We start from the raw sequence: 72,089 nt of genomic DNA, 5'->3' as shown, positions 1-72,089 counted from the left end.
ATGCATGCTTTTATCTCTTGCCGTCTAGATTATTGTAATGCCCTGCTCTCTGGTCTTCCCAAAAAGACTATCTATAACTTACAATTACTCCAGAACTCAGCCGCACGTGTGCTGACGAGGACCAGAGGGCAGGATCACATTACACTGGTTTTAGAATCGCTGCATTGGCTCCCCGTGTGTTTCGATTTTAAGGTGCTTTTATTAGTTTATAAGTGTCTTAACGGTCTTGGGCCATCTTATTTATCTGACCTGCTTTTATCATATTAGCCCTGCACCGGCCTTTTAATTGTTCCGAGGGTTCGGACCAAAACCCACGGGGAGGCGGCATTCAGCCACTATGGTCCGAAGCTTTGGAACAGCCTGCCAGAGGGCATCAGGACCGCAGAGACTGTTGGTGTTTTTAAAAGGAGGCTCAAGACTCACCTTTTTAGTTTGGCCTTTAATTGATTTCTTCTACTCTCTTAAGCCAGACCTGTTTTACCCTAGCCTATTGTTTTTTAGCTGTTAGGACCTTTTGTTCTATTCAATTTTAGGTTTTAGGTCTTTTATTCTATTGTCTTTTAAGTTTTAAGTCTTTTTATTCTATTGTATTTTAGGTTTCAGGTCTTTTTTATTCCACAGTCTTTTATGTTTTAGCTCCAGTGCTTCCTCATGGGGGGCCTCCACGCTGGGAGGTGTGCCTGGTCTGCCGGGGCGTCGTCCTGGGGACCCCTCGGGCCCGGAAGGCTGGGGGGCTCTACACTGCGTGTGGAGTCCACCCTGGTCCAGCCTGGCACTATGTGTGGAGTCCACCTCGGTCTATCTGGGTCGTCTCTGTTGTGGCGGTGCTCCCTGTGGCCGTGGGCTGTGATCCCTTACAGTGTGGACGAGCTCCCCATAGTTGTTTTTTTTTTTTTTTTTTTCCTTTCATGATTCCTCTGTGCCCTGCCATGTTATTACACTGACAGTTTCGTTGGTGTGTGTGTGTGTGTGTGTGTGTGTGTGTGTGTGGGTATGAGCGTGTGTGTGTGCATGGTGTGTGGTGGTTTTGTAGGTCTATGGGTGTGTTCTTCTTTCAATTATACCACTGTTTTATGTTTTTATGTTCTTGTGTTGCATTTTCATGTATGAAAGGTGCTATATAAATAAAGTTTGATTGATTGATTGATTGATTGAAATACAGATGTCCTGCTTATCAATGATTTATTTGGCTGTGGTCTGCAATAGTAATACAAAATAATAATCAGCATGGCAATCACCATACATAATATGCAACATAATAACAGAACAAAGGACTGTATTCATCATTCCAGCATCATATAAACCATACAACTTAAACACCTCACATGAGGCACACAGATAGCACAAAGCCCACTAGCCTTAACCACGCACCAGTGTTAGTTAGCATTAGCTATAACTTATATGAACAGCAAATGAATACACTTGAACACAGTGTTAGTATCTAACTACTACAACGTAAAGGTGCTAAACTCACCTTCTGGCATTTACTCACAGCAATAACTGGGTAGAGGTGAATTACGGTAATGACAAAGGAGAAAAACACCATCGTATTAATGAGAGAAAAACTAACTTTCGGCACGGCATTCACACACGGGTGTGATACATTCAAAAGAGTTGGAACAACGATGGCGCGTTCAAGAATGTAGGACACATGAGAATTTACCGAAAAACAACTATTAATGAATGGAAACTTAATTCAATAAACAAGTTCACAACATAGTGTGTGGGCTTTCTAACACAGCCGCCCCCCGACTGTCTGCATAGACAGTCGAATCCAAAGTAGAAAGACCACTCAGGTAGATGTATCTTCATCGGCGTCTTCGAACTTAGGGAGCTTGACCAGACGGGCTACTGGTCGAATGTAGGTTTGACCCTTGACCTTAATGGCAGCAGTCCGGATGCGTCCATCAGCTCCAGGGTAAGTAGCTGTCACTTTCCCAACTGGCCAAAGAGAACGTGGGAGCTGAGGATCCACAATGAGCACCACTTGGTTCAGTTCAAGGTGTTTCCCATCCTTCTGCCACTTCTGTCTCTCCTGTAGGCTAGGCAGGTAGTGAGCGATGAATCTGGACCAGAATTGGTCGACAAGAACCTTTCTGTGCCGCCATCTGTGACTCCCAAGGGTGTTACTACAGTCATAAACAGCCTGAGGAAGTGATGCGTCATAGCGTCCCATCAGTAGGATACTAGGTGTGATGGGATCCGGATCAGCAATGTCTGATGAGATGTAGCTGAGGGGCTTAGCATTCAGGACGCCCTCCACTTCCACAAGGACTGTGCGGAGCACTGTCTCAGGCACAGACTGCTCCTTAAGTACGACCTTGAGAGCAGTCTTCACGGACCTCACTTCTCTCTCCCACGCTCCACCAAAGTGAGGAGCGCTGGGGGGATTAAAACACAAGTCAATCTGCTGTTCTGCCAACTGTTCCTTCAAGTGAGGAGCCATGGCCTCAAAGGCCTCACGTAGTTCTCGGGCTCTGCCAACGAAATTTGTTCCATTATCGGACAAGAGCTCGGAGGGCTTGCCTCTTCTGGCGATGAAACGCCGTAAAGACATCAGAAAGGCGTCAGCGTCGAGGCTCTCCAGGAGGTCTAGATGTATACAACGGGTCGTCATGCACTTGAAGACAATGCCCCAATGTTTCTCCGTTCGATGTCCAATCTTCACTGTGAAGGGGCCAAAACAATCGACTCCAGTTGAATAAAAGGGTGGCTTATAGAGGCGGAGATGACAAGGTGGCAAATCCGCCATCTTAGGAACAGAAGGATTCGCACGCCATGTCTGGCACTGCATGCAGTGACTCTGATACCTCTTGACTGCTTCCCTCCCCCACAGGATCCAAAAACGACGATGGAGCTCCGCCAGAACTCTTTTCAGGTCCAGGATGCAGAAGGGTCTCATCAGAGTCCTGGATGATAAGGTTGGTCAGAGGATGCTTTGGATCTAGCAAGATCGGGTGGATGGTGTCTGGCTCTAGCTGCTCCGCTCTTCGTAACCTCCCCCCAACTCTGAGGAGTCCTGTGTCCCTATCATACTCTGGAGATAGGTAGCCCAAATAACTGGAAGTTGGTAAGGGTCGGTCAGAGATGAGCGCCTTGACCTCTTCTGGGAATGACTCCAACTGCGCCTGTTTTAAAAGGAGATTCTCAGCTTTGATGTAATCCACGGCTGTGCTGGGTGAGTTAGAGTTTGAATCGGCCGCCCCGTGTAGGGACTGTGCTGTCGCCTGCATGAGGTCCCTCCATGTGGAGATCATGCTGACATCAGGGAGTTGAGGACAGGAGTCGACAGTCACCTGTCCACAAGGGAGATTTCCTTAGTTCGCTATCCTCTGGCTCTGGATAAACTGATGGGCTGGTTGGCCAATGGTCCTCTGTGTGACGCAAGAAGTCAGGGCCTTGGTGCCAACGGTGAGGTCGGGACAGCTCCTTCAAGGTCTTGCTCCACGTGATATCATCAGCAGGGTTGTTCATACTATCCACATACCTCCAGTTGTTCACATCAGTAAGGCTCTGAATCTCAGCCACACGTGTACCGACGAAAACTTTGTAGTGGCAAGATTCTGACCTTATCCAGTGAAGAACGGTAGTAAAGTCTGACCAGAGGATGACCTTTCTGATGGGTAAGGTGAGCTCAACTTGAAGGACACCGGCTAGTTGAGCACCGGTGAGAGCAGCACTCAGCTCCAACCAAGGCGTGGAGAGCTGCTTCATCTGGCCAGAACAAAGGAGATATGGACTTCTTTCTGGGCATCTTCTGTCGAAATAAGCAACAGACCTGTATGCTCTCTCGGAGGCATCGCAGAAGATGTGAAGATCTCTACTTGACATTGGTGAGTCAGCAGACGCTGGTGCATAACATCTGGGGATTTCCATGTGGATCAGGTCGGGAATCTCCTGTTCCCAGGCGAACCATCTGTTTCGCAGGCTCTGTGGCTGGATCGGGTCATCCCAACTGTTACGGCTGCACAAGCATTGAAAGACACTGATGTTCCATTATCTGACAGTGTTCTAATGTCAGAATTTTCAGGGGAGGGTGAGTTGGTGAATAAAACCGAGGCTAGCCCTGCCTCTCCGAGCGACAGCGCTGCAGAGCTGGTGCGCTCCACCAGTCCTGACGCGCTCTCTCCTGACTGTCTGTCCCTGCCGGTGACCAGAGAACGCCTGTGTGCTGCTCAACGGGATGATCCAACACTACAGAAGTGCTTTTCAAAGGTGAGTGCAGACAAAGCAAGTGGTGGAAATGTGGTTTATCTGCTTGATAATAATGTCTTGGTGCGTAAGTGGTCACCTCCCCAAACCGCAAATTATGATTGGAGTTCTGTATATCACATAGTAGTACCTTTTGTGTACCCTCAGCATGTCCTGACCATAGCACACGAGAGTCAGTGGTCAGGCCATTAAGGGGTAACCAAAACCTACAGGCTTATTCTTAAGCATTTCTTTTGGCCGGGGCTAAAAAGTGATGTAGCCAAGCACTGTCGCTGCTGTCACGTGTGCCAACTTGCTGGTAAACCAAACCAGCCTATTCCTCCTGCGCCACTGCATCCCATCCCTGCACTAGGTGAGCCGTTTGAGTGAGTGATAATTGACTGTGTGGGCCCTTTGCCGCAAACAAAAGGTGGAAACCAGTATTTACTCACCATTATGTGCGCCACCACCCGTTTCCCCGAAGCTGTTCCGCTGCGCAAAATAACCTCCAGCTCCGTGGTAAAAGCTTTAACGAAGTTTTTCTCCACCTTCGGTCTTCCCCGTGTAATCCAGACAGATCAAGGCACAAATTTTCAGTCTAACTTATTCAAACAGGTCCTTAAGACGTTGCACAGGCAGTATCCAGCGCACATCACCCAGAAAGTCAAGGCGCCCTAGAGCGCTGGCATCAGACATTAAAATCTATGCTCCACAAATACAGCCTAGAAACAGAGCGAAGCTGGGATGAGGGAATACCCTTCGTGCTGTTTGCAGCCCGTGAAGCCGTGCAGGAATCCTTGGGGTTTAGTCCCGCTGAGCTCGTCTTTAGCCATACTCCCCGCGGTCCGCTCAAATCCTTGCGAGACCAGTTCATAGCGCCCAAATCTCCTCCCGAGGAGAACGTGCTGGACTTTGTTAGTAAGTTCCGGGAGCGTTTGCATCGTGCCAATGCTCTGGCAAAAGAATCACTTTCGGCCTCACAAGCTGTGATGAAGCGCCAGTATGATCGCTCCGCTGTTCCCCGGCGTTTCAGCGTCGGCGACCAAGTTTTGGCTTTGTTGCCCATCCCCGGTTCTGCGCTGTCAGCCAAATTTGCCGGCCCGTACAAGATCGTCGAGTGCCTCAGTGACACAGACTACGTTATTGGCACTCCTGAGAGAAAACGCAAAAAGCGTGTATGCCATGTCAACATGCTGAAGCGGTATTATTCCAAAGAGCAGCCCGAGTCGAAACTGGAAAAGTTTGCTCCTGACCAAACGCCTGTAATTACACGCAGCTGTGCGTTAATTGTGTGGGACAGTCCACAAGTGGCTGGTGATGACGTAATGACGCGTCACGGGTCTCACCAGACTGCGAGACTGCCGAATAGTGAAATGTTAAAAATGTTGCCTTCTGTGTTAGGACATTTGCCCGCAGAGCAGCAACATGATGTGATAGATTTGGTGAATGAATTCCCCTGTCTCTTTGGCGATGTGCCAACTCGAACCACGGTCATAAAACATGACATCGATGTTAAGGATGCTCGGCCCATTAAGCAACATCCTTACCGTGTTAATCCTGTTAAACGTGAATTGATGAAAAAAGAAGCGGAGTATCTCCTACAACATGGCTTGGCCATACCCAGTTCTAGCCCCTGGCGTTCTCCATGTCTTTTAGAAGCCAAATCTGATGGCTCGCCACGTTTCATAACGGATTTTTGAAAAGTGAATGCCGTTACCGTCCCTGACTGTTATCCTCTGCCACGAATGGAGGATTGCATAGATAACTTAGGCTCTGCTAAGTATGTAAGCAAGCTGGACCTGCTCAAAGGTTACTGGCAGGTGCCTCTGACTGACCGCGCCTCTAAAATCTCCGCCTTTGTAACTCCTGATCATTTCCTCCAATATACTGTGATGGCTTTCGGTATGTGCAACGCTCCAGCGACCTTCCAACATTTAATAAACACTGTTTTGACTGGTCTGCCTAACTGCAATGCATACCTAGATGACCTTATTGTGCACACCACAACATGGGGAGAACACATGGAGACCCTTAGACAGGTGTTCACTCGACTGGCACAGGCGTCTCTCACCCTAAACCTGGCTAAGTGTGAATTTGGTAAAGCCACGGTGACTTACCTAGGAAGGGAGGTTGGCCAGGGGGAAGTACGTCCAGTTGATGCTAAGGTCACTGCAATCACAGAGTATCCCATTCCATCTACCAGAAGAGCCCTTCGCAGCTTCTTAGGCATGGCAGGCTACTACAGGAGTTTCTGCAGAAATTTCTCTGTTGTGGTGCTTCCTCTAACCAATCTGCTTAGTCCCAAAGTAGCTTTTGTGTGGACTCCTGAGTGTCAGCATGCATTTGAAAGCGTGAAGTCTCTTCTCAGCTATGCTCCTGTACTCGCTGCTCCTGATCTCTCTCGCCCTTTCAAGTTAGTGGTGGATGCCAGTGCTAAGGGTGCAGGTGCTGTGTTATTGCAGGAGGATGAGGATGGGGTCGACCACCCGGTGAGTTACTTTTCCTGGAAATTCAACAGGCACCAAGCTAGATATTCCACCATTGAAAAGGAAACCCTTGCTTTGTTGTTGGCACTTCAACACTTTGAGGTGTACGTTGGGTCCAGCCCGTTACCAGTTGCAGTCTTCACTCACCACAACCCACTCGTTTTTCTGTCCCGTATGTACAATCATAATCAGCATCTTATGCGGTGGGCTTTGATTGTACAAGACTACAACCTGGAAATCCAGCATAAGAAAGGGTCAGAGAACGTATTAGCCGATGCCTTATCCAGACTTTAAGTCTAGAGTGAAATTGGTGAAGCTGTAACAAAACCCCTGGTTTTGTGCTTTAAGGGGAGGGGTGTTACGGCTGCCACCGTTCTTGGTCTGTGTTTGTGTATGTGTGCTTGTGTCTTGCATGAGTGTGACTGGTTGCAGGTGAAGGGGTGTGGGAACCGGACTCCTCCTCCTAACCAGCCGCTGCCCAATCGCCTACAAGCTGTCATTACCTGCCGGCTACAAGAGTCGTCCCAGCCTGGCAGTCTGCGGCTGGCATCTTTGGTGACCAGTCCTCGGCACAGGAGAGACCCATTTGTTGTGACAGAGTTGTCAGAGTTTGACTTTTGATATTCTTTTGGCTACCAGACTCGAACTGAGCTAGGCTTAGACGGGGACTGATTTGCACTTTCACGTAGTCATATTGTTTGTTAGTTACACTAGGATTAGGGGTGCTATTTCGTGTTGTATTTTGGTTCTTGTTTTTTTTTTTTCATCAGAAACTGTAGTACCCTCATTTAGGAGGGTTTTATTTCCATTTTGTTTTGAGTGTGGTTTAGGCAAGCTCTTCCTTTTGAAGAGTTCACCTTTAGTTAGCATTACTTAAGCTCTCATTTTTGGAGAATTCTCTTTTGGTTTTGATTATTTCATTAATTTGAAAAGCACCCAAACTGCTCTTTTCGTTGTCTTGGCCTTTTGCCTTTTGTGTATTAAAACAGTTTGGAGCACTTTGATTTAAAGAAATAATTACTTTTCAACCCCTTCCATCGGTTGATTTTTGTTACTTCCCTACCCCCTAGTGAGCTGGGTTGTAACACCAACCGATTTGCTCCTTCCAAAGATCTTGGACAAGAATCTTGGCTCTCGTGGTAAATGGTACAATATAGCCTAGTGGATCATATTGACAGGTGAGTACTTTATAGACGTTCCTCAATGTGGGTTCAGTTCTCCCCACTGGTCTATGTTTGTACTTCAGGGAGTCGTGGAGGCAGTCCCAACGTAACCCAAGAGTTGGCTCCTGAAGGTCCATACTGGATTGAGAAAGCCATAGCTCACTGCTCTAGGATCTGGCGTCAGGTGGAAGATCTTCAATGGCAGCTGGAACGTTGCTGGCCCACTGGCGTATCTCAAAGCCCCCGGTGTGGAGCAGCTGTCGCAGACCCTTGACAAGGTCCTTTGCTTCCTCCTTTGAATGGGTGCTATGAAGGCAGTTATCTACATAGAATGACTGCTCAACACAATCAACGAGATCACTGTTGGATTCGCTTGTGTCCTGGACATGCCGCTGCAGGGCATAGATGGCGCAGCAAGGGCTGCACGTAGTGCCAAATGGCAGGACTTGCCATTCGTAGATCTTTGGTGCTTCGGTCCTCTTCATATCTCGCCAGGTGAAGCGCAGAACGGGTTTGTCAACTGGCAGAAGGCGTATCTGGTGGAACATACTTTTGATGTCACCGCTCACCGCGACTGGGTACTGCCGAAACCGAATGAGGACTCTGAGCAATGATGGACCTAAGGCAGGTCGAGGGAGGAGAAGGTTGTTGAGGGACACCCCCCTTCATACTGGAAGGAGCAGTTAAAGACAATCCTGTCCTTGTCGTTGTGCCGCACCATATGGTGAGGTATAAACCAGGATTCTGGGGTTGACCACTGCTATGTAGCCCATCTTCTCTAATTTCTGGATCTCCTGGCAATATGCCTCAGAGCGTTGTGGGTCTTTGGCAAGTCTCCTCTCAGTGCTACGAAGACTTGGCAACACTGCTTCCATAGAAGCTTGAAGAGTGGTGGAGTTGGATTGGCGAAGCAGCGGTGTAGCATATCCTTGGTGGCACGGTGGTACGATGGAGAAGGTCCCGGGTTCGATTCTCGCTGCGGGCACCGGGGGTGTGTCCTCCATCATGCCTTCGGTGCCTCTCCAGGAATTCAGCTGGTTTAGAGTGGCAAGGTGAAGGAGAGTGGTGTTCCTATTAGAGAACATGAATACAGATGTCCTGCTTATCGATGATTTATTTGGCTGTGGTCTGCAATAGTAATACAAAATAATAATCAGCATGGCAATCACCATACATAATATGCAACATAATAACAGAACAAAGGACTGTATTCATCATTCCAGCATCATATAAATCATACAATTTAAACACCTCACATGAGGCACACAGTTAGCACAAAACCCACTAGCCTTAACCACGCACCAGTGTTAGTTAGCATTAGCTATAGCTTATATGAACAGCAAATGAATACACTTGAACACAGTGTTAGTATCTAACTACTACAACGTAAAGGTGCTAAACTCACCTTCTGGCATTTACTCACAGCAATAACTGGGTAGAGGTGAATTACGGTAATGGCAAAGGAGAAAAACACTGTCGTATTAATGAGAGAAAAACTAACTTTCCGCACGGCAACTATTAATGAATGGAAACTTAATTCAATAAACAAGTTCACAACATAGTAACTGTGTGGACTTTCTAACAAATATGTCATGGCTCTGACCCTGAAACTTAATGGTGTTGGAACTTTAGGTTGCCAGGGAATTGTGTGTGAACAGGGAGTACAGGAGAGTCCTGAGCATGCCGCCCAGAGGGTTGCTGCTGTTGAGAGTAGGATGGAGAAGAAGAAGTAGAAACTTTATTTATGTAACACAAATCATGCATAAAATGTAACACAAACTGCATTAAAGCAAATGATAATAATGTGTGATAAAACAACAAATACAAGGAAAATAAGTAGAATTAAAATAACAGGACAAGAAAAAACAGCCATCAGGTAAAGGCAAAGCCATTCAGTGATTTAAAAAACAATAAAATTAGTTTCAAACTAATTCTGTGACAGACAGGTGACCAATGCAAACATTGGAGTTACATGGGCTCTCTGTCTGGTTTCCGTCAGAACATGTACTGCTGCATTCTGTACAGCCTGTAACAGACCAATAGCTTTCTTAAACACATGAGTCCAGCAGTGTGGGTTTACGTTTATGCAATCAGCTGCTCACGTGTGTAAACAACGCCCTCACTCCTCTCTGTACGGCCCTCCGTTACCAAGAGTGTAAGAAACATTGCAACACAGTTACCAAAGCCACAGTTAAGAGATAGAATTAAAACGAATGGAAAAAACACACTAAATGCACAAAATGCTTAAAAGACTTTACAATGATTGATCTGGGTCCTTCGGTTGATCATGTGCTGATGCGATGTACACAATGAAAGGTAAAACTGATTGTAGTGTCTGGTGAGAGTTCATGGTGGGTTTTCATGAAGTATTTAATTATATTTCTGGGTTGTCAGGTGTAGTTTTGGAAATGCTGGAGAAGATGAAATTTTTACTCATACTCATACTTCAATTTGTTTTGTTAAAGTTTTTATGGATGACTGTAGTGAATTGTTGACTTTTTGTCAGGGTTGTAGTCAGGGTTCTAAATTAACTTTTTTGATCACCAGCCAATGTGGCTGGTGACCTTCTAAAGTTACCAGCCAATCAGAATTTCCACCAGCCAAATTTTTTCCCGGTGAAAATAAGAGATTAGGAGTGCCACTTGAATACATTTGATCATTTTATTTACATTGTTGGCATGAAAAATGCACAGAAAGTACAACACATGAAACAAAATATACACAAAAAGTGCAAACATTTAATTTATACAAACAAAAAATGCTGTCAGATTTATTATTTTATAAAAGACATTTTTCCATTAAGTATTTAGTATCATTACATTCCTAATAAAATGTATTTTTCCTTTCAACTTAAAGTGTTTCTACTTTCCTTCTTTAATAAGAAATATATATAAGTAACAGCCATGACTTAAACACTTGCAAAAAATTGCATTGGTAATAAATTGAATTATGTATGTACAACTAGAAAACACAAATAGTGCAGCAGTCAGTACTGCAGACTCCTTAGGCTCTCCTGATGACTTCGGGCACTCTCATGGTCCTTTACTGCCTCCACTTTAAAATTATTAGTCCCCACCACAAAATTATTCGTCTTGTTTTTTTCTTTCGTGTACAGGCGGCAATCCTTACAAAACATGACGGCAAACACAAGCCATTCACGACCTGTCAGCCATTTAGCGTTAAACTTTCTTTTCTTCGTTTCGCACGCTTTGTCGACATTCTCATCCCGTGCCTCCTTCCTCTTCTCGCCCCCAGACGTCTGTCGCAACCACCGCAGCATTTAGTTTAACTTTACTTTTTACTTTTAGCTAGCTCAGTCTCCTTTTTTACAGTTTATACGCCGCCGTTCATTCTTCTTCTTCTTCTTTGTGTTTGCGTTTCCGTGGTTTCTCGCGCCGGTTGCACTACAGACTGTAGTGTGCCTGCGCACAGCCAATGGGCGTCTTGTACGTCATCACGTAGCATTACGACAGTGTTCATGGGAAATGTAGGACGGACTGTCCGGGGGACAAATGACCAAGAACTGTAGAGCGCCTCTGACTGACATGATTGCCTAATGCATTACCGGCCAAATTGGCTAGTAAGTTTTTATTTACACCCGCCAATATGAATTTTAACCCGCATTTGGCGGGTTGGCGGGTGTTAATTTAGAACCCTGGTTGTAGTAGTGGTCGATAAATGCTTCCAAATCCAGTAAATCCTCTGCTCTGAATGCAATACGCTCTGTATAAGACATGGCAAAGGAACAAAAAAAATGTAGTCCTGTAGGTATAGTTGGTATAGTTTTATGTAAAGTGATTTCCTTCATTGTCTGGGCTGTTCTTGCACTTCCATTGTCCATTTCTACATCGTTCTGAATCGGTGTAATTCTGTCCACTGGACTTTAAGGTACACATTTTTGGTATTCTGTCCTCTGTATCAATATCCTCTGTCCTGGGATGCCCTCTGGAACTGGTGGAGGAGGTGGGGGGGGGGGGGGGGGGATGACAGCCAAGCTGTCCTCCATGACAGACAATGACTCCCACCCCCTCCAAAACAAACTCACTGCACTGAGGAGCTCCATTAGTGACAGGATACTACATCCAAAGTGTGTGAAAGAGCGGTATCGCAGGTCATTCCTCCCTGCAGCTGTCAGACTGTACAATAAAAGCTATCCCAAGTAATCAGTGCAATAGTCTGGACAATAAGCTGTGCAATAAAAACATGTACATAACTGTCTGTAAATACGATCTACAATTTCTTACCATTTTTTTTTACAATTTCTTTCTTTTTATTTTTATTTAAATCCTCACTCTTTTGTATATACTGTTTTTATTTCTAATCTGCATGCACTTCTTATATTAATCTTTACTGATGCTGCTGTATTCTGGAATTTCCCCTCGCGGGACAAATAAAGGAATATTGATCTTGATCTTGATCTATTCATGGTGCCATCTATAGGTCAGACTCAAAACACTGTGTTAAGCCCATCTCAATCATGGCCTGAAAATGTGTACCCACATATATGATAATTGGACAAATTGTTAAGGAGGCATGGCCATCACCATTCACCATTCACCATTCACCATTGTTAGTGGGGCAGGTTTCATGTTTCAAGCTCATTACATTGTAATATGATAATACTAATGATGATGGTGATGATATTGATGATACTGCTACTCCTGCTATAACTGTTATTATTATGTATTTATTATCATTGTTGTTATTATTTGTACCAATATTAATATTGTCATTATAAACCAGCACAAACACAATAGAATTTTTCATTCATTCATGTATTCATTCATATATTTTTTCCCCTTTGAGACCTGAACCCTAAATATTGACTAGACATCATGACCTATGTTTTGATGATAAAGCATGGAGAGGTTTCCAGTGCTGAACTGGAACCTGCTTGACTGCAAGAAACCTGCAAGCCGGGTTTTGGGCCTTCTTTCAGAAAGAGAATATTTACAGTCTTCTGTGGGCAAATGCAGAACTGAATTCATTTGGAAGTGTGTGTCGATCTGTTGTGAGATGATACTCATCACTCTCATCCTTAATGTCTTGTCTTTTGTAACAAAATTTCACATGAATATTTTAGTGATTTGGATTCTTGGAAGCCCTAGAGATTTGACATTAAATTGGTTCTCAATCAAATTCCGTCTTAAACTGAGACACTTCTCTTACCCACACTTCCATTAATACAGTAATAGCAGGTCACAAGTTTGATTCTTGACTGAGAATTTACCCAACAGCAGCAGCAGACCTTAACAGTAGACAACTAAAAGTACTGTCACATGTCCAGTAGATGGTGGTGTTTATCTCTATAGCCAGGAAATCTTGGTTGCCAGCTTGAGGCAGCAGGAGGCATATCCAGCCTATAGTGTAGCTGCACTCATATAGTAGATCCATTCCATTAAGATGCAAGGCATAATTTATACACTAATTTTATGTGTACCTCTATGCCACAGGCTGCAATATGATTATGAGCTTTTGGGTTTATTTCTCTGAAACAATGACATTCAGTGCTCTTCTCTTAAAAAGTATGATTGCCCAGTTGAAGATCCATTATTCTTCCAAGGAATTATCTGTCTGTGGTATTTATACAGTGCATTGTGGTGTCATGCTATGGTAAACTGGACTGTTTATATAGCGCTTTCCTGGTCTGACAACCACACAAAGCGCTTTTCCAACATGTCTGCATTCACCCATTCACACACATTCGTACGGCAGCTAAGCCACCTGCTCATTATGAGTGTTATCCATTCACACACACTCACACACTGATGGCACAGGATAGGGAGCAATTTGGGGTTCAGTATCTTGTGTGTTACTTGATGACATGCTATGTCATCAAATTATCTGGAGTTAATTGCTGTGTCAGTAAAAGAGGAACAGCTTCATTTTTAGATTCAGATTCGGAGACTGCATCAATTATGACAATAATCAGTAACACATTTCTAACATTTTTTTTAAAGTATGTGTGTGTGTGTGTGTGTGTGTGTGTGTGTGTGTGTGTGTGTGTGCGTGTGTGTGTATTTACAAACACACAGAGCAGAGGTGGTCACTGAGTCCAGGTCTTTGTTCTGAATTAACAATTAAAACATGATGAGAGACATAATGAATGAGCTGGCTCCTGTTCACAGTGCCCAAGGGAATAAAAGAGATCTCACACACACACACACACACACACACACACACATACACACACACACACACACACACACACACACACACAAACATGCTCCTGTATTTTGAATGGTGTAATGACCAACCAGATCTTTAGTGACAGTACAGAGCAGATATTTTTGAGTTTGTTTGCTATCTGATCCTGTCCAGAAATGTAGGCCTCAAGTTTCAAGTTAATTTGCCTTTACAACTGTGAGAAATCCAGTTGAAATGAAACATTTCCACAAGACTACAAAACCTCACACAAGACATAGCACATCTACAGTGTTGTAACCTCTGTTTGCTGACATTATTGCCAGAAACAGATTTAAAATGATCCAACACTTTAATTAGATACAGCCAGATTTTTCTACTGTATAAATTTTTATACTATATATGGCCAGATTTGTATTTAATAGTTTTCTTATGTCTTCTTCTTTGGGCCTTGCTTTGTTTTGTATTAGTTTTCTGCCACTGCAGTAAAGACTATAAGCTGCACTTTATCAGTTAAAAGACCAGTGCCATGGCTGACAATTTCTGAGCTGTTTGCACACCGGATTTGTGTGGCAAAGAGGAAGTTATTGTATCTGTCCGCAGCAAGTAGAATCCTTTCTGCTTCGCTTTGAGCACCTTTCCCTCACCCTTTTTTTACTAACCCACACACACATATCTATGTGCCTTACAGACACTCACCTTAAAGGTGTAGATAGTGGTAGTATAACTCAGCTTTGCTTGCTGCAATCTTGTCTGAGAAAAACACACACATCCTACAAAACACATCCTCCATTGTGCTTCTCATATCATTTTGTTAAGCTTCGAACCTCGCTTTGAACCTTGAGTGCCGTAGTCAATGACATGGCCAAGTCAGCCATCTTGTCTTTTCTCTCTCTCCCCTCTCCTTTTCACATGCTCTCACACATGTACACACTCGCACATGTACACATGCATGCCTTGTTGCCTTTACACTTGTTAGTGCAGTTGCTTGTGTTATGGCTGCCTGTGGTGTAGTTGTAGTTGGACAATAGATGTTTACTGATTGAAGGATTATTGAGTGTTTATCAGTTTTGCTTAAGTTAAATAAAAGATATTGTATATTTAAGGAGTGGTTGTCTGTGATTATTTGTTATTATTATTTCAGATCTGTTGTGGTAACAGCTGGTTGTGACAATCAGTGCTCAGATTCAACCCTTCATTGAGAACAACATTGGCATTTAATTGTGAACAGCCCTTTTATTAGACTGTATCCACAGTTTGGTTATTGCTCCCTGATCTCAGGATGGTGCCCTATTATTATCAATTGATATTAATAATTTTACTAATACCAATGCAGTTATTGGTATCAATACAATAATGTCAATAATATCTTCTAATAACCAAACCTGCTTCTACCAGATTCCAACATGTGACTTAATGAATCCTCTCAGCCTGCAGTTTGATTGGCTGCTGTGTAAAGAGGAGAGCACGTTCTTTATAGAGTTGAATGTATCCAAGCCAAGCCTGGAAGTTTTGGGTAGGTGTAATGTGAGTCTTACTGCTGACTGATTGATGATGCGTTCAATGGGGAAAGGACCAATAAAGCGAGGGAAAAGTTTATATGATTTAATTCTGAGGAGAATGTCGTGAGTAGTGTCAAAAGAGGTTGAGATCCCTATTCCCCTAACACACACAAGAACTGTGAGTGTCACCCACTCCTAGCATGGTAATGTAATACCATTCAGCGTTTGTCATATTAAAAGTTATAGCAATGATTGAATTTAAGCTGCTGTTATTGTAACCAAATGATGCAATGAAATCATATGAACAAGTGTAATACAATCAAGCACAAGGTTTTGTCAGCAGAGCTAAGTTAATGAAAAACAATAAATGATCTTGGATGTAGAATCAAGCAAGAATTTTGAGAAAGATGAGAAAAATGAGGAAGTCACGTATGCACCTAAGTGAGTAAGTCACATACTGTAGGCTGTGAAGAATGGGCTGTACTAAACTTTGGTGGAACATTACCAAAAAAGGACATGCACATATAAAAGTTGCACACACAATATAACAGTTTGGTGTGCAAAAGGACATGTGCAATAGAGAAGAGGGATTAAGAGAGAAGGGTATAAAATAGGCAAAACAAGGAGAGAACAGGGTTCTTCCTATGTTTCTACAACCTCAAGCCAACTCCAGAGAAGGAGTATGTCAGGACCCTAGCATTACAAAGCAGGACTTAGAAAAATCTACAGCCAACTCAAGAGGACAAAGCACAGGAGGAATAACCATTTTCCAACTGACTGCATGTAGTGGCCACAGACAGTTGCTCTTTCCTTATCCTTTCTGACTGATTCTTACGTAGTTTTGAGTTCTAGTGTCCTTGTCATTACTGGTAGCATGAGGTACCTGCAGTCCAGTCAGGTTGCACAGGTAGTCCAGCTCCTCCAGGATGGCATATCCATATGTGCGGTCGCAAGACGGTTTGCTTTGTCTTCCAGCACATCAACTCAGCAGCAGGACCCTGACTTTAGAGCGATTGTTAGACCTTATGCTGGTGCTTCTGACACCGCCAAGTACTGCCACAGACTGTTCAGGAGCTCACCGATAACCTGATCCAGGTCTGGGAGGAAATCCCCCAGGACATCATCCGTTGACTCATCAGGAGCATGCCCAGACATTGTCTGGAGTCCATACAGACACGTGGGGGCCACATACACTACTGAGTCACATTAAGAGTTGCCGTGATGAAAATCATCCAAGTATTTTTACTTTGATTTTCAGTGTGATTTTGAATCCTGCCCCCAGTGGCTTGATGATTTTGGTTTCCACTGACCATTGTTACATCATTTTGTTCTCAACAAATTATACAATATAGACCAGTAAAGATTTTCAAGTTGAGTTCATCATGATCTGAAGTGTTCCCTTAATTTCTTTGAGCAGTGTATGTATCTATCTATCTATAGAAAGATATCTATAGATAGATAGATAGATAGATTTAAAGTTCTCTGATGGTAGTAAAATGTAGCTGGTTGTGTGACTGACATCTTAAAGGTTCTTAAAAATTACTCTAGCTTAAAGAAATCAACAGACCATTTGGGTTTGTCCCTAGCCACTAAATTTCATCCTAGCACCATAGTAGGAACCCAGAACATTTAGAGCAGAGCTGTCATTAATGGGTATGGCTGATATCTTGATCCTGACTCAAGGACTATTCAGTCAGGTGCAGTATCAGAGGACACAAGTTAGGCGTCCGGATGTAGGTACTTCTCAACGCAATCTTAATGTGGGACCAGGGATGACTAGGAACTGGACGTATGCCAGGTTTTTGTGCTCTTAAACAGTTAATCTCCATCAACCCCACAAAGTTCAGTGTTTACATATTATTTGCACTACTACAACATTGCACATTACTGTTCATGGTTTACATTTATTTATCACTTGCAACTTGCACATATTTTTCTGGTACATAGTTTTTAACTCTCTCTCTCTCCCTTTTTAAGAACTGCTGTTATTTTTTGTTTATATATTTAATTATATTTCGCCATTATTCTATGTCATATACTTAGTTACACTGTGTTATATTATTATATCATTATCATAATATATCTTATATATTATACATAATACACAACTATATACTTTTTATACTTAGTTATATTTTTAACAATTACTGTTATTCTTGTTTATATACTTAGTTATATTCTAAGAATTGCTTCTTTTCTATGTTTATATACTTAGTAATATTTTTTAAGACCATCCTTTTTTCTTAGATTTATTCTTATCCTTATTTTTCTGTATTGTATATTTTTTATGTTTATGTGTATGTTTAACCTGCTGCCGCAACAAAAGAATTTCCTCAAATTGGGATCAATAAAGTCTAAGTCTAAGTCTATCGTAAACAGTTCTCAGTTACAACTTATTAGGGTAAAATTCTGTAGGACTGAGAATCAGACCCTTTAGACAGAGAGCTGCTCCAGTACTTCCTGTACAGGGTGACTCTGAATCTTAACAGTAGATAACCAAACTTGCTGACATAGTTTGTAGATGGGGGCCTGGGTCCAGTGTTTGCAAGCAAACCGCCACATTGCAGAGAGAGAGCAGAGGAGGGCAGATTTGGCATCCTTCCAAACTTTCCTACAGCATAGGAGGGGGGTCTGCACAGATGGAACAGAGTTCTCACATTCCTGGGGCAGAACCAGCTCAGGATGGTATCCTAAGGAGGCATCAAAACTGGAAAGACCTGTAGCAGAACTGGTTAGTGTTATGGTTCATTCTGTTTGGCTGTTCGATTGAGGATGAAAACCAGGCTTACAGTGCCACCCAGGGCTTGACAGAAAGCCTTCCAGACCTGCGAAACAATGGTCACTGTGTCATTGTGGGGACATGTCTGCAGGGATCCCAGGCAAATGAAACACTTGGTGGATGATATCAGTCAGTAGTGATATCAGTAGTTTCATTGGAAATTTCCCCACTGTGGGACTAATAAAAGAATATCTTATCTTATCTTATTGGCTGAAGGTAACTTTGGCAGAGCAACAAAACATGCAGCTTTAGAAGATTGGTCCACTATGGTCAGAATGACTGTATTACCTTGAGAAAGGTACAGGAGCAGTGCTTGCAGAGGGGCAAGCCAGGCAGTTGCTTGGAGCCCCCGGCCACTGGGGGGGCCAGGGATGACTAGGAACTGGATGTATGCCAGGTTTTTGTGGTCTGACCAGATTACAAAGGGGTGTTCTGCTCCCTCCAGCCAGTGTCTCCACTCCTCCAAGGCCAGCTTGATAGCAAGCAGCTCACAGTTCCCCGCATCATAATTCCACTATGCAGGAGAAAAATTCCGGGAGAAAAATGCAGAGATGAAGTTCCTGTTCAGGACCAGAATGCTGAGACAGGACGGCTCTGACCCCAATATCAGAAGCATCCACCTCAACAATAAATTGTCGAGAAGGATCATGCTGAACCAGGATGCGGGCAGATATAAACAGTTTATTTAACTTGCATTTGTAACTTCAGAATACCAGGTAATTGGGAGCGAGGTTGAGGTGTTTTTGGTTAGTGGAACAGCATCCCTACTGTAGTTCCTGATGAATTGGCGGTAGAACTCGGCAAATTCAAAAAACTGCTGAAGTTGTTTCTGGGTGGTTGATGTAGGCCATTCTGCCATAGCTTGGATTTTCTCAAGATCCGTCTCCATGTGCCCGCTCTCAATAATGTTGTGTAGAAATTTAACAGATGAGACATGAAACTCGCACTTCTCTGCATTCACAACTAGTTTGCTTTGCAAGGTTCTGGGGCTAAAAGAACCATCATCCAGTTAAAAAAAAACAACAAAAATAACTCTGAGTATTACATTGACAAAAGCCTGAAATACAGCAGGTGCATTTGTGAGTCCAAAAGGCATTACCAAATACTGAAAATGTCCAAAGGGAGTGTTAAAGGCTGTTTCCCCTTTATCCCCTTCTCAGATTCGGATGGTATGCATTGCAGAGATCCAGCCTAGTGAATATAGTAGGGAATGGAAGGGACAAAGACTTTTGTCTTTCTTGGCCTCAAAAAAGAACTTAGCTCCTACAGGGGATGATGAAGGGCAGATTAGACTGGTTGCTAGGGACACATAAATGTATTTTTCCATGCTCTCTCTTTCAGGACATGATAGGTTGTACAGCCTGGTAACAGGTAAGGGGGCTTCAGGAGGCAAATCAGTTGCACAGTCATAGGTAGTGATCAGTCTTCACTAATGACTAGGGCCAAGTCACGATACTGTATGGCAAACAGGTCAGGGGATTCAGCGCTTGGAGTGAATGGATGGTCACCAGGAGAATGCAGAGCTTACTGCAGACAGTTGGAATGACACAGGGGAGACCGTTCAATTATACTACCCCTAGTCCAGTCAATGCACAGGTTGTGGTGTTTAACTGTGGTTGCCCTAAGAGAATGGTAGTATGTGGAGCAGACATGATCTGAAACTGAATCAGCTCATGATGTTTGGCAATGACCAGGGACATGGGAATGGTACAGTGAGTGGTACAGAAAGGGGAGAATCAAGGGACTCAAGAGGGATTCCAGATCCTGCACGAGGGTCAATTCGCGCACAGATGGACAAAGATAACTGACCATGACCATGAGTGTGGCTGGAATCTGAGTTCAGGATGGAGATGGGGCTGCAGACAGTGTTTGGCTCATCCGTATCCCCATTGTGATTGATAGGCCTGGTCTTTTGGCCACAGAGAATGGGTGCCTTGATGCCAAGAAAAAAGACGTTCATCGTCTGACAGTTTCTCTCTGCAGGAGATCACCATGCCTGCCCTAGCTGCATGGGCTCCTCTTTGGGCTGGAGAAGGAGGCAGGTGTGGCTAGGGGCAGCAAGGAGTTGAGACGTGTGCTCAGAAGAAGGATGGGAGTGGATAGATTAATCAGTCCTTGCAGCATTCATGCAACCGAGCATCCACTCAAATCACAAGGGAAACAAGAGTATCAAAGTTAGCAGGTTCACCTCGGGGAGCTAATTTGTCCTTCAGCTGTTAATTTCCCAGAAATTCCCTTGAAGAAGATCATTGATCCATTTTGTGTTGGCAGTCACAATGCGGAACTCTCAGGAGTAGTTGGCTGCACTTCATAATGGAGGTTCCACAGTTGCTTCACAGAGTCTCCGCCATGATTTAGGTGATCAAAAGTGTATCCAGATTTCCATTGAATGTGTTTTCGTGTGGAGCATGAGATTCTCTGAGAGGAAGGTGAACTGATGGCGTGGAGACCTTGGAAGATGAGCTGGCACAGGGAGTCTGGGAAGAGAGCTGGGTGAATAAACAAGGTATTTGGTGACTTAACTGAATGAGTTGGGCTGACATGGCCCAGTTATTAGACTAGAGGAGATGAAAACTCTGGAACACGTTACAATGCACAAGGAGAGCAAAGTGGCTGAGACATGTCACCAGGCTCGTGAGTACAACAATCTGGCAAAGACTGGAGAGATCAGCATTCTTATTCTGTTGTGGCTGTGGTGGCTGGTTGGCATGGGAAGCAGGTGTAGGTGAGCCATGATTACAGGGAACCGCCCAGCACACACACACACATACACACACGCACACACACACACAGGACAGACACAAGGAGAGACCAACATGACAGAAAGAGACAGGGGAAAAACTTGGGTAATCACAAGGAAAGAGAGGAGGAAGGTTTCCTAGCATGTCTTGGTCTAACCTAAACCACAATCTTTCCTTATACCTTAACCATACTATAGTTGCCTTGCGCAGATACTGTAGAGAGAAGTCATTTTAAACATTGAACATGTGTTGGTGCTTTTCAGAAGAACATTACATTTCCAGAAAAACTCTTCTATTATTTAAAAATACTGTTGCTGTTACCACTCGTAACCACAGTCATGACAAAATTAACCAGGATGGACATTTTAAGATTTATAACTTTCACAGCAACAGGACACATTGACATGTATTTTGTTATCTTAATAAATGTTAATAGCATATCAGTCTCTTTTTTAAAAGACTTTAAAAGTGTGGAATGGGAAGAATGGGAATAATTAAAGAATGTAATTTTTTAATGCTTTTGGGAGAGGTGAAGCAACGCATTTTTCATGAATCAGGTCAGGCCATTATGCTGCCACTTCATATACTCTGTGTGCTTGTATAGTCACAATTATTTCTCAGTTCTGTAAGGGTTTCTGTAGCTCCTGATAGGTGAGAACGATGAAAAGGCGGCATTGCTTGTGATCTTTTGTTCAGTCCACTCCAAGATCTCAGACTTCTGGCCCAGCATCAGATGTGATTAGTGATATATAGCTCAGTTACTCACTGGGCTTTGTGGTCAGCGACCCTGCTCCACCCTGAGTAAATCCTGTGAGTTTGTTGTGGTGACTATGATTATCACTCCTCAGCTGATAGACTGACCAAGCTAACAGGCTGAGGTTTCTCCAAGTTTTTGATCACAACAGGACAATCAGTGTGTCTATGTGTGTGTTACTCTTTTCCAATTTTTAGGATGTTAAATCATATTCAATTAGACAGTTAATTTTTTCTACCACATATACAAGATAAGGCTTTTGTATGAATATGAGATGATATTCTCTTTTGTCCAGTGATGCAGATTGGATGGTGCTCTTCTGCTTTCTGTGGTTGACTGCTACAGGGGTGATTAATGTGTTCATTTCCCATTATTAAAGACTAGAACAGTGCTGCAGGCTACAGATATAGGGCCTCGTCATAAATCTTAGCCAAATGAACAGTCAAATAATCGCTCATCGGAAATGAAATCTGGGCTCATTAATACTGATGTCCAGATTGGGGGAAGAGTACACACACATATACACACACACACGCAGTCTGGGTGTTTCATTCTCGCATGAATAAACACATACAAAAGCACACAGAATGAGGATTTTAGGGGGTTCTGGTCAGGTCTGTCACCTTGGTGCACCACTCAACAATGACAGACTAATTATTAGAGGAGAACACAAACATAGGCTCATTGTGGATCTTCTGTCATGTCTCAGATCCCACACAGTGAGCAGTGACCCAGTGACCCACAGGCTCTGACTTGAGCAGTAAATAATAACCTCTGCACATTGTTTGACTTCTCACCTCTTCCGACTCCCTTCACATTCTTTATTATGGATTCTAACTGATGGGTTTATTGCTTATGATGTGTGAATACAAATGTATTCTTTTTGATTGATTTGAATCTCAGCAAGGAATGATGGTATTAATAATCACACTTAATTGCATGCAAAGTAATATGCTATATCCATATCCATGCTTAAACCTATATGTTTTACAGTTTTGAAGACTGAATCTCATGGAAATTCAAGAAATATATTTAAGTTGGGAAAATAAAATGAAAAGGGCAATGTATATAATAATACAAGCTCAAAACAGCATAAATAAAAATTCATGCATCACCTCAATATTGTTTTTTCTTACCTTATTAAATGGACAAAAAGGTGACATTGCTTGCATTGTAGAAAATGTATGATGCTGTTTTTTTAGTGTGACCCATAATAGGAACTAAAATTCAGGATATCTTGACTATTCTTTGTGTCATTTGTCTCTTGTGAGTCCCCCAACCTTATGGAAGTCTAATGATAAATCACATGGTTAACCGTTAACAGGGCTGTAGCAAATTCTGAGGACAGTGAGCACATTTGACATTGGACCATTATTACCATTATTATCGACATAAAACATAGATGGCAGGTTCATTGCTGTATTGATTAAGAGAGTCTGTATTGAAGTGCAATTTTTAATCAAAGCTTTGATAAGTGACAGAAAAACTAAACATGGTAGATACAGAATAACATGTTGGATTTTCAGTAGCGTAGACGACATGTCTAATGACTAATTGTATGCAGAGGACTGATTAGCAGAAAGATTAATGACATGTAGGGGCTATATTATAATAAGTAAGCTTTGATATATATGGTTTGAGTTAATGATAAATGCTACTTTTTTTCAAAGCACAACAATAACCGTCTTAAAGTTTTGAGAGGTATACAGATGTACCTAGGTGAAGGCACATCTTAACTGGATAATGATCATCAGACTGTGTCAGGACTTGGGTACTGCTGCACATCCTGGTTTACAGACTTGCTCCCTGCTTCAAGGGGCATTTTCAGGTGTGCTCACTTTCACATATACCAGAGAAAATCCTTCAAATATATTATGTTTGTTTCTGTCATGACTGCTCATATGGACCCATCAGACTTTGCTGTAGAGATCTTCAGGGAATTTTGACCTGATCCAAAACAGACCCATGGAATACCTCCTTGCATGACAACTTTTTAAAAACGATACTGGAATACTTTCCAGAATATTGGCACGTGGCAATTACAGTATAGTTAAAGCTGCAGTAGGCAAAACCTGTGCAAACCTACACGCAAGCCTACGTACTATGGTGACTACAGGGTTACCAGAAATGATAACATTGTCATATTAAGAGATTATCCTTTTAAAGACCACAGTCGGTTTAATTAATCAAGAGAGTGATACTGATCAGTCTAACATTGAGTCAAACCTCCACCAGTAGTTTTACAAGATGTTTGCAGATTTTACCTGTAAACCATTTCTGCACATTTCATTAACACACAGCTCAGCTCACACAACAACTTGGCCCAGACAAATGCAGGGACATGCCACAACTGTTTATCATTGATCAGCCAGCCTCACCAAGCGTTCTTCTATCTGAATACATCACAAGCTTGCTGCTATTGCTGTATGTCAAACAAACAGACATACACACACCAATCCTCACTGACGTGCAAACCTACACAAGAAAACACACATAGTCATGCATAAACATGCAGCAGCACCTGGATACAAATACACATCTATGCATACTTGCATGTTACAGCCCCCTGTCTCCCCATCCCCCCGTCCACATACACACACACACACACACACACACACACACACACACACACCATACCTCCACCCAGGTCTCTGCTGGCCTCCTTTGCGAGCCAGCTCTGACAATGCTAATAATTCTCACTGGGGCACAGGATGCCGGGTGACAGAGCCAGCCAGACCATGGCTGTCGGCGGAGGGGAAGGGTGTGTAGACAGGGAATTGTGGGGCAATGAGTGTGTGTGTGTGTGTGTGTGTGTGTGTGTGTGTAAGGGGTGGGCGGCTGATGAGATGAGGTCAAGGATGGTGGTGCACAGGCCCCTTCTCTGGTGATGTGTCGGGAGGGATGCACCGATCCCCAGCTCGATGGTAATTTATTACATTTAAGACAGGGCCTGACACCCTGGATCAGCCTCCATTCAGATCACATTGGCTGGCCCGAGTGGTGGGAAGTGTGTGTGTGTGTGTGGAGCAGGGGAGGGAGGGGGAAATAAACACAAAGGAGGAGACAGCAGGGACAGGAGGAAACAGAAAGAGACTACATGGAAATGATATGCGATGAGTAGAGATGTAGCCTGGGGCATGGTGCATGTTTTGCCTGTTTCCTTATAGTTAGTGTATTTATAATTAAAATATATGCCTTGAATAATTTACTGATGGAGCATATCAAAGGAAAATGTGTAAGATTTTTCTACTGAAAAAAATAACATGCTGGAAATATTCAACTTTTTGCACTTTATTGTCTTCAAATGATCTGGTCTTTCTATATTTATAAAGTCTGGTAGACTTAGGATAGGCTCAGATGTTTTTTTAAAAAAATTGATTTTTCATTTATTTATTTATTTACTTACTAACTTACTTACTTCTAAACAGAAAAGATGTTTGGCCAATATACCCTGTATAGAATCATTCTTGTTTATAGATCTGTTTTTGCTTAAGTCTCCTTGCAACTACACTTCACATCACTGATAGCCACTTTCCAAAGAGCTTTCAAGGCAGTTTTACTTGCAGTTTTTCTTCCCTGAACAGCTTTTAGTTCATTGATAGAGTTGAATTTGCTTTGGTCAGTCAGGTAGCATAATCCATCACAGTAAACATCACATCAAATATCACTTTTGGGTTAAAGATCACATTATATATGATTCAGTTTAAAGTTGAATTCATCAGAGAAGTCAGCACTGCATTATTCATTTAACAATTACTTAACCATAGAAGTGACATAAAATTCACTCTGTACTGTAGACTCATAAAATAAACTAAAACCACTGTATGTAAAGCATAAATGATTTTTCAATAAATGGATCCAAAAAACCCCAAAAGTCTACATTCTTGCATTTTGGTGTTTTTGTTTTGTAAATAAGCCATTGCGTATGTTGGCATCAGACAAGGATAAATGTTTTCAAAACAGGCAACAGACAAATCAACAAACAACAAAACACCAGTTAGACAGAATTTAAGTTCAACGCTATGAATGCATGGTACAAGCTCAGGGCGTAGTGGTAAAAAAGGCCACCCAGCAACTGGAGGTTTCTGGTTTTATCCTCGCAACGGTCAATACAATGTCCATCATGATTTGACCATAGACACTTAACCTTACTCTTACTCATTTGACATTATGTTGGATAAAAGCATAAAATCACACTCTGGCTTTAGGTATTTATTTTGTAGTTCATATTCATATATCTCAAGGTTGATAGCTATATGTACACACTTTCTGCTTTTGAAATTTAAGTGTATTTAATCACAGTAGCTGTTCAGAGCACTTCAGCCTGCAGGGGATCTCAAACAAATTGCAAGTGAAGTCTTTCTGTTCCACATTCATTCCTTGCACAAATTCAATTATTTATTGAAATCATATCATCGTTTCTGTGATATTCCAACTTGAACCACATTATCAGGCTCCATTTTTTTTTCTAAATGTCCTGTCTATTTTATTGTCTATCCTTTCGTTCTTATTTCATGATTTATAGCAAGTCTTTTCCGTGGATTAGTCCAGATAGGTTTAGTGGTCGGAGGTTTTATTTTGAAAATCACGACCGGAAGACATCGTTTAAAAATGCTGTGCTTTGTCAATAGGCAGAGGCTGGTTGCGGCGCCCAGCGCCTCCACTTGCCGTCAATAGCGTGCCCTGCTGATCACAGAGCGGTCCTATAAGCGACTCTCCAGCCTACATGCGGACAGTGAGCGTGTCGGTGCGCAGACATGGACAAAAAGGCACTATGAGAACAGAGCGGACCGTCAGTGTATTCCTGTGACATGGACAACCCAGAACCAACATCAAACACTCAGGTATGACACATTATTAATAACCTCTTCGCTGAAGAACCACAGGAAACCAGTTTGCCAGTGCGCGTTTGGCACTCAAAGTGAAGACTGATGATATTTTTGATCATTTTGCCTTGATTTCAATAATTATTGACTTGCTCCATGCCAAAGAACACACCAGGATTATAACTCACTCTTGGATTTAAAAGTCACCGATTTAACTACTCCTCAACACTGAACTTCTCTTAGACGTCGGGAAATTGTGCACGAAGATGGCGCAAAGGGTACGTCTAATTTGACGGATTATTTCTGAATTTTCAATATTTAAATGCTTTGCACAAGTTTCTTCGTTTTCACCATATATCATTTTACATCCTTAGGATGGGTTCCAGTGATTAACATAAGGCAAATACATGCATGAAAAATATGATGTGGACTTTCATGGTCCTAATAATTTAGATGCAAAAATTTGGTTTTGTCCCAACACTTTTTGTTCCTCACATGTTCATACCCTAATGTCACTCTTCAATTTTTACCCCAGTACGATGAGCTGGCTCATTACGGAGGCGCGATGGACGGAGTCGGAGTCCCCACCTCTGTGTACGGAGACCCGCACGCACCCCGGCCCTTGGCCCAGGTTCATCACCTGAATCACGGGCCGCCCCCGCACCCGACGCAGCACTATGGAGCCCATGCGCCACACAACATCATGCCCAGCAGCATGGGCAGCGCTGTCAACGACGCACTGAAGAGAGACAAGGACCAAATCTACGGGTGTGGATATAGTAGTCACAATAAGAATAAGAATAAGAATAAGAATAAGAATAATGATACTCAGCAGATTGTTATTATGAGCCAATAGAAACACTTCTAAATACATCGTTAATGGTTATTAACAGGCACAACTGTTCATTTATTTTTAGCTGTTATGCAGAAAGCCAGAATGACAAAAAGTCCACATAAATCTATATTTCAATCTGACAAGGAATCCTGCAAATGAGATAAAGTAATACCAGCACTTTTGAATATAGCTACAATTTTGTGTATTTTGTGCTTTTTGAAACAAGAGGAAATGATGCACCTTATATCTCAGTCGCATCGAGAATTGCTTCAGATCTCTGAACAAGTTGTCTGCAATGGAAACATGAAATAATCTAACTGGCTTGTAACAAGAAATAATAAATAAACATTTGTTAAGTTACGACGCGGCTTTCTTTGGTTAGACTCACCAAGCTTAACAGTTCATGTACAGGCGCAACAATGGCTGTATAATCAAAGGGGCATGTCTTCACCTGTTATGTAGCCACCCTTTATTCCCTCTGCTGGCTCTGGTATTCGAGAAGTGCGAGCTGGCGACCTGCACGCCCAGGGAGCCCGGTGTGGCGGGTGGTGACGTCTGCTCCTCCGACTCATTCAATGAAGACATAACCGTGTTTGCAAAACAGGTAGGAGCAGTGTGTACTGAATGTACGGAAATTAAGAGAGCGGTTGAATTAAGCAATTAAACGTGTCAAGAAAAAATAATATTAAATCAAATACATTGGTGCAGCCGATTGTGTTTACGGCTAAAACTCCAAAATTCGGTTTTGTGCAAAAAAAAAAAAGAAAAGAAAAGAAAAGAAAAGAAAAGAAAAAAAAGTCAAATTACTCATTGGTTTATAATTTAGTCAGTATGATGAATGGTCAAAATCGCCCCGATTCTAAAGATGAAAACGAAATCCGTTTGACAGCACCAACTGATGCCCTTCATTTTCTTTCCCTCTGCAGATACGCGCAGAGAAACCATTATTTTCTTCCAACCCAGAGCTGGATAACTTGGTGAGGGCTGTCTTCTCTGTCTGTCGTTCTGCTTTAAATGTCAGCTGTTTTCTGCTGTGTGTTGCTCTCTGCACAGCGCAACTTCAGAGACTGGCCCCTCTACACTTTTAGGACACCTTTTTTTTTTTCTTTCGTTTAGTAATAAAATAAAATTAATACTTATATTTTGTTGATTATTAGCGTATGTATACATTTCTCATGATTTTGGCACCCTGGGCATCTCTAAAGTCATGTCTTATTTTGTAATTCATATATTTTTATTTATTTATTTATTGGGGGGATGTGCGATTTGAAATGTATGGGGGGTTATTTTTTGTTTGTTTTTCTTTTTCTTTTTTAGATGATTCAAGCGATTCAGGTCTTACGATTCCATCTCCTGGAATTAGAGAAGGTAAATATTATCTCTATTCTGCCAATGATGACTTCAGATCTAATTCACACATTTAATAGGACATTTTATTATTTGTTCATCTTAAACTCGGATAATCTAAATGAAAGACTGAATTTAACAGGTTCATGAGCTCTGTGATAACTTCTGCCACCGGTACATCAGCTGCCTGAAAGGCAAAATGCCCATCGATCTGGTCATAGAGGAGCGAGACGTCTGCAAGTCCGACTTCGACGACCTCTCAGGATCTTCCACCAACCTTGCAGATCATGTGAGTCAGTCTGTCTGCTCTTAACTTATATTTGCTCTAAATTTCTGCCTACCCTTTCTTCTCGTAAATCTAGAGTAGCAACGGGTAGACGATCTCATTTTCTTTTTTTTTGATTTTGTTTAAAGCGCTGTGTGAGCTGCTTGCAGAGACCTGCTTCTATTCCATTATAATAACCTCTGGAAATTCTCATTTCCCATTACTGAAAAGTTATCATAAAGTTTTTGTTTACTTACCCAAGTGGATATTAGTGGCTGTCTGCTGCAGACTCATAAGATGATTAAAAGATAAGAGGATAAAATTGTTTTGTGCTACAAATCAATATATTTTTTTCTGACTTTGTTCTAATCTTTGCATTTTTTAAATAACATACTGGAAAGTTTAAGGCTGCTAAAACAATTCAGAAAAAACAAGCTGACGGGGGAAAAAAAATATTTTTTTGTGGGAATTCTCACAACTTGACAAATGCGGAGAGTGACCATGATTGAAAGATAATTTTGTTTAATTTTAACAGCATGCGGGAAAAATCTCATAAAACGGGATGAACAAATGTTGGGTTTGGTGAGTTTTTGGTTTGATAAATGAAACAGGGGGCTGTTCTTATTTGGTGTTTGATGGCCTGTCAGTCCTGCCTCAGGAAGATTTTGGATTTTGTACAAGAGGAACTGGTCTGCTAGGAATAATCACACTATGGACAGTTGAGATTTGTTGTTGAAATCATATTCCATCTGTAAATGAGGCTCTGTAACTTTATCTGATATTTATAGTGAAAATAGTCAGACATGATAATGATGATGATGATCTTCACAGCACACAGTGTTGTGTTTGTTGTTGGGCTTCAGTTTCCCTCACAATAGTTTTTCTCAACCAATAGGATTATTATAGATAGAGTAGAGGGGGTCTTTGTCAGGCGCTCCTCCCCTGTTGTGTGCTTTACACAGCCTCTTCCTACCTTTGGCCCTTGCATTCATTTACAAAGAAGCAAATTCATTTGGACTGTGAGCAAAGTCCTCCATGAACAGCTATAGTTTTACAGTCTAATTCATTCACGTGCTTCAATGGCATGACATGGATGATGTACACTTCTCAACATTTAGGAGCTCATAGTTGCTATTGATCAGGTCAAGGAAGATTTCTAAATTGATGAATAGATTTTAAGTAGATTTTTAATAGGAATATAAAGTATACAGGATGAAAATAAATCCTAATTTGGTATAATCAATTTTAAGGCTGCCTCCATCCTCTTGAAAATAAAATACAAAAATGTGCCTTATCCAAAAATGCATGGCATCTCATGGGGTCATGAGAAATGTACAACCTAATAATGGGATCATGAGCCAGAAAAGGCTGAGCATGCTGTTTTTACAGTGTTTTTACAAGATTTTTAATATTTCAGCTGTAAACTTTTCAAATGTGAATACAGACACAAAATGTTGTCTGCAGTTTCAGTGAAAAAAAAGCACCATTGATTTCAATTACTTCATGAATATACATTCTCTTTGTGCTTGAGAGTGCAATTCTTAGTACACTTCCTTCTGCATCAAGCGGCAAAACACAATCTGTGTATGTTTGTTCGTGTGTTTGAGGCCACCAGTTGATGTGACAGGACACTCCCCTGCTGTAATGTCTTCCAACGGCTGCTGCATAATGAATGTGCTGCTTTCCTCTGGGTACAAAGATATGCACAGCTTTGTAATGTACATGCATGCTAACAACTTACTGTAACACGATCTACTTATGATTCACAGGGGCCAAAAACAGTGTTTGTGAGTTTACAGATGTCAGTTTAAGCATTTTGTCTTTTGAGTCCCAACATTTTATTTTCTCAAGGTGAGTGAAAATCTGCCAGTACAACTTTATTTGATCAAGCTCATGTTTAATCAATATTCTTCAAGAATTTTATTGAAAGTGTCATTTTCATCAGACCTGTGCTGTGATCTGTGAGAGACACTGACATTCATTCAGAGAAAATTCTAGAATCAAAGGAAACTGCATTTTGAACAAGTTTTGGAGAAAAAAAAGTGCATATATATGTGTGTGTGTGTGTGTGTGTGTGTGTGTGTGTTCAGGTTCAGTAAAATCATTGTAAAACTTTCACTATCAGCATCAAGCAATATTCAGACTATGCATTTTATGCCTTCAATTGGGGAACAGAAGATTGAGAGTTGATGTGAAAGAGATTAAATTAACAATACCAAAACCCAAAGTCAGTTTTGTAGAATTTTCTTCTATATTTTGATTTTGATAGTCTTGTGTAATTTTATGATGCACATGGAAGTTAGATCAACATGTACCTGAAAAGTTACAATACTCATTTGTCCATAGGCAGTTTTCCTAAATCTTCTTTAATCTGGACTGCCCTAGTTTCTTTGGAACAAATGCCATAAATTCATATTCGAATATGTAGTTTTTCTAATAACACAGAGTTACTTAGCCTTTATACGGTCATTTGCAGATACATAAGTTAATTTATATTCAAATCATGTGTTTAATTTATATTCAAACCATGTGGTGTTTCATGAGTCTGTAGGAAATGGGCTTCTTTGTTGCTATAACTCAACTGTCAGATTAATAATTATGTAATAATGACTAGTTTGACCTGATTGTGCTGAACACCCCTTCATTCAAAATATTTGCTATGTTCAAGAAAAACACAAAGTCTACATTTTGTCTACATTTTGATGGCTGTCTTTACCCTATGCTTGCTGCTACTGGTCATTTTGTGTAGTAATTTAACCTGTCTTTACAATGGCTCAACTGGATAACTTTGTGAGGCAAACAAGTACTGTTAAAGGTAAACAGAAGCATGAATTTTTGGTAGAATTATCTTCATCTGTGTGTGAATCTCCACACTATCCTCCATTTCTGTTAATTGGATTTTAACAGATGGGGGTTAAGAAATAAGACCCTCATTAGCTTAATAAATGTGCAAGCACATGGTGCCTCTTTGAGTAGCTGTGTGCACTGAGGAGTTGTAGTTATTGTGCGACTGGACAAGAAAAGAGGGGCCATTATTGAGAGGCCTCATTCACACTGCACCATTGTCCTCATGCTTCTTGTTGTCATCTGCCGAGCTCTTCATCTGATCACCATCCGGCAAGCAGCTGACGCGTCAGCTGAAGAGAGAGATCTGCTGTTTGGTTTGGGCTTATGGGTGTCTGAGTGGCCAAGCCAGTCAGCTCAATAAATACAGGGTTTCTCCCCAACATTGGTCACAGAAACAGCCAGGAAACAGGACAGCCATATGCTGCAGGGTTACCATATTGTCCTCTAGATTCTTGCTCTTATTCTTTCTACAATTGTATTTCAATATCCCTCCTGGACAGAATGGTAATGCTGTTCTTGTCTCACATTTTTTGACAACTTTGTTGCTACCTTACTATGCCAATCATGACAGACAGCTGTCTTTGTGACTTTGGGGAACTGCATAATGGACCTCATACTGGACCTATTGGATCTTCCTCACCTTTTTTCCACTCTCCTCTCCTCTTCTCTATTTCCTTATCTCCTGTCCCCTGGTGTGCGGACCTCTCCCTGACCTCTCAGAACTCAGCGTCCTGGAGAGACATGGATGATGCCCACTCCACACCCTCTGTGGGCACTCCAGGACCATCCAGTGGGGGACACGTCTCCCACAGTGGAGACAACACCAGTGAACTCGGTAAGAGTGTCCGCAGGCCTCTTGCATCCTCTTTCATATCAAAGCCCTAACTTTCCTGTGACCTCTTCCTAAGGCCTGGGTACTGCTGCTTGGTGATTTGGGGGGATTTGAAGAAAGTTCATGCACTTAGCTCATCTAATCAATTTGTCTTAATTGCGTTAATAAAACAGATAATCTAAGTTTAGGGATGGCAGCTCTTGCAGGTATTTCCCCTCAGCGTAAGCATCAATCTGCTGAAAGTAGTTCCCATTTTCTCATGTTCAAGTACCAGTTGCTAAAAACTATGCAGGGAATAATTCACCTTTTCCATTTTTAAATGAAAATATGTATGTCTGATTTTAGAAACTTAGGTCTTCATTACGAGCCAAGAGATTTTGGGCTGAGTTCCACAGACATGGTAGAAAACCAGAAAGTACTGAGAGGTAGACTGTAGCTACCATTGAGGACAGTGAGGTCATGTCCTCTATGTTTTTTTTAAGGAACCTGGTGGTGTTGTATATTTTCAAAACATGCACATGGTGCATGCTGATTTGGTTGATTCCAGTTATTTTAGATTCAATATACATAAATTTGGCTATAGTTTTACACCAACAAAATAATAATCAGATACAGGATTACCCAACAACTTACCCAACAGGATTTAGTCTTGGCAGTGAAGAAGATATTTTGAAATAGCACTTAGACAGCATTTGTGATAGTAAATTGTATCTACAAAATATATAATTGAGTAGGATTTGATTTATGACCAAGTATTTCTAAAACAAGATGGCTTTGGTCTGTCATGGGGTGTGTTGACAAAATTACACAGTTGAGTTTTACCAGATGTGAATAATCTAAACTTAGTTCTTACTTCAAGTAAGAAAATGAAAAAGGCAAGTAATGTTGAATTTTCCATGTAATTGTGACTCCTTTTTTCAATCAGTGGGGGTTCTCAATTTCGGGTCAGTTACTGCTGATGAAGAGATTTTCTGAGTTTACTCTTGTTGTCTGCTGTTATTATCTCCTGCTATCTCCCTCTGAAGCCCTTGCTCTTCTTGTGTTGCACTGGTGTTCCTGCACTATAAGGGTTATATGGCTTGTTTTTGTTTTCTCCCCTCTGGGCACAGTAAAAATAGAATAGACTTTAAAGCAACTTTCCACCCTCTGCCCATCAGGCATCAGGGAGTAGAGCATTGATGAGAACAATAGGAGGATGCTTCGCAAGACAAAACAAACTCAAAAGATTAAGAGACAATCAGAAACAGATCAAGATTCTTCCTTTGATTTTACACCCAATGCTTTTGAAAATCATCTTAGCCTCTCACATGCACCTAAGATGCACTGATAGTGTGGCATGTTTTTTTTGGTAAATCTTAATTCACCCATTCAGTATCCAGAAGTTGATGCTAAGGCAAGCTGAGAAGGCCACTGTGTGAATAGCTTCTTTCCTTTAGGTTTTTTTTAAATAACAGTGGGGGGTAAACCAAAGGTCTACACCCTTTTGACCTGGGAGAGAATGCATAGAGGATGGGGGTGGAGACTGCCCCAATAGGGATGTAAGGACATAGCACTTTATAAATCAGGAACAAAGGAAAAGAAGAGCGCAGAATGATCATCAATCCGTGGTTGCTGCAGCAGGATCTACTGGATACTACCCGCTGTGTCACCCTGGTCCTCTTTGTTGTTTCCAGGCTATTTTCATACCAGGAAAGAGTCAAGCACACAACCAGAAAGGATATAAAGTACAGTTAGAGGCATATAATTCTAATCTCATTTGGAGCAGGTCGGTGGCTTTCATAGGGTTGTAATACTGTTGTCATACATATTAGGTCAATACTTGGAAAAGATGGCTGCCTTTTTCATGATGATGTGAGCATGAATGCAGGAAAAGCGATCTTATTGATTTCATCCTAAAACTGTCTTTAGATTATGTTCAGATGCAGCAACCAGCAAGGTTGGTGTCCCTTCTCATTCTAGTAGTCAGCGTTGCATGTTTTTGTACAGATACAGTGGTGGTGGTGGTGTGGTTCGGCATGTAATGCTTGGGTTTGCTTCCTGTGTCTTAGATGTTGTTAGATTTAGGCAACTTAAACACTTGGTTAAAGTTAGACAAAGATGGTGATTTAGGCCAAATATTCTAAAAAGTCAGTGCGCTCCATTTCATACCCCAAATCAGCAATGGCTTTTCCTCAAAGAATAATGTTCATTTGGCACCAAATTGCAGGGCACAAATTACTTTCAGAGCTAATATTCAATGGCATTGCTGGAAATACCGAGTTCATTAGTGAAGTGGAAAGTAAAGGTGGTGGGTGAATGTATAACATTTTCAACTTTAATGCTGAAGACCAGATCTTTTGTCCCATCATAGATCTTCAGATTTTTGTCAATCATAACCACAACCTTTTCCGACCTTTAACCACCATATATGCCATGTGTGCAGAGAGTGCACAATCCCAGTTCCAAAAAAGTTGGGGCACTGTGCCAAACATAAATAACACATAACGTCATTATTTGCTAGTCCTTTTGACATATGCTCAACTAGTACAAGGACAATACTGTTAATGTTTTATCTCACCAGCTTCATTTATTGCTGTAAATATACACATATCCAGATGCCAGCAACAAATTTCAAACAAGTTGCAAGTGCAAGTGCTCCAAAACACTACTAAAGTTTTGTAATGCTCAAAAAACACCTGTTTGGAACATTCCACAGGTAAACAGGTTCACTGGTAACAGGTGATATTATTATAATTGGGGACCAAAGGGACACTCTGAAAAGGCTCAGTCATCCATGAGCAAGGATGGGGTGTGGTTCACCACTTTGTGAAACATTTAATTGTATAAAAGATGTCACTACATGAGTTCAGGAAGACTTTGTAAAACCAAAACACAGTTTGTTTGTAAATGACTGCATTCTGTTTTTATTTAGGTTTTACACTGTATTCCAACTTTTTTGCAGTCAGGGTTGTAGAAATAGATCATTGAAAAATTTGGTCTTGAATGTAACCTGAGGTTTGGCAAAATCATCCAATATCAATGTCCTGTTAGGCAATTATATGTTGATGAGGCGAGATGGCTAAACATTACTGTACATCGAAGGAATAAACACTCATCAAGTTGAAGAGGAAGGAGGAAGATGGCGGCAGTGAATGGCTGTGAATTTTTACAGCAAACAAACATCAAATATATAGGCATCTGCAGGTCTGTTGTTTGTCAGACATGTTGTAATTGTGCTACTACTCATGCCATACTTCTACAAAGCACTGCTTGCACGTCTGAGCAACTTTACATGACCAACAAACAAGCTTGCGCCCTCTCAATGCAGTCTGCGGTCAGCCAGTATCTTGCATAATCTTGTATAAGTATCTTGTATAAGTAGTACAAGCACTCAAACTGCATTATCAAAGGTTGTTGATGGTCTTCCAGTTATGACCACGAGGAGTTTCATTGTTCCATTTTTGTCTTGGTGAGCATGCATTTGTTTACTGGTACTACTACTGTCCACTGTGATATCCCTGACCTGGATGGAGTGTGCCGCCTGCCATGAGGCTGGGGAGGCAGGGAGTTGGGACACCTTTGTTGACTGTCTGCCTGTGCTGTGGTGTCATTTGGACTGAGGTGGGACCTGCATGGCTGGTTGGTGGAGCAGCATGTCTGGTGAACCCTGACAGGTGCGATGTGGTGACAAGAGGCTGTGGATGGCTGTCAACTTGTACTTTGCTATTGTGCAAACTGGGGCAGGATGTGGCTATATGACCACTGAGCCAATCTGGTCTACCCACCAATGAAGCAACAAGTGTAGTCCTCTCAGGGCATACAATCATATTCCATCGGTGGGTAATGGGCCTTAAAATTACATGCCTGAAGAACTCTGACAAAAGCAGGTTGGAAAGTTTTTTACACCAACTAAACTTTTGCTATTTATTATTATAATTAATGGAAATGTTGATCTTCCCAGTCCTGACTGAAATGTTTATATCAATATTCTTGTATTTTCTGCAACTTAAAGCTTATCATGCAAACTATAACAGATTCTGCTTGTACACATCTTATCGAATGTAATACAAGTCTGTATCTTTCCAAAAAATCCAATAATTCCAACTATGCCCTTTCCCTCAAGTATATCTGTTCTGTGACCTGCAGCAAAAGCAGTTAAACCATAAAAAAGACCGATCTGCTTCAGAAAAAAACATCTACCCTGTCCCTATGTGGTAGAATTCAAAGGTTTAAAATTTGCCATTGAAACACAAGTCACAAGTCCTGCCCCCAAAATGGACAAAATTATACTTGTGTAGTCAAAAGCATGTTAACTCCTATTCTTGATTCTTTCCTCTCAATATAGTATAGTAGTATAGTAGTAGTAGTATAGTGCCTGCACTGAAGTAACTTGCAGTGGAGTTGTCTTTTATGTGAGTCAGATATATGTGCATTGCAACAGGTTGTAAATTACTGTCATCTATAAACTCCCAAGTGTCAGTGCAAGTGTCTATTTATCACAATTTACTGATCATCAAGTCATAAAATCAGTAATAAGTAATAAGGAGCTTGTTGTATTGGGTCTTATCAACCTAACAGCTCATCAAAATCATTGAAAAATAATGAAATAAATTTTGATCATTGTCAATTAATCAAGGTACCCACTTGAATCTGTAACACTAGTAGTTCACTCCTCGACCTTATATTTACAAACCAACCTTTAAAAATACACTGTCTGGTAATTCATACCACAATATTAGATCATAGACATTTATGCTGCCAAGGACTGTCTGTTTTATCTCAAAAACAACAAATTCAACTGCTTCAGTTCAGCGCTGAAAATACAGATATTGATTGGGGCCATGAACTGTCATTTGAAAACCTAGATCCAGTTCATGGATAGATTCTCGAAATTCTGCAACTACCCAAACAGAGGACAAAATGTAGAGGTCTTCAAAAGCATTGGAGAGTGAAACATGCTTCGTAGAGATCAAAAAGAGACAGCCTTAGCTTTGCACAGCGTTCATTTCTAAAAGCAAATTGTTCACACAGGTAATTCAAGTCATCACTGGTGAAACTAAGAAAAAGAATGACAATGTTCAAATTTCTCTTCATGGTACTCTAATTACTGAAGCTGAAAAGATTGTAGGCACTTTCAATGATTATTTTGTTACATTCGTTAAAGGGCTAGCATCTTACTTTAACTCCCTTATCCCTCACCTGCTTTTTCTTCTGCATCTCACTAGTTCCTTTTCTGTGAGATCACAAAGAAATAGATTTTTTTTTTCCTTTTCTGTGAGATAACAAAGAAATAGAAATTTTGATATTTTGAACACTCTCAAAAATGCTTGTGCTTGTGAAACTTCTGATTTAAATCTGAAGTAGGGACAGCTGTGGCTCAGGAGGAAGAGCGGTCGTCCACCTATCAGAAGGACGGTGGTTCGATTTCTGGTGTCGGCAGTCCACATGCCAAAGTATTCTTGGGCAAGAACCGAAACTGAATCCCAAAACCACCCCCGATGCTGTGCCATCGGGGGTGGTTTTGGCTTACCTACTGTATCAATGTGTGTGTGAACGGGTGAATGCAGACTTCAGCTGTAAAAGCGCTTTGAGTGGTCTTCAGACTATAAAAGTGCAATACAAATACAGTCCATTTACCATTTATATATGTTTTTAAGACTCATGCTGACCGCTTTATGCCTTTTGTACATCATTTTATCAGTCTATGTATCAGGCTTTCTATCTTACCTTTGGGCTGGACAAATCACCCCAAATTTTAAATATGAGGATCCAGCTCTTGTTTCGAACTATAGGCCAGTATCCTTTCTCCCAGTATCATCAAAATGAATTGAAAATCACACCATCTCACCCATCCATACTGGCACATACCTACATGCAATCAATTTGGTCCTCCACCACAAAGGAAATCACTAAACTAATAGCAAGGCTATATAATAGAGCTTATGAGGTCCATGGCAACCTCTCCTCTTGGATTTGCCACTGCACTGCACTTTCAGATTCTAACGCCCTGACTTTTCAGAACTGCACAAATAATCAAATATTATTTTCAGTTCCAGAACAATCACTCCCCTCCAACACTGCTCTACTTCTTATACACAATGCAAGACAGAAATGAATCACATATGCTTATTCCAGTACCGGGTTGCAAAAACAACTTTGATCACAGATCATTTTTTGCACACAGACACTAAATCTGTAATGAGAGCACATAATACATTACATCAGTAACCTTTATTACATCTTTATTACACATTTCAAACCTTTCATTTCCAACCATTTCAAATGCATACAAACAATATCTGATGGAAGGACATACCTACAAACACTGATTCAAATCACATATACTTTCTTCATCCATGGTTGTCTCCTCTTTAGTATCTATCACTACGTTTACATGCAGTCAAAAACCCTTTCATAACCGGAATATCAGCAATAACCCGGTTGCGCACGGCCATGTAAACACCTTGAATAACCGGAATATGCTCATATTCCGGTTTTTAAAACCCCCTGGGTTATTCCTTTTCTAACCCGAATATTTGGTCGTGTATACGCCTATCGGGATATCCCGAACGGAACATTAATTTGTGTTCTGTGCATGTGCTATTTGCAAGGAATCTTGGTCTTTTGAGCGCAGGAACTACTTGTTGAAAACATGGCGAAACGGAGGACACCACATTTTTGGAGCGAGGAGGAGACAAGTCACCTTGTAAGTGTGGTGAGACAAGAATATCATGTCTTTTGCAGACGGTAGAAAGTACCGGGATAGCAAGATATACAAGAAGGTGAGCGAAAAGTTACGCTACATTAAGCTGAAATGACGTGCATTGCGTCATGACGTTCTCCGTGCGTCGACACGTTGTCCATGCGTCACTGTTTTGATCGGGATATCCCAATTGAGGAATAACCCTGTTTGCTCACGCATGTAAACAGGTTATTCCGAATGTTTCAGAAACCGGAATATTGACCATAACCCGAATATTGACTGCATGTAAACGTAGTGTATGTAGCTGTTTATGTTTTGGTGTTGTCTTGTTTCATTTTATTTTATTCTATTTTTTTTTTTTTTATGTAAGTCAGTTCTAACTGAGGCTTAGTTTTATTGTAAAACATTTAACATTACTCTTTCTCCTTTTTTTTTTGTTGTTGTTGTTGAAATGACATGATATACAATTGGGAAAATGCCAGCAAATAGATATTCAGGGACGCAATGGTTCACAAAACTTAAAGTAACTGTTGAATACAGTATCACCATAAATGATCGATACATGATTTTCACTGCTACAAAGGGATTTAGCATTTATTTTTTACCTGTGTTATCTTACTGAACACGCAATATTTTAAGCATTTGTTAGTTAGAAATGCATTCATTACATTCATTTATATCAATCTACCCCATACACATCTACCCCAGATTTCCATTTGAAATCTGTAAGTCATCTCCAGGCTGTGCTACAGAGACAACACTATAAAGAGTTGCAGAGACTCAAACATTGTCATTGAGTGCAACAATGGAAATTTCGCTTAAGCATAAATCAAACTAAAATCATAGTTTTTCAAAATTACAAATGGCAAAGGGAAATGAAACATTCCTTGGGCAGAATGAGTATGATAAAGATTAAAATTTAATTATAATCCAACAGAAGACAGGAAGTGATTGTGTTGTCCTTGTGTAGTAGGATGTCATTAGTCCTGCCTCCATGGTCAATGAAGCCTTTTATCCACTGTCATTTGGGAATACTAAAGTGGTGGTGATGTGGCTTCCAGCCCTGAATAACCACAGGTAGATGATCCATCCATTATATGGCTGGTGCTTTGGCTCATGGCTGCCCGCACCTCTGTAAGCTCCCAGGTTTTGGTTGTTGACTTGTTAGCTGTGTGACATGCAGAGAGGGCTGTCTTTGATACATCAACCTGCAGGGTGACTGCTGTTGACCACAGCCAAACAGACTTAGTTCTCCCAGGAATGTTAGTAAGGGGTCTGGAGGAGAGCATGGAGGAGGCTTGAAATGTCCATCACAAAGACCCAGCTAAAACAAAAGGCAGTGGAAGTGACTCAAAAAGACCCTGCACACTTGTGTTGATGAAAAGAATCTCGGGAAAAGGATGTGTTACATCTTTTTGTCACATCCAGAGCCTGGAGTCAGGAGGAAGGAATGTGGCAATATGGAGGCTCTTACATGCCAACGAAGTCACAGCTTCACTCAGACTGCAAGCTAATGTCCCTTTAACATTTGTCATGCCATGGATCTCAGAAATGTTGTAAAAAGAGGGGAGAAGACACTGACTGTGACAGAGGGGGACAGAGAGAAAGAGGTAAATGCTGGATGCAGAGGGAAAGGAAAGCATACATTGTTGTGTCTGCTCTCACAGAAAATAAATTATTTGGTTGAAAACAAATGACCAAATCTAGTATTTTATGTCCTAATAATTGTACATAATTTATTCCTAAAGGGTCAGTTTTCCTGGATTATAAAAATCCTAGAGGTATATCCTAGATAGAGGTTCCTAGGCATTGGTTGTAGAATGAAAAGACCGTACTGTGAACAGTGAGGGTGAGAGGCTCTTTTTTGATGACTGGCTCCAGGGTTAGACCAGTAGTTGTATTCACCTACTGGTCACACACAGCATGGGGAACATGATCTTGATATGCATGCTATTGCAAGTGTGAAAAACAAATGACAAAATTCTGTTCACCTTATGATTTATTTGAGAAAATGGGAATTTTTAAAATTTGCCTCTCTTATTTAAAACCAAATAAAAAATAATTTGTTATATAAAACCACAGCAGGCTTGTCAGCTTTCAGCACTCATGCCTTGTCATGCTTGTAAATTATCCCCGTTCATCTAAATGAAACTTATGTGCTTTGGTCATCTTTGCACCTTGCCCATCAGTTAAAGGTCCAATGTGTAGGATTTAGGGGGATCTCTTGGGAGAAATTCATACAGCAATCATAATTAGGCTTTCATAAGTGTATAATCACTAGAAAATTAGAACCTTTGTGTTTTGTTACCTTAGAATGAGCCATGCAGATCTACACAGGGAGCAAGTTCTTTTCCATGGAGAACGCCATGTTGCACCGCCGTGTTTCTACAGTTGCCCAGAACAGACAAACCCAACACTGGTTCCAGAGAGGGCCTTTTGCATTTTTAGTGGCCATCGTTGGTTTCCCTACATGCTTGAGGGGCAGCATAGATGAGGAGTGTTCAGTTGGTTGTAATCTGCAACCTCACCTCTAGATGCCACTAAATCCTACTCATTGGACTATGAATTGAGAAATGCCAGTGGTCTTCTCCACTGGACTTAGAAAGTGCTCCGGCATCTCTAGAAATCTTCTTTATTCCACAGACACTTGCATATGCAACTTATCAGTAAATTTCTGTGTGCTGCAGTTACAATTTAGAACAGTACTTCTCACTGCCATTTTCTGCTCCCAGTTTGCAAACTGTTTATCTTTAAACAGCATTAAACAACTGCATGTCCCCATCAATAGCTTCCAATTTTCATGTTCACCTTCTCACACAGAGGATTTCCCATGTCTTCAAAGCCTTCCAGACTACTTCTTTTAGACCTTTGTATCATGTCTAATACGGGGAGGAGCAGCAAGGTGTCACTGATGATGGATCAGGGCCCTGCTGAGCTCATTAGGCAGGCCACTACTGATGCAGCTTTGTGCTGCAATCAGTTCTGCTGGCTACTCCACACTTTGCCTTATGGACACATCGTCCACCAACTTCTTCACCAAGCATTAACACCCCCTGAGCTACAGAGACCATAAACTGTGGAGGAGGAGATGAAAGAGAAAATCCAAAATTTTAAAAAGATACACTTTCCAATGTCAAGAATATCTGACGTGACATTATTTTTTGTCTCTCATTGCCTATGAGCCTTGCTTTCTTAAAACAAGGCAATCAGGGCTATAAGAGTATATATTTTTTTCAATAGAAACCAGTTTGTTTGACAAATTTTTACAACCAATATCTTGAATTAGTTTAAATGATCTCACTGAACAGGCATATTTTTTTTATTTTTATTTATTCATTTATTTTTTTAACTTTTTAAGAAAATAAGGGCTTTTTAGGACTCAAGTGAGTTGTTACAAGAACTTATTCACAGATTAATGATCAGCAGTTTAATTGTATACAAACAGTATACATAATGCTTAATTACAAATTACTCCACTTACTGCATCTCCAATGCATTGATGAAACCCAGCACCAGTGAAGAGCAAGAAATGATTATAATAACGTTAAAATATAGATGCAAGTGGTGATTCTGGGTTGAAGCCCTTTTGTGCTCATTAGATAGAAACAGCTCAATGGGCCCAAATTAAAGCCACAAGCAGTAACAAGCAGCTTTTAAGCTTACCAAAAGTTGAGCAAAGTCACTTCAGCTGCTTTAATTTGTTTAAACAGGGAGTACAGGGAGCACACAAAAATTCAAAATGGTTAAAAATTCGCCATAACTAAACATTACGAACAACCACAGTAATCCTTGCATGTATAAGCAAACAATACATAAACATTAATAGATTAATTGAAATATACATACATACATGCATCAGTATGTATTTGATAATTAAGTAGAGAAATAGAAAAGAATACAGCAGCAATCTGGGAGACCGACCAGTCTGGCAAACATTTATTTACAAAATGATAAGCCCTGTGGCAAAGCTTTAATGTATCTTTTTGTAAACCACAATTCTATTGCGTAAGAGATACCATTGACTCGGAGTATGTATGGTATTCATACCTGTCAACATTAGGATTTTAAAATAAGGGAAATTTTCCTGTGCCCTCGCCTGGGCCGTCCCGCTACCTTTCCCCCTTTTCCACATACCCTTTACATTTAGAAGAGGGCACACACAGTGAATCCTGCAATCAGTAGGCAGCAACTTGCTTTAAAAATGTCAGAGCAATAAGGATTGTGTTAACAAGTTCCAACATTAAGTGACTACAATAAAATTGTTGTTTATTTGTTATTCCCTCTGTATGATAGACTAAGATGTCGGTGACATATTTGACAAAAAGCATGACTTTGTCGGACACTGACAAGAAAGCCTCCTCCCATTTGGTGAGATACTTGCACAAACATGTAACCTTTTTGGCAGATACTTCATCTTTTTTGTTACAGACAAGGGCTACCTCTACATACTGTCACCTGCTGTACCCTAGGAGAATGTAGTTTAAATATTTCCCACCTTTCAGAAAGGTGGGAAAATATTTAAACAAGAGGACAGCAGGGCAGAAGGGTAAAATATGGAAAAATGGATTGATAGGACTGACAGTATTTGTGTCCAATATCATTCTACTAATGTTCTGCAGAATATAAAAGCCATCATTCATTAACAAACTGCATGTTGTAAAGTAGTATGGAGATTTCTGCAGAAGTAAAGAAAATGTAAATTAAAGAGAGATAAATCTATACCAGCACAGGGTTAACAGAACTGAGTGTATGAGAGCAGTAATGGTAGAATGTGGTAGAAAGGATAGGAAGACTTCTCTTCATATCTTGGGGTGCTGTTTTTTATGTGCTTTTCTTCTTAGCCCTGGGGCAATACTCCAGCCATCCCTCCAGTAATGCCCACCCCTCCAACTACACCCCCCCACCTATTCCCTCTGGGGTCACGCATGCGGGCACGGGCAGGCAGGGAAGGAGCAGGGGGCATGTGAGACTTGCACGGTTATACAACTTTGAGACTGCATCGTCACACACTGGTTAGAATGGCTGAGTTGCTGGGGAACAGTCAGAAGCGATTAGTGTAGCATAGGATCTGCCCCGCGGCTTTTCCCCTCTCTGGAGCAGACGAGAGAGGGATGAGGAGAGGAGAGAAGAGGAGGTGGACCAGGGTGGGGTGTCGAGGGTGGGTGGAGGGGAGAACAGCATGCCTTCCTTAGAGTGAGTCCTGTTTGTTCTTTCCTTCCTTCTTTCTTTACCTATTTATGCTATTTATGGTTTCCTCATATGAACTTTATCATCTGAAGTTGGAAAACACTAACAGTAACAGTCAAATATAAAACTGAAGTCATCATTAGCCCACTGTTTATTACTGAGACTTATATAATTATGTATTGAATGAACTTGGCCTTTTTCTTTAAGAGATAGAGGGACCATTTAGTTTCTCTTCATTGATTCAGCTCGACATTGTATTCATCTTAGCTGATTTCTTGATGGGAGTGGGAACACTGTACTGACTCAGAGCTGGACACCATCCATCAAAATTCCCATAACCCCCAGAGCCCCCATCCATACAATAGAACAACTTTAATGTCAGTACTCATAATTTGAAATATTTATGCATGAATATGGCTCATATAGGTGCCTTTGATTGATGCATCTATAAAAACAAGAAGACATGCTCGGGCAAATCTTAAGAAAAGTTGGGTTTCTGCCCTGCCTCAGGGGAGGAGTCTCTCAGATGCATTATTCACATGCCCTCCAGGCAGGCTTTCAAGGCTTCTCTGCCCTGAGGGCAAGAAAAATAACCACCATGGTTAAAAGCAAATCATCTCGGCTGATGCACAATTAATGGCAGAGAGGGAAAGGGAGCAGAGTACCCCTTGTGTTGTGAGATGGAGTGAGTTATCTAGCAGGGGCGGAAATTTCAGCGTAAACGAAGCCTCCTGCCTCAATCCACACCAGTTTCCTGCTGAAATCAAACAAGGATGCTGCTAATGGCAGGATCCAGAGCCTGGCATGATGGTGCGCTGCAGACAATCCAACACAGACGTTGTCAGTGGGTATGGGTTGGGGGTTGGTTGCCTGACAAGATTGCAAGGATGATGGCTTCACACCTTACTTACCCACCTACCCACACCCATCTCATTCTGTCTCAGTGCCCCAAAAGAACTCCAAACTGCAAAGGGTTTGATGTTTTTGTATTCATACTTCAATTCACAGACTAGAATTTTGCTTTTGTTTTTGTTTTTTTTCTTCATATTATTAAAAGGAAATCTTTAGTCTTATTTCTAACAGAGGTCACATACCATATAAATATGAGCACATAGCAGTGAGTCTGACTGCAGATTGAACGTTCATTATTTCATGCCAGGCACACAGCTCCTGCAGTCATTACCTCATGTCAAACGCGTGGCTTAGATTGAATTAATAGCTCTTGGTTTTATTGAGCTCCCACACTACAAACTTCTCTTCATTATCCAGTGGTCGGGGAGTCAAGCAGAGGTGAGAGGAAGAATCTTAGAGGCCTTTAATCTTCCTCCGTCTGCCCTCTCGTGGTATGTTTTTGTCGAGGATGAAGGCCACACACAGCACCAAATTGTTAGCCCCGATTCTTTTATTGGAAGCCCAAGAATAGTCTGGAGAAATCTTTAGTTCACAACCAAAGTATTTATTGAGGTCACAGGTAAAGCATAGCAGTGCTGGTCTCAGATGTGACAGAGCTCTCGCAGGAGCTCCGTCAGAATAAGCACAGTTTTCAGACAAAAGTTCACATTTATCTTGTTGGGTTTGACCAAACCCCGTACAATAAACAGGCATAAGTTACAGAATGTAATTGGCCAGTTTCCAAGAAGTGGACGTATTATGCTTTGTTCGTACCTTATCCTTGACAAGTAATAAACAATCTGTGTGTGTGTGTGTGTGTGTGTGTTGTCTTTAGGCGTGGATCTAAATGCAACAGATGTCACTCACAGACAAGAGTCATCACAGAGGTGTCATCTATCTCCTGTCATCCTGACTGGTTTTTGCCAGTTCTGTTATCTTACAACTCTGAACGGTGCAAGGACATTCATTTAGGTTACACAAGTGTAATAAAAGATCACAGGATGAGAACACATAAAATCACTTGAAAAGACCAAATCGTTGCAAAAGCTTCTTCATAACCCCACCCCTCATCTCTCATCACAGGAGATGGTCTTGACAATAGTCTGGCATCACCGGGTACGGGAGACGAGGATGATCAGGACAAGAAGAGGCAAAAGAAACGAGGCATCTTCCCCAAAGTGGCCACAAATATAATGAGAGCATGGCTCTTCCAGCACCTTACGGTAAGGGAATTTATCGTGGATCCAGTTAAATTACTTTTGTTCATACAAGCCACATCCAGCAGAGAATTTTAGAGATTTCAAACGCTATCAATTTTTCTTTGTCTCTGTCACAGCAAACATACATTGATTTCACTTCATACTAGAAACAACTGTTGTCCAACCTCAGCCACTCCATTAGGCAACAGTTGTTTGATACGATGACTTTTCGCCCAAGAATGAGCCCAGGCTAGATTTTCCAAAGACATATAGAAACTAAGTTCATCGCTCTAGTGTAAGAGAATGAGGCAAAGATGTATTCGCATCTAAAGGTCCTCTTTGAAATACCAGTCTGGGGTTTGTACAGAAATCCCTATCAGAAGCCTTTCATTCAGAGGTCTGTGTGAGAGGGTGAGTAAGTCCCCACCAGGAGAGCTTTACCATTTATCCAAGGTCCAAAAGATACTACTACTGCTGTCTCCTCAGTTTTTCTACCTCTCTCTTGCTTAGATGTGTTATAACCCCTCATTTGTTGAGTTTGTAAAAGGCCCATACAGATCCTGTGCTGAGTAATCCCCTGCTTTCCAAAGCCCACCTTTAAATTTTCCAGATAAAAAAAAAGGAGGATAATTGAATTATCCCCTCTCTGTTCCCCATCCCCTTTCAGGCCTAATTTGTTAAGCACAAGTGTTTGCCATGGCAGGATGTGCCTGTGAAAAGTGTGCAAGGGGACTTTGGCCTCTGAAAAGCCTATTGCAACACCAAAGCGATCAAGCATTCATCAGTCGTTGAGGGTGTGAAAGGAGCAGGATTATGTTTTGTCAGACGTTCCAGAGTGAGGCCCATGGTTGGAAGGCTGTTGGTGGGGGGGTGTTTCTGTCCTCCGCTAGCCATAGCCTCCTGCTTTTGTCGTCCATTCTGAAGACCCTTAAAAGATCCCCTTCTGAGGAAGCTTATAGAGAAAGCAGCTGTGAAAAGTTTTGATTCATTATATTGCTATATTCATTATCGGCCCATTAGCCTGTCCATAGTTGTTGGTTTCCATGCAGCCCTGCATTTTTCCTCATTGAAAGATTGATGGCAAAGGTTGAGTTTGGGTAGCAAACCTGACATCCACTGAAAGTCATTAGTTTGTCAGAGTCGACTGGAATTTGATTGTTTTCTCGGTTGAGATAAAATTAGATTCTTTTTGTGTATCTGTGACACCTTAATTATATAAATCACCCACAATTAGAAAGCCAAATCATTCTGCTCCCAGTCTCACTCATTCTTTTCAGGATTGTACATATTCTGCTGATTCCAGCAGAATTTGAAGTTTCTCTGTGATATCCATTCCAGATGAATGTCCATGAATCTGCTTACCAGGGATGAGCAAGTACACCACTATCTGTATCTGTGTCTGTATCTGTATCTGTTCAACCAGCTAAATTATCTGTATCCGTATCTGTACTCGGAGTGGGCAGGGCCAAACGGAAATGGGTGGGGCTTAAATCAGTGCATTATTTTCAGTCTGAAATTGATATACAATAAAAATATTAATATAGGGTACTTTCTGTGTTCAGCTATATGTGTGTATGTGTGTAAGTGGTCTGTAAGACTGTTTATTTTTTTATGATCTGTGTGAACTTGGTGATTCATGCAAACATCCAGTGATGGCAAACAGGGAAATAATATGTCAGCCTTGTTCACTGCATTCTTCTCAAAAGCACCACATTCAGTATGAGCAAAGGTTTCCAACTGACTTTATATCACCAGCCAAACTAAAAAAAAAACAAAAAAAACAACCGGAGTGGAGGCAGTGGCCGAGGCGACACGAGCCGTTTTCAGCTTTGTCTTGTCAAATGCACCGCGTACGTTGCGAAACAAGTTCACCAAGTAACTTTAAATATCATACAAACCGAAATAGAGGTGAGCTGAAGAAAACCTAAGGAGTACTGAAGAGAGCAACATGAGCTAAAGGCGCGTCTGTGTAGGGAGGGGCGGGCGCTGTGTGTGACCAATGTGGCCAATCACAGAGTGTGAAGACAGTTAGTTAACCAATGAGGATTTTCCCTTAGCACGAGCATGGATATTGACGAGTTTTACTTGTATCATGCTCGTACTCGTCAAAAATGCTTTATCCGTACTGGATACTCATTTGAAACAAGTATACGGCTCAACCCTACTGCTTACAAATGATTATGCAAAACCACACATTGCCTCATCAGTATCAAAAATAATGAAGTGATTGTACATTGATGGCTAAAATATAGTGTTCATTGGGAGGGGTAGGGGGTGGTGAGTCTGGTTAATATTGCTGATTTCCTAATGTGTGTGCAAGCTGTTATATCTGTCCAAATAATAATGATCAGAAACTTAACTCTTACGATACATTTGTTAACAGTACAAAGGCTCAAAATGTCCTATCAACATGATCTTCTTATTTCTGGAACACTGACACTCTCATCTGTCCATTCATCCATTCATGTTGAAAACCTGTGGACAAACAAAAAGCCCAAACAACTCTAAACTGGGTAAAACTATTTTTTTTAAACACTCGAGCAATGGCTCGAGAACATGTATAGTGCACCACACACTGACTGATGGTATTTCTGATGAGTGTGAGAGTATCCTGGAAAAAAAAAAAAAAAGAAACTAATCAAGACATTTAGTTTTCCATAACCCTGTTACTGTGGAGTTAAGATTGAGAAAAGGTTCAAGGGGTTAATGGGAAACTATAGTAAAATATACAATATACAAAAAAAAAAGAAAAAAAAAATTGGTTTAGACAGAGGATGTAAAGTTGAGAGTTGCATATTTTAGAATATGCATTTATTGAGCTTTCATTGAGAGATTTTAAATTGTATTAAAGAAAAAAAGGAGTCAATACATGGCTTTGTTTGAGTTACTGATTCAAAGGTGTAGGCTGCATTTTGTCACTGGTCTCAAAGACTGCAAAGCAACAGATCGGACACAGTTTTTTTGGACTTTTGATTTTAGGCTAGAGCTTAGAGTAGTCTGTCACCAAGCTCACAGGGATGCTTGCAGTTGCTGCAAAATATTCACTCTGTACAAGTATGTGTATGTATAGCGATATCAGTAATTTTTGCCCCTGTTTTTGCCATTGTTATTTGTGTAATTTTTTGTGTGTTGTATTTGAATTTATGTATATATGCCTGTGCACAAAAATGAAATTCTTGGAAGCTCATCCTTCCTGATGACCGCAGGAGGCGGCTGCTGGCCCGACAGCAGCAGAATGGGGAGTGGCCTGCAACCCTGGTCTCAGTACATGGGTCACCTCTGCCTGCCATCTGCTGCCCTCCTCCCACTGTCACTCACACACGCACACAGAGCCAGTGGAAGGACTGGGGTTTGAAAACAGGGGGATAAAACAGGGTAGGGAGAGGTTGGGAGTGATGGGGGTCTTAGCTTTATCGCGGCCCCAAACAAAAGCCACTATTGTGCCTGTTTATATCCTACCCGATCATTTGTCAAGCAATGTCAAATACTGTCACACAGTGCCACGTGCTTTTAGCCTCAAGTGTTCATGAGAACAAACTGTGGTCAGCCTCTGTTTTTCCAGAGTTCACGTATGCACTCACTTCCAGAAATTACTGTGCATGGGAGAGACTAGTGCAAAATTTGATTAAACTCACCGAGTTGGACTTTTGCATTGAAGCACAAGAGACTGCACTTGATGTGAAATCAGCTCTATGCGGGGAGTCCTATAAATGAATACAAGTTGTTTTTGGCTGTAGCCTTGATGTTTATTTTATTTAATTTTTTTATCCTCTTGTCACTCACAGCACCCATACCCCTCAGAGGAGCAGAAAAAGCAGCTAGCACAAGACACAGGCCTCACCATCCTTCAAGTGAACAACTGGTAAATCACTCTAAAACCAGATCTATACATCTGCCTCATAACATCAAGCTGCTCTGATTTCTGCTCACACATGCATGTCAAATCTGTGTCTTTGGTTTTTGAAAAGCATTATATCAGTAGATTTGACTTGACTGTAGACTGCATATTCTATGTTCATAATTTAGTCAAACAGAACACGTAGATGACATACACATATTTCTAGATTTAGTGTGAATTACTCTTTCTATAAATTGAAATATCTCTGATGCCATCTGTCCAAACAGCTGTTTAAAATTCACACAACAGATGTGCTCCTTAGCTTTAAAATGTTGGCTCACAATCTTCAAATTTAGCCTTTTCTTCAGTATCCTGGTAATTCAGGTGTGGTGTCAGTATATCCATGGTTACATCTTACTTTCAGTACCTATTTTTAACAGTACCTAAGTAGCTATAGACATGATAAAAAAAATACCCAAATTGTATCAAACTTCACTTTACAGACCTGTAATTCACTTTACAGGTCTGTAATTCTGAAATAAATTCCTCAAAAGAGTTTTTTTGGAAAGAATTATGTATGTAATGGTATGTAATTTGGTACTAGTTGTACAAAATGTAGATTATTTTATTCTAGTTATTTATTTGTTGAGTTTATTGAGACATTAATCGAAGAAAAAATTAAATCATTTTCAGTTTTCTGAAACTTTATCCCTTATTTCTGTTGAATTTGTTATACACTGAATCTCTCTAGGTTACACCTGAAATTTATTGGAATTAAATAATTGGAGATGTACTAACCATTGTATCTATTTCCCTATTAATTTCTCCTAGAGCATGTAGTTGCTTTTGACATGCTAAATGATACAATTTAAAATATATCTTATCCTGAAAATGATATACAACATATGGCATACCATTTTTTTTCTGAAAAAAAGAGAAAGATTTTCTAATGTGAAAGTTTTTTCTTTCTTGACAACAGTTAGGATTTCTGTTTTTATTAGCTTTACTAATGATCTAGCTGATACATGTCAAGGTCACAGGATGACACCTGAGCAAAGTCCATAAATTGAAAATGGCTGTGGGATACTGGGAAAAGCCTGGAAGTGAGCAAGAAAGCGACCCTTAAGTTAACAAGATTTCATCACATCCATGTAGTTCAAGGTCAAGAATGTCAAACGTTAAAAGAGATTGATTTGGAAACATGCTACATGCATAAGCTTTCAAGAATTTATTTGTATTTTTTTCAATAATACTTTAGTGGCTTTATTGACGCTCAAGATGAGTGACTTTTTATGTCCATCAAAGAGTTCACACAATATTGTTCTTTTTATTCAGGTTTATCAATGCAAGGAGGCGAATAGTCCAACCTATGATTGACCAGTCCAACAGAGCAGGTAATGCTGTAGTTCACTGAGTGTTCAGTGTCCTAAATAATTCCTTCCATTCAATGGACTATTCAGGTGACTCCAAATGCGAACTGTGCTGTCTTACTGACATCACTTATTACTGTAAATCCAATACAGGTAAAGAGTGGAAGCGATGAGTTAAGACAGTATGAAAAGTGACACAAATTATGTTTCAGAGGAGCCAGCCCTAAGAGTTTCAGAGAATGGATTGCATGAAGGAGGTGCAAAGTGAGGAGGTGGCTTTGTGTGTAGCATGTTTGGATTTGAAGCAGAGTGATTGTAAACTCTGGGTTGGTCACTCTTACAGACTTCTTTCTCCTCTCCTCTTGTAGTGAGTCAGGGTACAGCTTACAGTCCAGATGGCCAGCCAATGGGAGGCTTTGTTCTTGATGGGCAGCAGCACATGGGTCTCCGACCTGGAGGTAAGCAGTCTCCCATACAATTGTCAATCCATAAAAAACATACAGTAACATGCCATGTAGGTTTCATGTATTGTTTTGTATGCCTGGTAGCACCATTTCAGAGATGATCATTCTATAGCATCATTTGAAATTGTTTATTTCATACTTTGATCATAATCATGTTGCTCAAATCATTTGCTCTTGCAGCCCACTATCACAAAGAATTCCACTGATGATAATGATAATTATGATGATGATCACGCATGTTGTGCTCTACATCTACTGACAACATTCAGTGCCAAGTAAAGGTGTGTAGGTGGAGTTGGTGGATGAGGGTGTAGTATGTCCAACTGGAGTTTGCCTCCTGTCCAGACCAGCAATTAATAGCTGTGTTTTTATTCACAAGAACCACAGTCTTTCCCAAACTTTTGCTTTTTGTTACGTTGACATGACATAATGTCAAGTCACCCTCTTCAATAAAGTAATATGCCAAGATAATATAGCATGTACTATTCATTGTAATAGGATTTTTGCTGCTCCTGCACTGTCTGCACCGCCGGCATCTTGGAGTTACTGTTGTTACTGTTGAGTTACTATTCTTGATTTATGCTGCTCCTGTACGATGCCAGCAGCCATATCCATGAGTGCAGTCACTACGAATGCTGTTATGTCAGCTGGAGACTCCTACCATATGATTTCCAGATCTCTTTACCCAGGTACAGGTGGTGGAGCTGTAGGTCTCTGGTTCTACCAGGGAACAACATTTGCAGGCCTGATGTATATCTGGGGTATTTTGGAGATTCTTATGTCATACTAGTTGTCTCAGGTTCCAATTTGAACATCCACACACACACACACACACATACACACACACACACACACACACTCACTCACTCACAGAAAAGTACATTACTTACTTACAGACACTTACAGCCAACTGGAATTCTACCAAGTCCTGAGCAGGCTGTCATGTTGGACTTTTTTTACTCCTCATTTCAGGACCAATGGGTGGCATGGGTATGAATATGGGCATGGATGGGCAGTGGCACTACATGTAAATCCACTCCACTGAGGCAAGCCTGGAAATAAGAGTGAAGTAAGTAGTGCAGTGTTTATCTCTCTTCATTTATAAAAGGGGTGTCAAACTCAAAATGCACAGTGGCCAAAATTAAAAAAAATGTTCCAAGTCGAGGGCCAGACTGGTTTAATATTTGTTGAAAACTGATTGTAAAGACCTTATTGGACATATTGAACCTGGAATTAACGCAGCCTATTAGTTATTGCCTATAAAACAACAGTAATCATTAAATAAATGAAAAATGAGTTGCACTCATTTGTTATGGTTTTATCTGTAGCTTTTCATGGTAATTTCAAACATAGTAATTTGAAACATTTTCCCACAGGCCAACAACAGCCAAAAAATTAATTCTTTCAAAGAAAAATCAAACATGCCTGGTGGTAGCATGAACAGAGTGCAAAAAGTAAACATATATTTAACCTGAGTTTGGGCCTGCTCTAATAATAATTAGATATTATCATGCAAAAGACCACCTGAAAGTTTGCTGGAATGATTTTCATGTTAATGCATGCAACATATTCACTGTAGTCTTTTAGCAATATTAATCAGAATCAGAAATCAGAAATCAGAAATCAGAAAAAGCTTTATTGCCAAGTACGCTTTTACACATACGAGGAATTTGTTCTGGTGAAATTGGTGCATGACACATCTACTAAAATAAGAGCATAAAATATAACAATTTAAATCTATATACACAAGTCTGTTTTTTGTTTGCTATTTTCCGGAAACAGTCTGTTTTTCAGAAAGAAGTCCAAGTTGAGCGTTAATGTAACGCATAGAGTAGTATTTATATCAATGTGACAAAATGAGTCCGAGGTGGAATGTGAAGAGTGTCAGGGGGGGTTCCGGGCCTTGTTGGTAAGGCTGACAGCAGACGGGAAAAAACTGTTCTTGTGGCGTGAGGTTTTGGTCCTGATGGACCGCAGCCTCCTGCCAGAGGGGAGTAACTCAAAGAGTTTGTGTCCGGGGTCAGAGGGATCAGCCACAATCTTTTCTGCACGCCTCAGGGTCCTGGAGGCGTACAGGTCCTGAAGAGATGGGAGATTGCAGCCAATCACCTTCTCTGCAGACCGAATGACACGCTGCAGTCTCCCTTGTCCTTGGCGGTGGCAGCAGCGTACCAGACAGTAATGGAGGAGGTGAGGATGGACTCAATAATGGCTGTGTAGAAGTGCACCATCATTGTCTTTGGCAGGCTGAATTTCTTCAGCTGCCGTAGGAAGAACATCCTCTGCTGTGCTTTCCTGATGAGGGAGCTGATGTTCGGCTCCCACTTGAGGTCCTGGGAGATGATAGTTCCCAGGAAGCGGAAAGACTCCACAGTGTCAACAGTGGAGTCACAGAGGGTGATGGGGGCAGGTGAGGCTGAGTTCTTCCTGGTGTCCACAACCATCTTCACTATCTTTAGAGCATTGAGCTCCAGGTTGTTCTGATTGCACCAGGTCACCAGGTGGTCAACTTCCCACCTGTAGGCGGACTCGTCGCCATCAGAGATGAGTCCGATGAGGGTGGTGTCGTCCGCAAACTTCAGGAGCTTGACAGACTGGTGACTGGAGGTGCAGCTGTTTGTGTACAGGGAGAAGAGCAGAGGAGAAAGAACACAGCCCTGGGGGGATCCGGTGCTGATGGTCTTAGCGTCGGAGATGTGTTTCCCCAGCTTCACGCACTGTTTCCTGTCAGACAGGAAGTCTGTAATCCACCTGCAGGTGGAGTCAGGCACGCTCAGCTGGGAGAGCCTCTCCTGAAGCAGAGTTGGGATGATGGTGTTGAAGGCAGAGCTGAAATCCACAAACAGGATCCTAGCGTAGGTTCCTGCGGAGTCCAGGTGCTGGAGGATGAAGTGGAGGGCCAAGTTGACTGCATCGTCTACAGACCTGTTGGCTCTGTAGGCAAACTGCAGGGGGTCCAGGAGAGGGTCGGTGATGTGTCTGAGGTGTGAGAGCGCAAGGTGCTCAAAGGACTTCATGACCACAGAGGTCAGGGAAACGGGTCTGAAGTCATTAAGTCCTGTGGTCCTTGGCTTCTTGGGAACAGGGATGATGGTTGAAGACTTGAAGCAGGCTGGCACGTGACATGTCTCCAATGAGGTGTTAAAAATGTCTGTTAACACTGGAGACAGCTGATCAGCGCAGTGCTTCAAGGCAGATGGGGAGACAGAATCCGGTCCAGCTGCTTTCCGGGGGGTTCTGTCTCCTGAAGAGTCTGTTGACGTCCCTTTCATGGATGGAAAGAGTCGTGACTGAGGTGGGTGGGGAGGGGGGGGGGGGGGGGGGCCTTTAATGTGGGCATTGGTGGAGGTGACTGGAGCTGGAGCTGTTCAGAGGTGTCATGGGGGATGGTTGCTGGACTGTCCCTTTGTCTTTCAAAGCGGCAGTAGAACTGGTTCAGGTCGTTGGCTAGGCGTCGATCGTTGATGGAGTGGGGGGCTTTAGGCTTGTAGTTAGTGATCTGCCTGAGCCCTTTCCAGACAGACGCAGAGTCGTTAGCTGAGAACTGGTGTTGGAGCTTCTCAGAGTACAGTCGTTTAGCCTCTTTCACCGCCTTGCTAAACTTGTACTTCGACTCTTTGTATCTGTCTTTGTCCCCACTCCTGAAGGCCTCTTCCTTTGCCAACCTTAGCTGCCTGAGTTGGGCTGTGAACCAGGGTTTGTCATTGTTGTAACTCACCCTGGTGCGTGATGGAACACAGCAGTCCTCACAGAAGCTGATGTAGGACATCACAGTCTCTGTGTACTCATCCAGACTGTTGGTAGCAGTCCTGAACACATCCCAGTCAGTAGAGTCCAAACACGCCTGGAGATCCTCCACAGCCTCGCTGGTCCACTTCCTTGATGTCCTCACTACAGGTTTGCAGAGCTTTAGTTTCTGCCTGTACGCAGGAATCAGGTGGACCATGACGTGGTCAGAGTGGCCCAGTGCAGCACGGGGGACGGCGTGATAAGCATCCCTGACTGTGGTGTAACAGTGATCCAGAATGTTCTCCTCTCTGGTCGGGCATTTGATAAACTGTCTGTATTTAGGAAGTTCGTGCGTGAGGTTACCTTTGTTAAAGTCGCCAAGGACAATAACTAAAGAGTCCGGGTTGGTCCGCTCCACACGCAGTATCTGGTCAGCGAGCATACGCTGTGCGTCCTGCACGTTGGCTTGCGGCGGGATGTAAATGCCGACCAGAATGAATGAAGCGAACTCACGGGGTGAATAAAAAGGCTTTCAGTTAATGGTGAAAGATTCCAGGTCAGGAGAACAGTGCTGCTGGATCACTGTCACGTCGTTGCACCAACCACTGTTGATGTAGAAACAGATTCCTCCACCTTTAGTTTTGCCGGAAAGTTCCGTGTCTCTGTCCGCGTGGTGGAGTTGGAAGCCAGCCAGCTGCAGTGCAGAGTCCGGTATTAATCCACAGAACCACGTCTCGATGAAGCACAAAACCGCAGATGAAGAAAAGTCCCTGTTTTACCCAACAGCAGTTGCAGTTCCTCCAGTTTGTTGGGCAGTGAACGCACATTAGAGAGAAATATTCCCAGTAACGCTGTATGCTGTAATGTATTCTTTTCTCTTTCTAGTTTTATCTTAAAGCAACATAGCCTTCAGCACCCTGCTTTTTAGCATCTGAAATAGCCGCAAGACATTTGTGATGTTAGATTTTATTTCCAAGAAATGCAGTTGGTCAGATGTCAGCTACTTTCCTCTTTTAGAGACTGTCTGGGTAGAATTTCCTATGGTCCCAGTACAATGTTATAACTAACTGATAGAAATGGTGGACAAAACTAACAAGGGACACTTAAAGTTTGAATTAAATGCTAAGTTACCTTTAAGAGTCCTTTAAGACTATGTCCAAGATAATTCAATTCAGTTTTATTTATACAGTGCCAAATCACAACACAAGTTACCTCATGACACTTTCCATATAGAGCAAGTGTAGACTAGAAGTTCAAAGGTCCACATATGTTTTTTATTCAAAAGAAATCCAGAACAAGTGGCAATAACAAAATAAATAATTAATCAAAGTCACATCACGTGACTGTGCCAGCATAAAATCGACGCAGACAAAAACGACACATATTCTGTATTAGATTTAGGAGCTGTTATCAAATTTTCTGGCATAACATTAATGTGTAAACTCAGCAGCAACAACACACAACACTCTCTAACTACTGGAGTAACAGCAGTTACTGTTTTCATGTCACCATGACAACAGTGTCGATCATTTGGAAATCAGCCACATTAAAACATTCATCTGGGGACAGGATCACTGTTAAGGAATTCTTGGTGACATTGTACATTCTGCGTCTCTAAGAACTTATTGATCCATAGAAAATGTATTTAAAAATAGGAAATGTTATGCTAATGTACTGTAGCAATACAGTAGGACAATAATACATTTCTATAGAATGGGTAAACTATGAACTAAGGGCATTTTATCTTGTGGAAATCTTCCACCTGTGACTAACAGTGTCGAAAACAGTCACTCTCCACACCACCTCCTTTGCTTTCCATCACTCTGTCCTCCTCTTCCTCCTTTTTTCTTTGACTCCACCTCTTCGCCCCCAGCAATCTGATTAAGAGTCAACGTAACAGTCTACCACCTCCTTCTGCCTCTATCAGCTCCCACCACTGCTGATAGTTCTCAAATCAAGATGTATTGCCTGCCAGAGGCACCCTAGCACAGAGAGTTTTATTTAACACCCACTCTCCACTGCTCAATGAGCCACGCTGTAATGACACTTGCCTTGATTAATAGAGCTCTTTATATGTAAATAGGAGCTACATTTGGTGCTACATTTTTTCTTCACTGGTGCCAATTTTAGCCAACACAGCCCCTCTTCCCTGTCTGTTCAAAGAGCATAGAGTGATGCTTCATCTAAAAAAAACAAACAAAAAAAAATCTATCTGGATCTGCGTAGAGACATCAGCTCTCAACCTGAATAAACCTATATATTTTTGGAGAGTATTCGATCAAATTATGTTTCATTGGATGATCATTGACTAGTTACAGTAATAGCTCAGTAGGGATGGGTGTTTTTGCTCCCCCAATTTGATCTGTGGCGAGAGTGTATGCTGACAGTGACAGTAAATTCCTCCACAACTGCAGGAAAGAAGAGAGCCGTGTTTGGAGTAATATGAGGGATTTCCATAGGTGATAAAGCCAGAGCCATAACATTTAACCATTATGGAATACGTGACTGAATATGCAGTTTTACTCTCTTTTTGCAGCACAATACAACTTGCTCTGTCTCATGCTTAATTATATACTGCACATCTAAAGTTTACATGTATGTAAGAGAATGTGTGAAAGAGTTCTTTTTAAGTGCAACATGAAGGATGAGGACTTTGACCAAAAACATCTGTTTCTGAGATTAATCATCAAGGTAAAAAATAATTCTGAGATAAAGTTATGAATCAAAGATTTAGACAATTGAACTGAAGTGTTTATCCTGACAACTGAGCAAACCCCACCCACCAAGGAAGACTTTAAGCTTCACAACTTGAATAAAGATTATTTTTTGAAATTGAAAGTTAAAATATTTTTTGATCAAGGCTGTGGCTCAGGAGGTAAAGTGGTCATCCACTTATCAGAAGGTCGGGGGTTTGATCCCTGGCATCTGTAGTCTGCATGTGACAGTAAGAAACAAACAATATCCCTTTTAACATGCCCCACACCACCCATAATAACACTTCAGCCATATAATTGAGTAAAATAAGACAGACAGCAAAATGTATTTAGTTTATTTGCTTTCATATTTTACAAAAAAAAAAAAAGGAAAAAAGGAAAAAAGCACCAGGTAGCATAGAATTTCATCAATAACCCATTGATGGAATCCAATAGACGATACATAGCCTCTTGAACGTATCCTATATTGGAATAAGTTGTTCATTCCACTCAGCCAAAGTCCACATTTTAAGAAAAGTCAGAATTCTGGGAGTTAAGTCAGACTTCATAGAAGTATTAAGTCAAAATTCCTTCATGTCATCTTGAAGCATGACTTGTGCTAATGACATTAAGGACTAATACATATTAAACAAAAACATGTCCCTGAATCATCCATCAAATCTTGCTGATCTAGACAGCAAAGACTTGTTGACAGTCTTTGTGGCTACTATGTAGGCATGTTCACATTATGGTTATTGATGCTGACAAGATGACAGCTGACAGATTAAAAAATATTATGGCTGGTGTTAGCTATGTGATTTGGGAGAGTTCAAAGTTAGTCCCATTTTATTCTGTATTGTGCAAAATATGATGACTTAAACACTTTTTCATGAAACGACTCGACAAAACCCTAAAGTTTTCTTCCATACGGTCCAAATTTTAAATTGTGAATTAATTTGATTGTATTAACTCTCAAAAATGCAGAAAAAAGCCAAGATAGACTTTATTTACTCTTAATTTTGATGTCTCTGGACGTGTTGTACATAAAGTGGAGGAAAGATAGATAAAGAAGACAAATCTGAGAGTCTTGAAAAGATAGAAAACATTTCTGCTACCAGAGGTGTAGTACCGCTTGTTTAAGTATCGCAGTGCGCCTTCTGACACATGCCTGCACATACACTGTTTTGAATGTGTGGCTGTTTCAAAGATTATTATAGCCACTGGTCCTGCAGTGCCAGGTTTACAATACAGAAGAATGAACACAGGCAGCTAGTTTGTGTTTTGAATTATTTTTGTAACACTTTGCTTGCTCTAACGACTTAATTTCCCCAACATGGGATGAATAAAGTTTTATCTTAGCTTATTTCATTTTCTTGTGCTGAGCAAATAAAGCCACCTTTGAAACATCCATTCTGAGGAAATGTTGCAGTGCAGGTGGAGGTCAAGCTAATTTAATAGACTTGGCTATTAAAATGCAGCTAAGCAAGCAAGTTTAACAAGGCTAGCTTTGTAACATTTCTTTGCAAATGCATCACAGTTAAAGAAATCATTCTGATATGTTACTCAATGCAGGACTTGACATCGTGAATTACTCAGCACAGCTTAAATATCAGTATGACAACTTTGGCCATTCCATTTGTTCTTGTTGGCTGACTTGCATGACAGTGATGATTGGATCTTCAGGAGCTTAAAAGGTGTTGAATTTCAGATAGATTGTGCTAATAGGCCTATTCTATTTATTTATCTATTTACCAATCTATCTATTTATTTGCTATTAAGGTTCCTTTCTAGTTTATGAACCTTCAACAAAATGTAAATCACTATTTTTGGGGTGTATTGGGGGCTTGGACCAGGCCTGGACTCATGTGCCCTAACCCTACAATGTATGTCCTCTGCACGTTTAGGCCTCCATGGTTGGCTCAGGGATCTTCTTCAATCTGGTTGTGGAGCTCAGTACCAGAGCTGCCTCAGCCACCACATCAAACTCACCTGAACATACACCCACCTGACCAGTCCCACTTCTCCTTGTCCAAACCCGCACGGTGAGCACGTGTAGGGGATCACCATGGAAACGCCTAACCTCCCCACAAGAGGCCACCGACAAGCTTTGGCTTTAAACTCGAAAGAGCCTCAGTGTGAGCCTCGGAGCTTGACAGCTGCACAGAAAATAAGAAGACCAAGGACTTCTGCGTGAAGCGATGCAGTTTGACATATGCCCTCAATTTCTTTTTAAATTATTTATTTATTTTTCTATAACGGTGGATAACGACTTTTTCTTCTTTAAGTACAACTTTACCCCCCAATACCTAGTATGCACATCCCATCCAAATGAAATTGTACAAAGAATACACACAGACACAGACACAGACACACACACAGACACAGACACACACACACAGACACACACACACACACACACACACACACACACACCCTCTCCTTTATAAGACAAAACAAAAACACTGTGGAATATCTTTAAATATATATATATGAGGACTCGTGAGAGTTTTAATTGTTGTGTCTTATAGATTTGTGTTCTTTATTTGGCTGTTTTTGTCAATGTTTGTGCTTGTGATGACTAGAATAGACCGAGCTTTTAAATGTTTACTTTTTTTTTAAACCAAAACCAAGCTTTTTTAAATTTTCTCTGAATGTTTGTTTTTGTTCTCCATGCACTGCATCTCTTTATTTTACTTCTTTTACTCAACTTGTGTTCTTATAAAGTGGAACTAAAAACACTTGCTGAGGGAACATGACTTGAAGGCAGATTAAGCTCCATTTTTTGACTATGTCTGAGATAATTTTACAGCACCAAAGCACAGAGAAGTCTCCACTAAAACTAAAAAACTACAGACTTAATTAAGGAAGAGAAAACAAGGATGCAGCAGAGTGTTTAATGTGCAGACTGGATGGAATGAATTTTGTTGTGTTCCTGCGAGCTCATTTAAAAATTTGAAGGGGAAAGGCAAGGAGTTGAAGAAAATGCTGTCAGCAACAGCATTAATTGGTGGAGCAGGTCACGTAGCTTACTCTGGTTCGATAAAAGGTGGGATTGCAGTTGTCTGGCGTTATGCGACTGATGGTGACAGGAATGATGGATGGTCCGACTGTGAAAATCAAGAAACCAGGACGAAGGCGGAGGCTGCAGCAGTGGTCACCTTTTATAAAATGTTGTTGTTTCTATAGCTTGTCCTGCTGGAATGACTGGGTGTGTGTGTATGTTTGCTTGTGTGTGCGCGTGGGCGCGCGCATGCCTGTGACAACTAAAATCCGTAGCAAAATGAAAAAATGTGAAAACACGGGGGTCGAGTCACTTTTTTTGTCTCTTTTAAAAATTGAATAAATTCCTCCATTTTCAATAAAAATAGGCCTACTAATTACTTTTTACTGTCGGTTACCAATATTTTTCTCATCTGCATCACAGGAGAAAATAAATACATACATAACCACGAAAAATAAACAAATGAATAAATAACGAAAGAAAGAAAGAAAGAAAGAAAGAAAGAAAGAAAGGGACCTAAGCACCGAGGTGCTCATTTATCACTGTCAACTTATAACAATCCTCTGTGGTTTGTACTGACGATGAAAGCAAGAGCCAGAGCAGATTGCTGGAGAGTTGGAGAAGGCCTAAATGCGATTTTATGATTTATTGAAAAATATTTATTTTTTTCGGCAGCAATCTACCGAAATAATTACGTGTTAAAAACCCAACGGATTTAATAATAATAATAATAATAATAATAATAATAAACGAATAAATACTTGATTCCTCTTCTTCTTCTTACTATTATTATTATTTGTTTTCATTCGAAAGGTGGCTCTTGCAGATGACGACAATTTGTCCGATAAAAGGCGCCGTCTGTCTTCAAATAATACAACCTCTCCCGTTTTTTTTTTCCCAGCCATATTCACTATTTAATTGCCACTTGGAGCAAACAAATAATTGCTGCCTTAAATGAACTAAGATGGCATGTTTACAACCAAATACGTCTGAGCTGCGGGCTTGGCCTCTCTGTGAAGTCTGTCAATTTCAAATCCGACTCCACTTTGGCTCTTTAGATAGTAAATGAATTCAAACGAATAAAAAGATCCAAATAATATCAGACCGAGTGGAAAAAATACGAAACATATATCATAATGCTGTGGAGTACAATACCGCAAGCAAGACCACTGAACCAACTCTCAACAACAATAACATTCATTGAATGGTAGGATTTCACAAGACCAATCCGTATCCGTTAATGCAACTAATGAACAATTCTTTTAAAAACAACCTTCACCTGAGCTACGGTCTAAATAGAACGTAGGAAACGAGGGGGAAAAAAAGGTGGAATGATTTGTTGTATCGTCTCTTCCAGAATATATGAGTGCCGCTCTAAGAGGCCTAATTCTAATTTATTTAGCCCTGCCGACTGTGGTGACGATAAATGCGTTTTGAAGGCTGCCGGAAACAAGCACGTATCTGTATGAAATATGGGTCAGAGCTCCAGCAGAACGCTGTATCACGTGATGCACAAACTCAGCATTCTACTCAGAATCCTTCCTAAAAAAAACGGAAAACACAGGCAATCAAAGAATAGAATTCTGTTTCAAATCGAACAGCAGGTATATTGAGCTCTGTGTTAATGTTACAAAGTACAATCCATTCAAATGCATTTGACTTATGAGATCTGTACTTTGCGATATTAGAGGGACATTCTACCATGACTATTGTACAATATGGTAAACTCCACAAAGTGTGATATTGTATAAATATTATAAAGAAGCTGGCCATGGGAAGTGACACTCATGCATATAAAGAACAGAGTGACTATAAATTACATTCACTATAAACTCATAAGGGCCACAGACACACAAATGACCGGAATATTTGAAATATAACACTATAATCATATAGTCCTTCAGAGGCTCACACATTTACATGTGACCCTCAAAATACATAAATTCAAAGAATAATTTTGGTTTATTACCACTTGGGCTTTTTTTTTAGATTTAGATTTTAGATTCTTATAGATTTGTCACTCATTTTATCATAAAACACTGCACTCACCAAGCGGGAACATGGTGACATTCCTACAATTAAGTTCAATGGGGCAAGTAGCACAGTTGTCAGATGGATATTAAATGCAGTTTATGTGGCTGAACTAAACCACTTGATTTGGAGGTCAAACTGAAAGTGAGCACAAATGTCTAATAATACCTCATTGCACAGGAAAATGGTGTCAGCACAATTAGAACAAGTACAATAGGTCAATGTTGAAGTGATGCACACTTTGGGTCATAGTTTCACAGTTCAAGACTGTGGACACTGGGGTAATGTCTTTTGTAATTCCATCTAATTGGCTGATTCAAGTAAAGACTCACTATTTTTAGATTTGACTTCTTTTGAAAGTGAATTCAGGCTATTTATGGAAAATAAAAATACACTTTTTACAGAAACAGAAAGAGCAATTGAATAAATGAAATCTGAAAAATTTGATGCCAGTGAGTATGTAATTACAATGTAATTGTGAGAGTGAAGGGAATTGGAAATGACACAGTAGTAAAAGCACAAGTTTAAATAATAAAATGAACGATTGCTGAATTCTATTCTCCTGGTACAGGCTCCTGGTATTTTTCATAATTAATAATTAATATTAATAATAATCATTGTTACACGGTCATGACTTACTGGAACAACAATGCAACCATTGTTAGAGTGGCCATTATAGTACATGTGTATGTATGTATCTATCTATCTATCTATATATATATACACACACACATATATATATATATATATATATATATATATACACACACTCACACACACACACACACACACATATATATATATACATATACATATATACACACACACACACACACACACACACGTACGTACGTATATATACGTATACATACATACATGCATACATACATATATATACAGTATATGTATATATAAATGTATACATACACACACATATGTACTGTATGTATGGGAGCACTCAACCTGTCAAGTGCAGGATTTATTGCGCACAGTGTACTTGCAGATGTTAGTGTGAATGGTATGATGGGCTCACAGAGTGGTGAAGACAGCACAGGATCAGGAGGAGACGAGTGGATCTTGAGGACGTAGTGGAGTGCAGCGTGACAATAAGTCTCCTTGGGGTGAGATGACAAGTGGTGGTGAGGCACAGTCGAGAAACACAGATGGTGGTGCGGGCGAGAGGCAGCACACTGGAGGAGACAGGCTTCAGCAAAGACATGTGAAAGGTGGGGTGTATGTTCATAGACTTAGGCAGTCTTAAGCAGACAGCAGAGGGATTGATGACTTTAATAATCCCAAACGGACCAATGTAACGTGGTACCAATTTACGTGAGTCCACCATGAGAGGGAGGTCACGGGAAAAGAGCCACACCTGCTGTCCCGGTTGATACTGAGGAGAAGGGGTTCTGTGCTTATCCGCCAGGTGCTGATTCCTCTCCGACGAGTGCCGCTCTCCAGACACTATGGACTCCTTGAAGATGAGCCTGCACTGAAGGAACCGCGGCTTGTCTTTCCTGTGTGGGAAACAGAGGAGGCTGAAAACCGTTATCGGCCATGAATGGGGACATACTGGTAGCCAAGCTGGTGAGGGAATTTTGAGCATATCCAATCCATGGCAGGTGTGTGCTCCAGGATGCTGGGTGACGGGCCGTGATGCAGCGAAGTGCGGATTCCAGGTCCTGGTTTGCTCTCTCCGTTTGGCCATTAGACTGTGGGTGATAGCCAGAGGTGAGACTAGGTGATGCACCGATAGCCTTACAAAAAGCTTGCCACACTTGTGATGAAAACTGGGGACCTCGGTCAGACACAATGTCCACTGGTATGCCGTGCACCTGGAAAACCTCGGCCACCAAGATGTTGGCAGTCTCTAAGGCAGAAGGGAGTTTAGGCAACGCCACAAAATGTACCGAATTGGAGAATCTGTCAACAATAGTCAAGATAACAGTGTGACCCTCGGAGGGGGGTAACCCAGTCACAAAATCCACGGCTATTCCCTTGTGTCCTGAGTGATAGTGGGCCACCAGAAGGATTGCTGAAGAAATCTCAGAGTGTGATAAATACCAGGATGGCATGTTAATTTGGAGAAATGTCCCCACTGAAGAACCTGTGAGCGAACAGAATTAGGAACAAACATGCGGTCGACAGGCCCATTACTCTTCTGTGCCTCTCTGACTACCCTCTCAATCTCCCACGAAGCTGCCCCGATGATGCAGGACAGAGGTAAGATAGGTTCAGGCTCTGTGTCGGGAAAATCGGGAGAAAACTGACGGGAAAGAGCATCTGGTTTGACATTGCGTGAGCCTGGGCGGTAAGACAGCGAGAAGTCAAATCTGCTGAGAAATAAAGCCCACCGTGCTTGACCAGAATTTAATCTCCTCGCTGTCCGCAGATAAGCCAAATTCTTATGGTCTGTCCATACCAGAAATGGGTGAACTGCGCCCTCCAGCTAATGCCGCCATTCTTGGAGTGCCAACACCACCACCAGAAGCTCAAGGTTTCCAACATTGTAGTTCCTCACCGCCGCGGATAATTGCCTGGAAAAGAAAGCACACAGATGGATCTTGTTGATTTCAGCACCAAGCTGAGAGAGGACAGCTCCCACACCCGACTCGGACGCATCCACCTCCACCACGAATTGCTGCTCGGGATCGGGGTGGAGGAGCACCGGAGCGTGGGTGAACAGGTCCTTCAGCCTATGAAATGCACCTTCGGCCTCCGGAGTCCAGCGGTAGGGGTCTTTAACAGAGGTGAGTCTAGTGAGAGGGGCTGCTACTTTGCTGTAGTCTATGAATCTCCTGTAAAAGTTAGCAAAACCTAAGAAACGCTGAAGTTACTTACGGGAAGTAGGAGTAGGCCACTCTGCCACAGCTCTTATTTTGGCAGGATCCGGTTGAAGCTGTCCCTGTGCGATCACATAACCCAGAAAGTTGACAGAGTTTACATGGAACTCACATTTCTCGGGCTTCACATACAGACGATTCTCCAGGAGACACTGTAGGACCTGTTGCACCTGTTGTGTGTGCTCTCCCTGTGACTGAGAAAAAATGAGAATATCGTCTTGATAGAAGAACACGAATCAGTTAAGCATATCCCTTAACACATCATTGATAAGTGCTTGGAAAACAGCTGGGGCATTTGTCAGACCAAAAGGCATCACAAGATATTCAAAGTGGCCTAGAGGGGTATTGAAGGCTGTCTTCCACTCGTCTCTCTCTCTTATTTGGATGAGGTGATGTGCGTTGTGGAGATCCAGCTTCGTGAACACTGTAGCTTTGCAAAGTGGCTCAAAGGAGGGATCTATGAGAGGCAAGGGGTATTTGTTTTTGATTATGATTTTGTTAAGACCACGGAAATCAATGCAGGGGCGGAGTGTCTTATCCTTCTTTTCTACAAAGAAAAATCCCGCCCCCAGGGGGGATGAGGATGGTTGGATAATGCCAGCCGCTAGAGACTCTGAAAGATATTTCTCCATAGCCCCCTTCTCAGGATGACAGATATTAAACATTCTACTGGCAGGGAGCTTAGCCCCCGGAAGGAGGTCTATGGCCATATCGTATGGTCTGTGGGGTGGCAAGGAGAGGGCTAAATCTTTGCTAAAGACTTGGGACAGATGGTGATACTCAGGAGGCATGGAGGATAAATCCGGTGACTCCTGGGAGACCACAGGCGGTGATTCAGGGATCGATGAGGCAGACTGAAGACAATGGGTGTGCCAGTCAATATTTGGGTTGTGGACATGTAGCCAGGGAAGCCCAAGAACCACAGGTGAAGTGGGGGTGGGGAGCACACAAAACTAAATCTGCTCTCTATGGTTACCTGACAAGATAAAGGTTACGGGAATGGTGTGGTGGGTTACAGTGGCAATTAACCTACCATCGAGAGCACTGGCATCCCTAGGGACCTCTAGAGATTCTGTCTCAGTCCCGAGTTGGTCCACTAAATACCTATCCATAAAATTATCATCGGCCCCTGTATCTACGAATGGCGTGAGCGGCGCTTGACTATGATGACCATGTACAATGGCCGGTAAACTTACTCGAGAAGGAGGGCTGTGTTGAGAAACTGCTCGGCTCACCAGAGTGCCCCCTTTCACTGGTGAGCCCCGTCTTTTGGCGTGAGAGCAGGAGGGGATGTAGTGTCCAGCTTCTCCACAGTAGAGGCAGAGTCTCATCCGTATTCGCCGTTGTCTCTCGTTAGGGGATAGCTGCACTGGACCCAGTTGCATAGGCTCCCCCTCTCCTGCCGGGGGCGCTCCAGTCAGTCCAGGCAGAGCGGGTCTGGGAAGGGAAGGAGACGGAAGAACTGACTTGCAGCGGGGGTGGTCCTAGACTTGCCCGACATCTCCCTGACTCTCTCCCTCAAACGGTTATCTAATTTAATAACTAAGGAAACAAGTTCCTCAAACGAGTCTGGCTCATCCCGAGTGGCAAGCTCATCCTTTAACTCCTCAGATAACCCATTTACAAATGAAGTCACGAGGCCCTTCTCTTTAAGCTGTTCTCCGCGACTAGGATGTGGAAATCCTGTGAGTACGTGGCGGCTGGAGCAGCGCCCTGCCGGATTGACAGAAGTCGCTTTGCCGCCTCCTGACCGCGCACAGTTCAGAACAAAAACTATCAAATGACTCCAGCACCCATGATTTGCTCTCCCACAGAGCTGTCACCCACTGTCCTGCTTTCCCTCGTAATAAATTGATAATATAAGCTATCTTAGCCCAGTCACTGGGATAGCTGGTAGGCTGTTGGCTAAAAACTAACGAATACTGCAGCAGAAAACGGCTACAGGACCCCGGATCCCCGGCATACTGCTCGGGAGGAGGGACAAAGGGCTCTCTGGAGAGTGGTGGAGAAGCAGAGCAGGTGGTGAGCGGCACCTGATGACTCTGGGGAGCCGACGGAGACGCCATCTGTGGAGAGAACTGCGAGAGGTGAGTGTTAATGCAACTCATACTGGCATTTAACTCCTGGAGGGTGCCCATCACCTCTCTCAACATTTGCTCGTGGTGTTCTACTATAGCCCCTTGATTACTCAGAGCTTGGTGGATCTGGTCTGAGTCTGCTGGGTCCATGTTTAGGCCAGATTATTCTGTCAAGTTCGAGGTGGTAATTAGGACTCAAATGCAGACTCAGATGAGGAGAGACCGGTTAAGGATTTATTGCACACAGCGTACTTGCAGATGCTAGTGTGAATGGTATGATGGGCTCACAGAGTGGTAAAGACGGCACAGGATCAGGAGGAGACGAGTGGATCTTGAGGACGTAGTGGAGTGCAGCGTGACAATAAGTCTCCTTGGGGACGTGGTGGTGAGGCGCAGTCAAGAAACACAGATGGTGGAGCGGGCGAGAGGCAGGAGGCTGAGCGGGGTCCACCGGCGAGGTGGCGGGGATGCTGTTGCGGGGAGCAGGACGCTGGTAGTGGGAACAGGTGGATCCTCTGTGTGGGGAGTGAAGAACAAAGAGTGGGTGAGAGATCACAAGAAATGCACGATGTGTCTAGTCAAGAGTATATTCTTCAGCACTAAAGAACACGTAGAGCGCCGACTATACCACTGAGAGGTGGAAATAATCCGGCGACGAGCCCTCCGCTGAATGCCGTCTTTATACCGTCCGGGATTGAGATGGGAACCAGCTGAGTCAGTGCCAGCTCCCAAAACTCCACCGAACCTCATCCGAAAAAGGACAAAATGAAAAGGCAAGCCCCACACAACTATAAAAGAAACTAAAAACCACATAAGTCGAAACAGAAATGTCATGATTTGCAAAACACTGAAACCCCATATTTAACTGAAAATATCTATAACATTCTGACCCCGAGAAAAACAAGGAGGACGCAGGACACCAAAAAATAGGTTGCTTGGCTTTTTACTGGCACATGGTATGCAGCACAAACTGTTAGGTGTACGAACACCCTGAGACCAGAGGAAGGCGAACTCAAAGTGAAGGCTACAGGGATCACACAGGGCACAGGCAGGTAGAAACAAAAAGGGTTTATTAACTAAGGGTGTCCACAAAAACGGGAAAACAAAAGGCGAGAGCACAAAAACCACTCTGTACAGTTCAACTAAGGGAGTCCACAAAAACGGGAAGAACACAAAGCGAGAGCAAAAACACGCTCTGAAGAATCTGAGCTCCAACTCCTCTCACAACCAAGGCTGGGCTGAGGGCTATCCACAGGGCGAGATGCTCCTAAAACAAAAAGCAAAGCACAGGTCAGCAGACCGAGAAAGACACAGGGGATCAGAAGGCTGGCAGAGGAACACACAATACCACGGAGGTAAGCAGACGATCTGACGAATACTGGAGAGAAGAGCCGGGGTTAAATGCATCAGTTGATTGGAAGGTGATGAGGTGATGACATGCAGGTGTGTGAGAGGAGGCGGATAGGAGGGGCTGCCGAAACAGGTGCAGCCTCTCAACACGGACCTGGACAGACAAGGGAAGACAGACAAGACCACAAGGGGGCAAGGAAACAGGGAAAACACAGGGAAAAAAGGGGAAGACAGAGCCCTGCCTGACACAAACAGAGAGAAAGTCACATGACATGATACTTCTGTATAGACGTCCTGCCAGGTAACCCACACCTGGAGCCTAGAGCTCCCTCTAGATAATACAAAAAGTCTCAGGGTACTACAATATCATAAAGACAACACCTCAAATGTTGAAACTGAGAAATTCATTTGTTTTGGAAAATTATATCTTATATTAAAATTTGATGTCAGCAAGATGTTTCAAAAAAGCTGGGACAGGGTCATATTTACCACTCTGCTGCATATCCTCTTCTTTTAAAAGCACTCTGCAAGTGTCTGGAACTGAGAAGAGCAATTGTAATTTTGAAGGAGGAATGTTTTCCCACTCTTGCTTGATGTACAGTTTCAGCTGCTCAACAGTTTGGGGGCTCCTTTGTAGTTGTCAAGTGTATCTATGTTCTGCCAGTGCAAGCTTTCCCACACTTGAAAAGGGAAGGGCCTCAACTCTTTCAAATCAAACGCTGGATGTCATTCAGTGCATTTAACATCTTTACTTCATGGCACAGGTGAAAAACCTTAGATAAAAAGAAAAAAAACACACACATCCAAAATTAGAATGGCCATACCAGCACAGCACTGCTAAATATCATATATCATATAGGACTATGGGCGCACACGCCACTTTAACTTTCACAATTTCCAGAAAAGAAGGAAAAAAAGAAACATAGAAAACCGGCAGTCCTTTGAGAGTTTAGAGCCTTTTCCTCACCTGTTCCTCCACGAGGTCCATCTACTCCTGGCATACACACACAATGCCGACCTGTCCTGCTCCCCGCTCAGGTAATTACTCGATTCACCTCACCTGTGTAGCCTCGCACACAGCGGGAGCGCTTGCCATGGGTGAGCAATTGCCGGCGTCGGTGTGCGTGCGCGCACCCTGCTGTGCACACAGTGACGATCAGCTGAGGAGCAGGAGCTGAGCACTTGGAGCCGCCTTTGACTCACCACAACACCTCCTACTCGATCTTTCCATGGGTCTCAGGGAAGATCACACAACCTTCAGGTTACTCCAGGTGAGCCCAAGGTTGAAGCGTCAGTAGGCTTGCTTGTCCCGGTCCTCTATTGGAAGGAGGACAACAAGGCGTCTGACATCTCTATGCAGCACAGTACCTCTCCTGTCGCTTGCTGAATCTTTGACAGTTGGTCTGCTGCTGTTGACTGGAACACAATGGCTTGGAGAGACTTGAACATTGACATCTCTTATGATACCTTTAGAGTTGGGATTCACGCTAAAGACTCTCCCAAGCTTGAATTGTCCTCTCAGCACGTTTTGGTCCCACAGCCAGACTATGTCTCCCACGGCAATGTTTCTTTCTGCGGTGTGCCATTTGCCTCACACAAACAGGTTTGGACCAGCGAACTGACTCCAGGACTTCCAGAAGTGGTTGACTTGGACTTGTATCTCTCACAGTCTTTTGTATGGATAAATGGCAAAGTTGAATGTCTTGAAATTGCTGCTCTGTGAAGCTCAACCAAGCAAGAGAGAGTTTGGTGTGACGCATTCGAGTCAGTCTTCTAGGCTCTGAGCTCTTGCATCTATGGGCCGTTCGTTGGCGAGGTTGGCTGCCAGTTGGAGTCCTGTCAGGAACTCACTGAAGCTGAGGCCTGTTTCCTTCCCAAGACTTTGGAGTGCCCTCTTATTGATCCGCACTGTGGCTTCAGCGGCTCCATTTCAGTGTGGAGAATGAGCTGGATTGATCTTCCAGGTCCACTCAGTTCCATGTCTAGCGGCAAACTCTTCCAGGCTTTCTTTGTTTTGCTCCCCC

General features: G+C 41.9%; 1 protein-coding gene across 2 annotated transcripts; it reads left to right on the top strand.

Annotated features, from left to right (window-relative positions):
• The first annotated feature begins 26,453 nt into the window (after positions 1-26,453).
• On the top strand, positions 26,454-62,061 carry LOC143336493 (homeobox protein Meis2-like). 2 transcript variants are annotated; one of them, XM_076756703.1, is made up of 13 exons: positions 26,454-26,864; positions 27,122-27,354; positions 27,884-28,025; positions 28,348-28,398; positions 28,739-28,789; positions 28,911-29,057; positions 32,601-32,715; positions 46,559-46,695; positions 50,457-50,533; positions 51,845-51,903; positions 52,248-52,337; positions 53,316-53,412; positions 60,670-62,061. In XM_076756703.1, the coding sequence occupies exons 1-12, from the start codon at positions 26,853-26,855 to the stop codon at positions 53,372-53,374; spliced, it is 1,173 nt and encodes a 390-aa protein (XP_076612818.1). In that variant the 5' UTR covers positions 26,454-26,852; the 3' UTR covers positions 53,375-53,412; positions 60,670-62,061. The 2 variants fall into 2 exon arrangements, with proteins under 2 accessions (XP_076612818.1, XP_076612817.1); XM_076756702.1 differs by having other exon boundaries at positions 46,556-46,695.
• The last annotated feature ends 10,028 nt before the right edge of the window (positions 62,062-72,089 follow it).

The sequence above is a fragment of the Chaetodon auriga genome, chromosome 18 (assembly GCF_051107435.1).
Source record: "Chaetodon auriga isolate fChaAug3 chromosome 18, fChaAug3.hap1, whole genome shotgun sequence".
Lineage (NCBI taxonomy): Eukaryota > Metazoa > Chordata > Actinopteri > Chaetodontiformes > Chaetodontidae > Chaetodon > Chaetodon auriga.
Note: the sequence above shows the minus strand (reverse complement) of the source record. Positions and strands in the feature narration are given on the sequence as shown.

What these genes read in the sequence shown, in the direction of transcription:
- LOC143336493 (XM_076756702.1), top strand. An exon ending in ACCCAGAGCTGGATAACTTG is followed by an intron (nt 28,399 to 28,738) that starts GTGAGGGCTGTC and finishes TTTCTTTTTTAG; the next exon opens with ATGATTCAAGCGATTCAGGT. An exon ending in ATCTCCTGGAATTAGAGAAG is followed by an intron (nt 28,790 to 28,910) that starts GTAAATATTATC and finishes TGAATTTAACAG; the next exon opens with GTTCATGAGCTCTGTGATAA.